General features: G+C 36.3%; 2 protein-coding genes across 2 annotated transcripts; both read right to left on the reverse strand.

Annotated features, from left to right (window-relative positions):
• Window positions 1-3,617: 3,617 nt before the first annotated feature.
• dhx38 (DEAH (Asp-Glu-Ala-His) box polypeptide 38) lies at window positions 3,618-37,977 on the reverse strand. The gene is made up of 27 exons (XM_073835647.1): window positions 37,834-37,977; window positions 36,193-36,562; window positions 34,129-34,340; window positions 33,892-34,053; window positions 30,435-30,594; window positions 30,194-30,312; window positions 29,787-29,866; window positions 28,148-28,303; window positions 27,906-28,067; window positions 27,715-27,822; window positions 27,499-27,620; window positions 25,425-25,562; window positions 25,105-25,291; window positions 22,861-23,046; window positions 22,517-22,657; window positions 22,326-22,436; window positions 20,514-20,630; window positions 20,311-20,418; window positions 20,103-20,215; window positions 17,009-17,217; window positions 13,680-13,834; window positions 13,372-13,527; window positions 11,356-11,490; window positions 11,130-11,255; window positions 8,409-8,504; window positions 8,195-8,316; window positions 3,618-4,875 (listed from the first exon to the last, which is right to left on the reverse strand). Exons 2-27 carry the CDS (start codon window positions 36,507-36,509, stop codon window positions 4,794-4,796), a joined length of 3,780 nt encoding a protein of 1,259 aa, XP_073691748.1. The 5' UTR covers window positions 36,510-36,562; window positions 37,834-37,977; the 3' UTR covers window positions 3,618-4,793.
• Window positions 37,978-39,460: 1,483 nt separating this feature from the next.
• Window positions 39,461-49,455, reverse strand: cyb5b (cytochrome b5 type B). Its single transcript, XM_073836828.1, has 5 exons — window positions 49,067-49,455; window positions 45,323-45,451; window positions 41,553-41,579; window positions 41,392-41,423; window positions 39,461-41,297 (listed from the first exon to the last, which is right to left on the reverse strand). The coding sequence occupies exons 1-5, from the start codon at window positions 49,253-49,255 to the stop codon at window positions 41,207-41,209; spliced, it is 468 nt and encodes a 155-aa protein (XP_073692929.1). The 5' UTR covers window positions 49,256-49,455; the 3' UTR covers window positions 39,461-41,206.
• Between the last annotated feature and the right edge of the window lie 22,634 nt (window positions 49,456-72,089).

Consider the following 72,089-nt stretch of genomic DNA (forward strand, 5'->3'; position numbering starts at 1 on the left):
AACACAAAACAAAAAGATGCCCGTCTACGCTAATTATTATGCTATCCACCTTATTTTTTTCGGTAAGAGTAGGCGAGGCCATTTGTAAATATTACCATCTTCCATCTCATTCTCATCTAGTTGTTTTCATCTGTGCAAAACCGCTCCTTTTGTTGCTTGATATTATAAATTAGTGTGTCCATATTATTTTAATGTATTATCTTTATTCTGAACACACTGGTTTGTAGTGCAAACAGTTTTACCGTTTTCTGCACATTGTTATTCTTCTGGTTATGAACCGGAAGTCTCGCCCATAGGGTTACTTCCATTGAAATGCTTACTTATGTGTTGAAGAATAAGAATTATCCAACCAAATGGATACAGCACATCAACTGTTGGATTGTTATCGTTGAAAAATGTAAACTCTATCGCCCAGCGATATATTAAAATTTGGATATAATGCATCCCACATAAAGCAATATATCACTTATGGAAATTATCCATGGTTTTATTATAGTACAAGTGTAGTAACCATATTTATTTATGTATTTGGTGGCGTTTTGATAATTATCATTTGTATGACCACATTTTTATTCCAAATACTATGGTTAAAGTATGGTGCCCAAGGCCAAGTTTCTCTGCAGACTGCCTGATGTTGTTGTTGAGAATTTTGATGTATTGCTCCTTTTTCATGGTGCCGTTTTGCATTCTGACCATAAAACAGAAGACCAGAAGTCTTCTTCTTTGTCCAGATGAGCATTTGCAAAGGCCAAGCAGGCTTTTGTGTGCCTTATCTGGAGAAGTGGTGTCCTCCTTGGTCTGCGTCCGTGAAACCCAGCAGTCTGCCTTGAGAAGTTGCCACCAGCAGAGCCCAGATTGATCAGGATGGCCTTGGTGGTGATCCTTGGGTTCTTTTTTTACCTCTCTCACTATCCTCCTGGCCAGCACAGGTGTCACTTTTGGCTTCCGACCATGTCCTTTGAGATTTTTCAGTGCAGGACCTCTTGTATTTTTTAATCATACTTTGAACTGTAGCCACTGGAACTTCAAAACATTTAGATATGGTCTTATAGCCGTTTCCTGACTTGTGAGCAGCCACAATGCGCAGCCGCAGGTCCTCATGAGCTCCTTTGTCTTAGCCATGACTGTCCACAAACCAACAGCAGAGAGCTTCTGTTTTTCACCTGTTGAGTTGATTAAAACAGCTGTTCCCAATGAATCAGGGTAATTAGGATGCTTTAGAACAGCTTGGACTATTTGGAATGGTACAGAACTTTGAATTTTCCCATAGACTGTGACAGTTTGCAAAGGGTATGAATAATTTTGGACATGCCACTTTTTGTTCAAATGTAAATAAAAGATGAGAAAAAAAATTTCCACAATGATGCCTCTTGTACATCGTCTTATTATCTTTTGGGAGAAGCCTGTGTCATTTCTGGTCAAAAAAACTTGCTGGTTGAATAAAAATAACTTTAATAAGTCAGAATTTGCCAGGGGTATGAATCATTTCAGGCTTGACGGTAAGTGTCAAGTTTTTTTGCTTTTTATCTGAAAGCTAAAGTAAATAGCTTTCAACTGATGTATGGTTTGTTAGGATTTAGCTAAGATACAACTATTTGAAAATATGGAATCTGAGGGTGCAAAAAAATCTAAATTCTGAGAAAATCACGTTTAGAGTTGTTCAAATCAAGTTCTTATTACTAATCAAAAATTAGATTGTGATATATTTACTGTAGGAAATTTTCAAAATATCTTCATGAAACATGATTTTTGGCATAAAAGAAAATCTATCATTTTGACCCATACAATGTATTTTTGGCAATTGCTACAAATATACCCGTGCTACTTAAGACTGGTTTTGTGGTCCATGGTCACATATTGTAAAGACCTATACAAATATTTTTGACTTGACATTGGTCAGTTAGTAAAGTTATTAGTGTAGTAATAACTCAGTAGTTCTGTCTTGGTCCTGAAGTTTTCCAACATTGCTCATTTTTGGATTATGTGACACCCGGTTAAGGCCCTTCAGCAGAAGTGTCAAATCCTGCTCCTGTAGGGCCACGTCTGTAGTTTAACTCCAACACTCCTGCCTCTAATTGAAGTAATCCTGGCGACCTTCAGCAGAAATCTCTTGTGTGTTTGATTAGGGTTGAAGCTCAAGTCTGCAGAAATGTGGCCCTCCAGCTGAAGGATTGACACCCCTGTCTTCGAGTTACTCTGAAGCTGATGATATGGATCATGTGTTTTAAATCAGGGAACCATCCAAAATGTTCCATTCTGGGTTGGGAGCCACCGCTTGTCATATTTTCATTGAGAATACTTTTTTTATTCCCTTTCCCATTTCTACCACTTAAATTAGTACCACCTAAATTTTTTATATCAAACGTGACTATTGTCGAATACAAGATTTTATTGTTCCATGACTGCCAGTTGTTTATGATGACTAGATAATTACTTTTATATGCATCATATAGAGACGATGGAAACACTAAAATAAGGTCCAATTAGTTAAAGGAATAGTTTACCCAAAATGAAAATGTACTCACCCTAAGGCCATGTAGATGGTTTTCTTTCCTAGTCGAAACAGACTGGGAGAATTACATGAAGCATTACATCACTTGCTCACCAATGGATCCTCTGCAGTGAATGGGTGCCGTCAGAATGAGAGTCCAAACAGCTGATAAAAACAACAATATTCCACACCACTCCAGTCCAGTCCATCAATTAACGTCTTGTGAAGTGAAATATTGGGTGTTTGTAACAAATCCATCAAGGCATTTTTAATTTGAAACGGTTGCTTTTGACTAAAATACAATACTATCGCTTTTTCCAGTGAAAAAGTGGTATTATCTGAATCAGGAGAGAAATATCAATAACTGTTTATGAGTGAAATATGTTGGTGGATTTTTCACTGCATGAAGTGTTATGAATTATGGACTTACATTTTGGTCAGAATTGATTGTTTAAAACACCTTAATGATGGATTAGTTTCTTACAAATGCACAGCTTCTTACTTCACAAGATGTTAATTGAAGTGGTGTGGATTGCTTGTGGATTATTGTGGTGTTTTCATCAACAGTTTGGACTCTCATTCTGACGGCACCCATTCAGTGCACAGGATCCATTGGTGAGAACCACACTGCAAAAAAAATGCTTTTCTTACCTAGATTTTTTCGTGCCGTTTCCAGCCAAAATATATAAAAATGTTTAAATCAAGAAGGATTTTCTAGACGATTAAAAATTATTTCTTGTTCTTAGAAAAAACAAGTCAAAATTAAGTGAGTTTTTGCGTAGAACAAGCAAAATAATCTGCCAATGGGGAAAGCAAAAACAATCTAATTTCAAACAGAAAACAATATTATTTTTCTTACCACATTGGCAGATTATTTAGCTTGTTACAAGCAAAAACAAACTTAATTCTGAAAACAAGAAAATAATTTTTACTCGTCTAGAAAATCCTTCTTGATTTAAGAATATTTAGATATTTTGGCTGGAAACAAGACAAAAAGTCTAGGTAAGAAAAGCATTTTTTGCCGTGCAATGGGCAATAAGTTTTTTGGGTTTAAATGACAGTGGAAACGCCTCGAATGCTTTTTGGAACAGGGTTTCAGATAAGACGCGGAAAAAGACTACAGATAAATGGTCAAAGATGTCAATTTACTACGTTTGCAAAAGAAAAACAGCACAACATATCCAATCACTACCTACAAATAAAGGCAACAAAGCACTGCTATATTCATCTCTTTAATATCTAATATAAAAACAGTAAAATTGAAATACAAAGGAAAGACAGAATGGACTTTTTACTCTTTCAAAAATATGGTTATTCCTATTTCCCAGCCTTTTACCAAACAATTTGTTCCATCTAAACATATTTTGACTTCTGCATATCTACATCATACAACAAAGGAGAGAAACACAATATGCAGACATACTGTACACATCAGTAATGAAGAATAATAAAGATCAACAGAACTCTTACTTCAAAGTTTCCAAAACACAAACAGAGCAACAGAGGGCCGAAAATCAGAAAGAAAGTGAAATGACCCTCGGTGGCAAGCGGTTGATCATGTTGTCATCTCATGGCCTGTCATCTCTGTCGGTACACAGCACATCTGTTCAATGACTTGCAGCCCAATTGCATCAAAGACGACGCAGGATTTGACCGCCGCCTGGTCAGTGTTGATTCCAGCAGAATGATGAAATATTCTAGCAATGTTTTTGTCAGGATAACAAAGACAAGCTTCATCCACAGGGGATTAACCTATCAAAGTACAGGAAGTTAATATTCATGGATGCTCTGTGTTCTCTGAAAGAATGATACAACAGCTACGCTTCACAAACCCAAATATGAGAGAACGGGAATTAGAATTCAATGATAAAGTGAATATTACAGCAGGACATGAATAAATTCTGCTGTTCTGGTTTACACAAACATTCAAGCATTATAAAAGCCTATCGTTGGGCTAAGTATATTTATAATGTCAAATAAAGCTGATTTTTATTATTTTTTTAGTTCAAGTGCGTTCAAATCTAAGAATGTCTTTATTTTTTGTATTTGGCTAAACACTGATTCAATGCAGTACTAGCATTCATTTTTATCTCAGTCCAGACAGTCCGAAAGAGTCACAAAGCACTTTGTCTGAGGGGAAGAGATGAAGACTAGAATTTTTATCCTTATACAATTGCTCCTACTGCTGGACAAAACTGGAAGCTGCATGTGACAAACACAATAAAACTGCACTGATTGAACTAACTGTGCCAAACAACATCATATTTGCAGTGCTATCAGGCTGAAATTGTAGACACAAGCACTATAAGCCAAATCGGGCCGGTGTTCGTTTTGGCGTCATGGGCGCTTCCTCTTTCCGTCCCGGGGTGCAGATCTTTATCGCCCTGTTTGGAAATGATAAAAAGACATGTTTATTTCCAGATGTTACTTTAAATAGAAAGTTCATGTGTGTGACTGTAATGTCCCATGCATCAGAAGTTGTGAGGTTTGCTCTAAGGTTAAATGAGAAGAATAGACAGAGCGGTGACAAGGAGCTTCGGGCAGAGAGAAAAGGACAGTTTGTCTCTGTGGGGACCTGCGGGACACGGGTCTGATGTAGCTGACAGGGCGATCTATCATCTTTAATTACAGCAGTGCACAGCGCTCCCCTCCTCACACCGCCAGCAATTACATCCATCAGGCCATGACCCTCCTGCTCTTCCACCACAGACTCAGCTCACACCTCCATCACTTCACTTTCTGCTGCCTGCCATCCTCCCATTGAACTTTTAGCTAGTTTAATACTTCTTTTTCTTAATGCACATTCCAATTAACTACATTTCTATGATTTATAAAGAAAATGTGAGTCTCTGGCATTGTGCTATAGTGTTTTGAGTCTTTGCAGAGGCTCACTTCTCCATTTTGACATTATTTTGAGCATTTTTCAGCATGTTGCTACGTATTAATTAAAGAATAATGCACTCATATTTAAATTTTTAAATAAAAAAATTGGGCATGAATTCAAATTTTATTCATGCGCAGGCCATTAACTGTAGATAAGTCTTTCTTTATCAGAACAGATTTGGATGAATGTAGCACTGCATCGCTTGCTCACCAATGGATCCTTTGAAGTGAATGGGTGCCATCAGAATGAGAGTCCAAACAGCTAATAAAAACATTAGTCCAACAATTAATGCCTTTTGAAGCAAAAAACTGCATGTTTGAAATAAACAAACCCATCAAGGCCAAAATATGAGTCCATGATCTATAATAATGCTTCCTCCAGTGGAAAAAAAGTCGATCCCCCTGCTGTTGTCTCATAACAAAATCCAGACATATGTGTCTCTTTTAGACTGTTTTCACTTGTAAACAGTGCATATTTCTCTCCTGATTCAGATGAGAGATACTTTTTCACTGGACAAAGCAATATTATGGACAGAGGACTCGCATTTTAGCTGGAAGCAATGGTTTGAAGTTAAAAACGTCTTGTTGGATTTATTACAAACACAGCACCCATTCACTTGTGAGCAAGTGATTTAATGATAAATTTCTCAGAATCTGTTGGGAAACAAACTCATCTACATCTTGGACGGCCTGAGGGTGAGTTTTCATGTTTAGGTTAATTATTTGTGGATATTTTATGTCTACATTTTTGGGTAAAAATGCCAAATGCACAGCAGTGGAATGCAAAAGCAAGTTCTGGAGACAATTTTTAAAAGCTGAACTTCTTTTGCTCAGCAGAATGATAAAAGTGTTGTGTGTGAATTAATTAGCTTACACTTTTGAAAAAAAATATGGTTATTCTTATTTTACAGCCATTACAAAAACATTTTTTCTAAAAAAAAAAAATTAAACAGGCATCTATGGAAGCCACTTTCCACCAATGAATAAAAAAGTGAAAAGTTATTGTGAAAGCTTATTTGTTCGGCTTTCATGTGATGTATAAATATTACAAAGCAACAGACTTTTGTCATAGAATTGCGTGATATAAACTCAATTGTAAGAAAAAAAGTCAGAATTGCAAGATAAAAACTCTCAAGTCTGACTTTTTTTCTTGCAAATGCGATTTTATATCTCACAATTCTGGCATTTTCCTCAGGATTGTGAGCATTTCTCATAATTGAGTTTTTTTTCCTCAGAAATGAATTGCAAATCTGAATTAATAACTCGTAGTTGTGAGAATATATCACTAACTTCATTTCTCATAATTGCGAGTTATGATATCAGAATTCTAAGATATAGACGTCAAATTCAGACTTTTTTCTCAGTATTGCGTGATGTAAACTGAACTGCAAGTAGTAAAGTAAGAATTCTCACAATTCTAAGAAAAAGTCAGAATTGCAAGATGTAAACTCACAATTGTGAGAAAAAAGTTAGAATTGAGAGATATAAACTTAAAAGTCAGACCTTTTTTTGTGACTATTCTCAATTTTTTGTGTATAATTCAAAATTTTGATATCACACAATTCTGCCTTTATTTCTTAGAATTGCGAGTTTATATTCTGAGAATAAAAGTCAATTCACAAGTCAGAATTGCAAGATAAAAACTCGCAATTTGCGACTTTCTCAGGATTGTGACCATTTCTGAATTGCGAGTTTATATTTCTGAGTTTACATTGCAATTTTGTTTTTTTAATTGCGAGTTTATATCTCACAATTCTGACTTTATAATTTGCAATTGTGAGTTCATACCCCACAATTCTGAGAAAAAAGTCCAAATTTGATGTAAAATTGTGAGATAAAAAGTCGCAAATACCTTTTTAGTTTTTTTTTATTCAGTGGTGCAAACAGGTTTCTATAGGTTTCATATCTAAATCAGGCAAAATGAAAATATTTGATAATGAAAGAGGTTCTTTTGTCTTGTCAGGAAGCATCGACCCAGATCACGAAACACCAGCAGAACACCATAGCAAATGCACATCAACCCCCTGACAATTAAGCACAACTTTCTAGCACTTTATGGCAGTGATTTTCAAAGAATTTTCTTCAGAAGAAAAGGTAAAATGTCCTCTAAGTGACCTGTGGGTCCTGCAGGATTCAGGTCAGGTGAGATGAGCTGTGATCTCATCTTAGATCAGTCGGCGTCTTTCTATCAGCTTATTTAAAACCCCATCAAGGCAGCAGAACCCAAGAGGGAGGCCGGCACCTTAATTATCCATCTCCCCATCATGCAAACCAAAAGTCTAATCTCCACTTTTAATGTGATTATTGTCAGGACGTCCATCACACGGACAGTCAGCCGAAGGCTTTGATACAGAGATAAAAGTCCTGATTAATTAATGAAGTGTTATTTTACAGGACACATTTCTCGCTTTTGTGGAGCTGACAGGTGTGTGTAAAATTAATTTCCCCGGATTAGTCCGAAAATTAGCGCCTGTCTCTCTCCTCCCCGTCCGTGGCGGCACAATTTAAATTGCTACAGTAATGGGGGTCACCCAGGAGTCAATATTATTTCTTTTTCTCTCCTGTGAAGACAGAAGGTGAGAAAAGCTCATCATGGGGAAGACAAGAAGACGTTAGGTGAGGAAAGAGATGAGGAAGATGGAGGCAGGGGAGGGTGCGAAGGGGATAATAGTCTTCCCCAAAATTGCGACATTAGTATTTCAGCACGGCAGCCATTTGATGGCTTCCTTCTAAATAGGATGATTCAGATTTTGTGAGAGTCGCTTTGAAAAGCAGAAAGTGACTCTAAAGCCTGAGTGACAGCAGTGATGGTTGAAGTACCTGACGCTGCCCACATTGTTCTTCCTGTCCTGCTCCTCTTTCCGTGCACGGATCTGTTCTTGTGCGAGAGACATCTCCTCCTCCATGTTGGTGATCTCCTCCTTGGCTCTTCTTCGGTTCTCCTGGAGGACGGACCGAAAGTGAGTGAGACCAAAACAGAGACAAATATGTACTGTAAGTGTTGGGTATGATATTAATGAAGGATGTCGCTCACCTGTCTGGTCTTTCCTGCCTGTTTGACACTGTAGAACATTGGTCCCAGCTCAGCCAGCCACTCGCCGTCCACCGCCGTCACACACTGCATGTACTCCTGAAACACAAACACACGTGTCAACAAATTACTGTTCACGAGCATTTGGGTATGGGATATTTACACTATATTGAATAACATGTTGTTGGTATAATATGTCAACATTACTAATAGATTTAATGTGCTTTTAGTCAGAAGCAATAAAAGATGATAAGTGTTGATTCAAAACTGATTTAATTCTTTAATTTAGGGATGCACCGAAATAAAAATTCTTGGCCGAAGCCGAACAAACATTTTTTTCATCATTGCATAAATTAAATAGCCCATATTTGCTTTTTATAGTTTTGTCTTGCTTTTCAAAGAAAAACTAAAATCAATTACAAAAAACATTTATTTAACACTAAACATTTTTAGCATTCTAGTAGACATTACAGCCTACCAACAAAGCACAATTTAACTTAAAACTAATAAGTTTGTCAAAAAAATATTCTTTGGCCATTTTTAAGACCCCCTTCTTGAGTCAGGCATGTGTTTGAAATGTACAGATAAATGCAGCTTTGCTGAGCAAAGGAAAATGTTATAATAAATGTATTAATAGAGCTGTTGTAATGATTGTTATCATTATCTTTGTGTTATTTTTTATTTAATAGAACAACAGTAAAATTACAATACTAACATTTATGAATGTTGACTTTTATTTTGGTGGAAACCTACAAGAAGACCTCAGTACTACTTTTTGCTGACAGCAGCAGATTTATGAATGATTCTCATTACGCCGTTTCAGTGCAGATTTTCCTCGCGCTTTGGACTTTGAACCCTGGCTAAGGAGCTCCTGCAGCGCTGTCAGAATAAATACAATTTGTGTGTGTGTATTAGACAACATAACGTTCTACAGTTTATTTACTAATGGTTTAAGGCCATTTTGTGATTTCAGTCACCACACAGTAATCACTGTTGGCCTTTTCGCTTATTCCGACAAACACTGAAAGAGCTTTTATTGTTATTTTTGGGCCGAATAATTTCGGTTGCCGATCATTCGGTGCATCCCTACTTTAATTCAATTTGTTTGTATCACTAGAAAAACTTTCAGCATGGATGTAATATGTTTATATTACCATGAATTAATGTATATAAATAAAAGAAAAATTACTTCCTTGTGTTTATTTTGTGAAAAGCACAGTGTAAAACATGCCTAGTTCATTTCAAACTTGGTTTTCACTGTATTTCAACCCATTTTAGAGCAAATTCATAAATATAGACATAATATGCCAACGATCTTATATGAATACATATACATCAACAGTAAAAAAACAGTTATTTTGTGAAATAATAATACAGCAAATATAAATACATTTAAAATATTTTTATATATCTTAAATTGTAATTTTTTCCTGTGATCAAAGCTGAATTACTCCAGTTTTCAGTGTCACATGATCCTTTAAAAATTCTAATATGATGATTTGCTGCTCAAGAAATATTTATTATTATTATCAATGTTGAAAAATGTTATTGCTGCTTAATATTCTTGTGGAAATCTTGATACATTTTATTTTTCAAGATTCTTTTTTTGAACGATGTTCAAAAAAAAAAAAAAAAGATGAATAGAAAGTTCAGAAAAACGGCATTTATTTGAAATAGACAATTCTGTAACTTTATAAATTTCTTAATGTATTTACTGTCAATTTATTATGTTCTTGCTAAATAAAAGTATTAATTTCTTTAAAAAAAAATCGTATTGACCCCAAACAATTTTATGGTAGTGTATCACGGCTTTCACAAAAATATTAAGTTTAATAAAAAAAAGTTTAAAGTTTGACAATCTAGTGATGATTTTAGTAATAATAATAATAATAATAATAATAATAATAATAATAATAATAATAATTTTTAAATATATTAAAATAGAACAGAGTATTTATGTTAAACAATCTAGTAATGATTTTAATAATAATAATAATAATAATAATAGTATTATTTTATTTTAAGTGTAACAAATTTTATGTACAACATAAAAGAACATAAATATTAAAACAACATAAAATCACTGGGGGAAAAAAATAGAAGAACTGGATAAAAAAAAAAGACTGCAAGCTGGGTTCAAATCTGCATCCCCTATATAAGCACCAGAGCTTACAACAATCTTAAGCAAACTTTGATTAACATTGATAATAATAATAATAATAATAAGAAGAAGAAGAAGAAGAAGAAGAAGAAGAAGAAGAAGAAGAAGAAGAAGAAGAAGAAGAAGAAGAAGAAGAAGAAGAAGAAGAAGAAGAAGAAATAAGCACAAAATCATGAGCAATGAGCAAAAAAAAAAAAAATTAAATAGAAAAGAGTATTTCTTTTAAATCGTTAAAATATATTAAAATAGAACTAAGTATTTACGTAGAACAATCTAGTAATGATTTTAATAATAATAATAATACTTTATTTTTATTTATTTTGTAATTTGTGTAATTTCCATAACTTTTATTAACACAACATTGGAGAAACAACATAAAATCACTGGGGGAAAAATAGAGGAACTGGATAAAAAAAGACAGCAAGCTGGGTTCAAATCTGCATCCCCTATATAAGCACCAGAGCTCAGTGTCAGAGCATGTGCACCAACTAACTATTACAGCAAATTACAATTAATACTAACTGACATCACATTACAGTCAAGAACTGAGGAGGAAGAAGTACCTTTGTGGTCATGACCAGCTCATGGTAGATGATGTAGTCAGGGGTGTAGCCCATGCCGAACAAAGCGCTGGTGGGGTGCAGATGGCAGGGCATCCCAGTTCTCACATTCACATACTCCCCTATTCCCTAAAGAAACAAATACAGGTTATGAAGATGCTTCACATGCTGCTTGATGACACTGAATCCACCATTACTTTGCTGAAAATGTACATGAGTAGTTGTGTACCTTTAATTTAGCAGCCTGGTGAAAGTATGCAGCACAGATGCACTTCCTGATCACATCCCAGTCTGAGCCGCAGGAGATCAAGTTCATTTTCTGCTGCACCATGATGTCTTTGAGCTGAGCTCGCACCTCACGCACCTGTGATGCACCACACAGAGTTATTTAGTTAACGGAAAAATGAAGTAAAATAAAATAAACAAGAAAGCACACTTATTTCTCCGCTAAAATTACACACCTCAGCTTTCAGAGAAAATGTATAGTTAAACTATATATACACATGTATTAGCATAACTTCAAATTTTAAAATACAACCTCAATTACTTTTTATACTTTTTTTAAGTTTATAAAAAAATAGCTTAAGGATTTCCTTTGCTCCCAACCACTAGAATATGGAAATAGCTTTTTTTTTTACCTTAATTTGTGGAAGGGTGGACAGAAATATTTAAAAAGCTAATTAACATCTATGTCTTGATATATTTCCAAAACAGTGATATTATTGTTAAACAAAACTAAAACTCAAAATATCTGTGTTAAATAAAGCTGTAATAAAATACAATATCTGACCCTAGACCACAAAACCAGTCTTAAGTAGCACTGGTATATTTGTAGCAACAGCCAAAAATACATTGTATGGGTCAACATTTTTCTTTTCTGCAAAAAAACATTAGGATATTAAGTAAAGATCATGTTCTATGAAAACATTTTGTAAATTTCCTACCATAAATATATCAAAAATTAATTTTTGATTAGTAATGTGCATTGCTAAGAACTTCCTTTGGACAACTTTAATGGGAATTTTCTAAGTATTTAGATTTTTTTTTTTTTTTGCACCCTTAGATTCCAGATTTTCAAATAGTTGTAGCTTGGCCAAATACGGTCCTATCCTAACAAACCATACATCAATGGAAAGCTTATTTATATAAATCTCAATTTAAAAAAATTGACCCTTATGACTGGTTTTGTGGTCCAGGGCCACATATAAATATTACATGAAAAAAGTAAAGTAAAATGAAAATTAGAAATGTTGCCTTGGCAAGTAACTGAAGTAAGAAAATAAAACTATAATAAATAAATAAAATAAAAAAATAAATCTAAAATTGAACTGAAATAGTAATATTATAAAAAGCTAATAAAAACGACAAACACATAAAATAAATGAAAATAATAAATATATATATATATATGTCATGTGTGTGTGTGTGTGTGTGTGTGTGTGTGTGTGTGTGAGAAAATAAAAGATAATTAAAAATATTCATAAAAACTTGAATACTATATAAATAATAATAAAATAACAGGTTTGAAGAATTCCAATATTAGAAAAGAGCAGGAGCAGCTGAATTACGAGTAAATCTACACTGGGAAGATGGGCTTTTAATAAAACTTGCCTGTATATGCAGGAGAAAGCCAAAAATACTTAAATCAATACTACATTACTACAATACTACTGGCAAGCTCATCCTTTAAGGGGAAAGTTCACCCAAAAATGAAAATTCTGTCATTAATTACTCACCCTTATGTTGTTCCAAACCTGTAAGACCTTCGTTCATCTTCGGAACACAAATTAAGATATTTCTGGATGGAATCCGACAGCTTTTTTACCAAGATCAAGGACCAGAAAGGTAGCAAGAACATCATTAAAATAGTCCATGTGACATCCAAAATATCTTAATTTGTGTTCCAAAGATGATCAAAAGTCTTTTGTGTTTGGAACAACATGAGGGTAAGTAATTAATGACAGAATCACCCATTTTTAGGTAAACTATCCCTTTAAGGTTTCTATTTTAGAATGGGATAGATGCAACTCATATTACTACTCACTTTCCCAAGTGAAGAGGATATTTACATAGAAGTCTTAAATGGCTGAACAGCAAAAAATGCACATTTAGCAGTAATGGTCAGAGATGTTGACAGTTTTTAATGTAAAACAATTCTGGTCACCATTGTATGTGGAGTTCAGAAAAAACAAAAAACAAAAAAAAAGAATGATATTGCTTCTAAAATAGCACCAAGTTAACATACCTTTCGCATGGCTTTGGTGTGGATGAAGTGATCGTTACACCAGATGCTGGAGTAATTGTTGTTCTTCCACTGTAGGTAAACATTGAGGTAGGTCAGGTGATCACTCTCAGGCACTGAGAACTTCTCTCTCACCTGGTCACTCTCCTCCTCTCGACCCTAGACAAGTAACAGCAGATATAAGCGTTTAGAAAACAGCAGCACCTGATGCACAGTACATTAACAGCTCAACATGTCCTTGTGAAGAGTCTGTTATTGCTTTCTGGTGTAAAGAACATGAGAAACATACTTCACCAATGCATACTTTGTACCTTTGGTCTGTAGAAAATGGACGGCACTGATAACATGGAGACGATAATGAGAATGTCGGAACTGCAGCCCATGTCACATGACACGATCAGCATTTTAGACAGAGCCGGATCTAGAGGAAACTCCACCATTAGCCGCCCGGTGGGTGTCAGAGCACCTGAAACAGAAACGAGAAAAAAAAAAAACATCCTCAAATACAGGCAAAAGTCAAAAGGGATTAGAAAGCTCCTCATTCGAAAGTGCTGATGGTGGGAAAATGATTCCACTTTGAGATTCTGATCAAACTTTTTCAGGAGCTCAGATTTCAAAGATTACATGACAGACTAAGAAGATTAGTGAGAGTGCGCTGTGAAAAGCAGAGCAGATATTTGGGCAGGTAAGCCTTAATCAGAAATAATCTGCTGTTAACACAAGACGAGAGCTAGAGGGAAAAGTGCTCCACATAGTCAAATCCCCACAAACCCCCGAGAGATACGCAGGAAATGAGATTGAGATCCCTCTCTGGTCACACAGACAGTTTTACTTCAGTTGCTACAGCTGAACTTTGAGTAAGACCTTAACACTTCACTGCAGCACTTCACAAGCTTCAAATCTACCCAACTAGAATGCAAGACACACTTAAGAACTCAAAGAGCTTTATTACCAAATAAATATACAATCACTACCATCAGTTATCTTTAAACACTGATATATCCAAACACTTTCTAGTGAATACAGGTGCATCTCAATAAATTAGAATTCAATGCACACAGACTGAAGTAGTTTAAGTCTTTGGTTCTTAATTGTGATGATTTGGGCTAACATTTAACAAAAACCCACAAATTCAACAAATTAGAATACTTCATAAGACCAATACAAAACATTTTTAGTGAATTGTTGGCCTTCTGGAAAGTATGTTAATTTACTGTATATGTACTTAATACTTGGTAGGGGCTCCTTTTGCTTTAATTACTGCCTCAATTCAGTGTGGCATGGAGGTGATCAGAATGTGGCGCTGGTGAGGTGGTATGGAAGCCCAGGTTTATTTGACAGTGGCATTCTGCTCTTCTGTATTTTTTGGTGTCTTCTTTCTTATTTTTCTCTTGACAACACCCCATAGATTCTCGATGGGGTTCAGGTCTGGTGAGTTTGCTGGCCAGTCAAGCACACCAACACCATGGTCATTTAACCAACTTTTGGTGCTTTTTGGCAGTGTGGGCGGGTGCCAAATCCTGCTGAAGTCAGCATCTTTAAAAAGCTGGTCAGCAGAAGGAAGTGCTCTAAAATTTCCTGGTAAATGGGTGTAGTGACTTTGGTTTTCAAAAAACACAGTGGACCGACCAACATCAGTAGATGACATTGCACCCCAAATCATCACAGACTGTGATGACGACGTAACACTGGACTTCAAGAAACTTGAGCTATGAGCTTCTCCACCCTTCCTTCAGACTCTGGTTTCCAAATGCTCTCGTCTGAAAAGAGGACTTTGGACCACTGGACAACAATGTATTTCTTCTTCTCCTTAGCCCAGGTAAGACGCCTCTGACGTTGCCTGTGGTTCAGGAGTGGCTTAACAAGAGGAATACGACAACTGTAGCCAAATTTCTTGACACGTCTGTGTGTGGTGGCTCTTCATGCCTTGATTCTTGAATCGATTTTGCTTGACAAGCCTCTCAAGGCTGCGGTTCTCTCGGTTGGTTATGCATCTTTTTCTTCCACACTTTTTCCTTCCACTCAACTTTCTGTTAACATGCTTGGATACAGCACTCTGTGAACAGCCAGCTTCTTTGGCAATGAATGTTTGTGGCTTACCCTCCTTGTGAAGGGTGTCAATGATTGTCTTCTGGACAACTGTCAGATCAGCAGTCTTGTCCATGATTGTGTAGCCTAGTGAACCAAACTGGGATGATTCTGAAGACTCAGGAAACCTTTGCAGGTGTTTTAAGTTGATTAGCTGATTGGCACGTCACCATTGGTGTTTTTTTGTTAAATGTGAGCCAATATCATCACAATTAAAAGAACCAAAGACTTAAACTACTTCAATCTGTGTGCACTGAATTTATTTAACACAAGTTTCACAATTTTAGCTGAATTACTGAAATAAATGAACTTTTCCATGACATTCTAATTTATTAAGATGCACCGGTAAATGCCACTTCAGATGCATTTTCTGTTTCCTCTGCATTGCAAAGGCGAATTTTGTTGATACTGATTTCATTTGGTTTGGTAACAGTTTCTAATTCACTGATTAAATGTAAGAATTTGACTCAAAAGATAATGCACACTTATACAAAAATGGCTTTTTAAAGGTTAAAATGCCAGTAAAAGATAAAAATCAATTTAAACTTTTTAGAAAAGATTAATTTATATCTGTGTGAACTGACCACAACACAGTATATGTAGAATATTAAAACTAGGGCCGGGACTCGATTAAAAAATTTAATCTAATTAATTAGAGGCTTTGTAATTAATTAATCGAAATTAATCGCATTTTAATCGCATATAAATATTTGACCTGAGAACAGTGAGAAGTAAGTTTTTTCATATGGATTTTTAGTATACCATTGAATAATGACTGAATACATAAATTTAAGCAACAAAATATTGTTTATTTTTGTTCAACAAAGTCCAACAGACCAGTGCAATATTGCCATTAAGTGTAGCAATAGGATATTTAGAAATATAGTAGCCTACATTTTGTAACGGTCTGGGTGTCTGTCCCTTTAAGGCTCGGGGTTCAGGAATTTCCCTTGCACGGCACTCAAATGTATATGCGGGAGGAATCAGCCTCTTCCTCGTTTTGTTGTTTCTTCCTTTTAAATAATAACCTCTTTTGTTAATGGTGGCCGGCTTCGTGTGGTTATTAACGCACAGTAGGTTACAATTTCAGAAATTCAGGTACCCTATAGGTAGGTAGACCTTCTGTAAAAGCATTGAGGTGATACTTGAGGCTCGATGAACGCTAGTTGGTGCTCCAGTATAATCGGTCCGCCGAAACTCATCCAGTGAGAAACGTTCCGCGGTGCAAAAAAAAGTGCGATTAAAATGCGTTAAAAAAATTTAACGCGTTATTTTTGTGTAATTAATTAATCTAAATTAACGCGTTAAAGTCCCGGCCCTAATTAAAACATTTAGGAGTCAACTGTCCACAGTAGTGTTTAAGATATCAGCACAATAACACACTCTGCAAAATAGCGTATAATTATTTATAAATTTAGATAGAAGATATAACATTTTGGTCAATATCGCACACTTCTAATGGCAATAAAATCAGAAATCAGAATCAAAGATTTATGCGGTATTATGATGATTTTATCTTTCTCAGGGCAATATCTGATTCTATTGGTCTAACCTGTGTTGTCAAGCGCTCCCAAGATCCACAGCTGGTACATTGAGTTCAGCATGTTGTCTTCAGGTGGTGGGTCCATGAAGTGGAAGAGCAGGAGATCTTGAACTCCCAGAGATTTGAGCAGCAGCACAACATTGGCCAGGTTAGTGCGCTGGATCTCTGGGATAGTAGTGGTAAGCATTTCATTCTTGAAGGCACTCTGAGTGTACAACCTGAAGTGAACCGACACAAAAGAAAGAAAAGTCAATTCATTTGAACATCCATGCCAGACACGACGTGATACACACCGTAGAGACTGACTGGCTGTTTAAAGTGTAAAATTGACAAATTAATCAAACACATGAATGTAGGACAGCACTAAAAAAAAAGTTTTCTACCTCCCACCTCCAGAAGATCTAGAGGGAAGCCTATAACAATGAGCCATTTACAATATACTTCTGAGCATCTTAAAATATCACAGCTCTCCTCACCCTCCACAGTGACAGATCTGAGAGAACAGCAGATTTCTGCAGTTATTCAACTAAATGGATAATCCCTCAGAAGATGCGTGAAGAAGGAACTCTGGCAAGCTCTGTAGTAGAACATATGCATTTATGCATATCAGTTCTACTGGCTCTTGTGAAGATGCGGCAATCACAGCCAGAGCTTTTGAGCTATGGATTCAACACGCATGTCACATGGCTCTGGCTGAAGAGAATTGATTCTTGATGCACAGATGTTTGGTAAAGGATACATGTGACTACTCCGGCACATGCCACACACTTTCACGAGCAGCCAGAGACACTCACAGGGAGGCAAAACAATCCCCTGCGTGAGTTTCCTTTGTGTGACCGCAAAACAGCAAGACAGCGTGTCGCCATATCTTCGGGACTGTGCAGATTTGAAAAAGGTCACAGTCAAAAAGCCCACAGGAGCCTTTGTCTCACATTCTCAGAGGTGTAAACAAAAATTAAACTGCGTGAAATCCTCTCAAGATTACCGTCCTGTCCCCCTCCTGCAGTCGCCCTGCCTCACTGATAGATGTTTCAGAAAAGAGGGACTGGTGATCTAACGAAAGCTCATGATCTGCCTGTATAAGCAAAGAGAGGCCAAAATCTGTATTTACACTACAGAGACACCTGAGAGATTTGCTGTCTTTGGATGATTTGTTACAAAGTACCGGTTATAAAAATATAACCATGCATGTGTTTTACTTTTTCTTTTTTTTCTTTTTTCCTCAATCGCCAAATGATGGATGGAACTAATTTCTCACTGACCCACTCTTCCTTTTCTATAATCTGTTATACTTAGATGTACACTGCCACTCAAGTTTGGATCAGTAAAATTTTTTAAAGTACAGAAAAAATGTAATATTGTGAAATATTATTACAGTTTAAAATAATGGTGTTATATATTAATATATTTTAAAATATAATTTATTCCTGTGATGCAAAGCTGATTTTTTATCATTCTTTCAAAATGCTTCTAATATACAGATTATCGATGTTGGAAACAGTTGGGCTGTTTTGTTTTTTTTTGGAACCTGTGATACTTTTTTCAGGATTCTTGATGAATTAAAGGTAAAAAGAACAGCATTCATTCAAAATATAAATCTTTTCTAACAATATATGTCTTTGCTATCACTTTTTATCAATTTAACACATCCTTGGTGAATGATTTAGATGGTAGTTTATGTTGTTACAAAAGAACACTGTTCTTTTCAACTTTTTATTTGTTAAAGAATCCTGGGGAAAAAATAATAAAAAAATCCAACAAAATATTAAGCAGCACAATCGTTCTCAACATTGATAATAAATCAGCGTATTGAAATAATTTCTGAAGGATCATGTGACACTGAAGACTGGAGTAATGATGCTGAAAATTAAGCTTTGTATCACAGGAATAAATTACATTTTAAAATATATTCACATAGACAACAGCGGAAATAAATAAAAATTGAGTTTCCTCAATTGCACTGCACAGCATTTTAGATTCCATTTTTGTAGCAATTTTTTTTTATATATAACAATATTACCATGTTCTTAATTAGGTTTATGAAGATCAGGGTTACTAAGGGTTATCGTTAATTAAAACCAAAACAAAAACCATTAAAAAAACATAACTTGAAATAATAGAAATGTTAATTAAACTAAAATATTTAAAAAATATATGGGATACATTGCATTTCAGCTAGCTGCCAAGAAAAAATATCGAATTTTAATTTAGTTAAACATGAACTACTGAAACAACAAAAACTAAAACTTTAAAATTATGGAAAACAGAAAATAATCAAATAAATAAATATATATTTAATTTAGTGAAATATATATTTAATTTATTTAATTAATATTTATTTAATTAATAAATATTAACAAAAATGATAAAACTTACAAATTACTATAATATATTTACTACTTCTTAAATAACACTGATGAAGATTTAATCAAGATTCAACATGTCAATCAATCACATGGCTTTACTTCCGATAAAATGTATCTGAAATTATTCACATGCTTTGTGTATCAACTTGACTATATCATTAAAAATACAATCACTTCAAAAGAATAAGTTAAAAACTTGAATCTTGTCATCCCCCAAAAATAGAACATATTGTGAAATATTATTGCAGTTTAAAATAATGGTGTTATATATTAATATATTTTAAAATATCATTTATTCCTGTGATGGAAAGCTGAATTTTTAACAGCCATTACTTCAGTTTTCAGGGTCACATGATTCTTCAAAAATCCTTCTAATATGCTGATTAGTTACTGTTATTATCAATGTTGGAAACAGTTGTGCTGCTTTTTCTTGGAAGCTGTGATTATTTTTTTCAGGATTCTTGATGAATAAAAGGTTAAAAAGATATACAATAACTAAAAAACAACGAAATAGTTGAAAGCAAGACGGTAAAGGTGACTAACTGGAGTTAAGAAAAATACAGGATTCAGAGATTCAAGGAATCACAATGCAATGAGTATCGATTCCCTGAAGCACAGCATCATTCCATGTACATTCATTTCTGACTTAGACCCACTATAAACTTTGTCATTGTTTTTAAAATTTGTTTTCCCCTTTGCTCAAGAATAATCAACAGTCTATTCTGATCTGTTCTTACCTGAAACACTGTCCTGGTCCTGTTCTTCCTGCTCTTCCAGCCCGCTGGTTTGCATTGGCTTGACTGATGGGGTACACCTGCAGTGCATCCATGCCAATGCGAGGGTTGAACACCTAAAAACACAAAGTAATACATCTGTAAGTATCAGATACACCATTAAGGCTCTTATTAAAGACTAGTGGCTGTTAGCAGTTTCATTTCGTTTTACCTTCAGTTTGCAGTAACCTGAATCCACCACAAACATGATGCCATCCACAGTCAGAGACGTCTCAGCGATGTTTGTAGCAACAATACACTTCCTCACTCCATCAGGAGCCTGTCAATAAACACACAGATTTAGTTCATAAACCATCTAAAACATTTTGTCTCATGATCAGGATTTTAAAGTGTCCAACAGAAACAGAGGTTTACCTTTTGGAAGATCTTGGCCTGCAGGTCCGAGGGCAGCTGGGAGTAAATGGGCAGCACTGCCAGGGCTGGAGCATTCTCTAGATCCTCCAGTCGCTCCACAATCTGATCTGACGTCACCTGCAGCAGCACAAACATCATTTAGTGTTATACATTGCCTCATTAGACAACACAAACTATAACAGCCTATATTTAACATATTTGTTACATTTCCATTTATGAAAACTGTGCAAAATATCACAGTACATATGAATATATCACACATAAATACTACTGGTCAAAAGTCTAATTATTATAAGGTTTTCTTTTTTAATGCTTTGAAAGAAATATCTTCCACTCACCAAGACTGCATTTATTTGCTCAAAAATACCATAAAAACAGACATATTGTAAAATATACTTAATTCAAATATTAGTTTTATAATACAGAATATTTTAAAATGTAATCTATTCCTTCGAAAAACCAAAGCAGAATTTTCAGCATCATTACATGATCCTTCAGAAATCATTTTAATATGCTGTTTTGGTGCTCAAGAAACATTTCTAATTATTATTATCATCAATGTCGCAAACACTTATGGTTGCATTCTTGTGGAAACCGTGATACACTACCATTCAGAAGTCTGGGGTAATAATTAAAAAAATAATTAAATTAATACCTTTATTTGACCAAGAAGGCATTAGACTGATCAAAAGTGACAGTAAAGGCATTTCTAAAATTAATTTCTATTTCAAATACATGCATTTAAACTTTTTTTCCATCAAGAATCTTGAAAAAATGCATCAGAATTTCAACAAAAATATCAAGCAGCAAAAACGGTTTTCATACAATACTAAATGATCCTAATAATAATAATAAATGCAGGAAATCAGTATATTAGAATGATTTCTAAAGATCACGTACCACTGAAGACAGGATTAATGGTGCCACATGAATAAATAACATTTTAAAATATTATTTTTTTTTTTAAGTATTAAACTTAACTAATATTTCACAATATTACTGTAATTTTTTTTTAAATACAGCCTTGTTTTTTAAAAACCTTTTTAGCATATTAAGAATGATTTCTGAAGAATCATGTGACATTGAAGACTGAAGTAATGAAGCTGAATGTTGAAATATGCTGAATGAATTACATTTTAAAATATATTCAAACAGAAAACAGTTCTTTTAAATTGTAATAATATTTCAGAATATTACTGTTTTACTGCATTTTTGATTAATAAAAACAGTCCTGTTGAGCACAGAAGACATAAAACATTAAAAACCATACCAATCTCAAATTTTTTGAAGGGTAGTGTACATATATGTGACCCTGGACCACAAAACCAGTCATAAGGTTAAATTTGACAAAACTGAGATATATACATCATATGAAAGCTCAATAGATAAGCTTTCTATTGATGTATGGTTTGTTAGGATAGGACAATATTTGGCCGAGATACATCTATTTGAAAATCTGGAATCTGAGGGTGCAAAAAAGTCAAAATACTGAGAAAATCACCTTTAAAGTTGTCCAAATTAGGTTCTTAACAATGCATATTACTAATCAAAAATTACATTTTGATATATTTATAGTAGGAATTTTACAAAAAATCTTCATGGAACATGATCTTTACTTAATTTCCTAATGATTTTTGGCATAAAAGAAAAATCCAAAATTTTGACCCATGCAATGTATTTTTGGCTATTGCTACAAATATACTCCAGCGACTTAAGACTGGTTTTGTGGTCCAGGGTCACATATTATTAATAGTGCAAATACATTGTAATTCCATTCATAACATCATTTGCATGACTCAAGAATCTCCTCACCTCAATGTCCTCCTGTCCAGGCATGAAGATGAGGATGTCACCATTCATCCCGCTGAGATGAATCTGTAAGGCCTGTTTCACAGCCGCCTCCACATAGTCCTCCTGAGGAACCTGAATCGCAGCAACACTCAGCGTCAGTCCAGCACACCAACCAGCTTCAACTTTAACTAAAGACACTATTAACACCCCACCTTGCTGAACAAGATATCCACTGGGAACGTCCTGCCGGGAATGTGGAAAATAGGAACATTGCCGAAGAATCCTGCAAATTTGTCCGAGTCCATGGTGGCAGATGTGACAATGAGCTTCAAGTCTGAGCGTCTAGACACCACCTAAGTAATCAAAAAGTCAGTTTGATAAAAGGGATAAAAGGGAGAGGATGACTCATCAGTATCACAATCTAAATTCAACAGTACTCTTTTACTATTTATATACGTGTACGAAAACCAATTAAACTGACTATGGTGAAAAGAGTATTCATATGGATGCATGTGAATGTGGCTGAGAAGGACAGACAGACGGAGGCATGGCTCACCTCTCGGAGCAGCCCGAAGAGCACGTCAGTGTTGAGGGAGCGCTCATGGGCCTCGTCCATGATTACCGCGCTGTAGTGGTCCAAATCTGACTCCCGCAGAGATTCCCTCAGAAGAATACCATCCGTCATGTATTTTATTACAGTCTTCTCTGATGTACAGTCTTCAAAACGGATGGCATAACCAACCTGGTGTGAGCATTAAAGAAATAAAACCATTTAGCCATGGAAAAATCATGATTAAAATGCTGTGATTACAATGATACAATTGTACAATAATATACACTACTGGTCAAAAGTTTGGAATCATTATATGTATGAATTTTCAACATCATTACGGCAACCTTCAGCAGTGTTGTGGAAAGTTACTTTTAAAAGTAATGCATTGCAATATTGAGTTACTCCCTAAAAAAGTAACTAATTACGTTAGTTACTTTTTATGGAAAGTAATGCAATATGTTACTTTTGCGTTACTTTTTAAATCTGGGTAGGGCTTGCTTGTTTGTTTTTACTATAAAAAGTTCTACTTTTGGCAAACGTTAAAGCCTTTTTACACCAAATGCCTCAGGCTTAGAGAAAAGTAAATTCACGTCTGTACAGTAGACCGCAGAAAAAAAAAAGTCAACTCTTCTGCAATAAAAAAGGGAAAACAAATGTTAGATTCTCTTAAGTAATTTTTGCTTATGAGTATGGATGAATTGGATCATCGAAGGTCGGCAGCAAAGATATCAGTTCATAAAATGGGATTAAATACATAAAGGATAATTGTATTTAACATTTAATTATTGCAGGTTTGCGTTTCATTTCACTGTTTTTATTCATTTTGAGTAATACTGTATCTGTTTTTTTTAAGTGAGTGCGATGAATTAATGCATGTTCACATTTATTCTAGAACTAAAGTAACATCTTACTCACAATTTCTCTCAACATGGGGACAGGAGAACTTTTAATCAATAAAAGGGGGGTATATTTGAAAAAGTAACTCAGATATTTTCTTGTCAATTAAAAAGTAATGCGTTACTTTACTAGTTACTTTGAAAAAGTAATATTATTACGTAACTTGCGTTACTTGTAATGTGCTACCACTGGTCTTCAGTGGCATATGATCAGAAATCATTCTAATATGCAGATTTGCTGATCAAGAAAGAAGGCTGTATTTATTTTAATAAAATTACTGCAAAAACAGCAATATTGCAAAATACTATCAGTTTAAAATATTTTTATTGTTATTTTTAAAACATAATTTTCACAATTTCAACGTATTATATTACACTTGTATTACAATAAATACTATATCAAATCTATATCAGTGTTATTATTTTAGTTTAATTATATATTATATAATATTTAGTATTTTAGTATTTGGTATTAGTAATTTTGCTATTTTTGTGATCTGTATTATTTTTTTTTATAATTTAAAAATTATTTTTATTATATGTCTATATAGTTTTGAGTAATTTCAGGTTAATTTGTAGTTATGTTAGCACTTAAACTAAATACAAATTAGAAATTTGCCTTGGCAACTAAATTAAATAAATACATAAATAAGTAAATATGTTTTTATTATTTCAATTAATTTACCAGTCAACAGACTTTTTATTTTATGGTTAAGTTTTAGTTCATGACAATAACTCTCGATTTACAGTATACCATGTTCTTTCTGGTTGCAGAAAAACACTGGTAATAAATGGAGGTAAACGGGTAAAATCCATGGAAATTTACATAACATTTATTTATTTTATCTCACAATTGACACTGTTTTCTTGCAAATGCAAGTTTATATCTTCTAATTTAGACTTTATAACTCAATTTAACTCAAAATTAGTGATTTTCTGCCTCCAGATAGGCTTCGCCCATAAAAAACATCATCCCTGTTTCCTATCTGTAAGACTATCCCACAGTCTAACGTCAATTTCGTCAAATACAGTGGTTATTGCTGAGTGACAAGCTTTTGTTATAAGCAGAAAATGACATCTAATCAATATAATCTATACTCTTTTTTTTAATCCATCTATTTTGTACCGTATCCGTGTAATTGTCTAGCTGTAGCTCTCCCGGGTTTTCGGCAACCATGATGTGCGCATATCCCGAATGTTTACCAACCTAATGGTCTATTGCCTTCTAGATAAACTAACCTGCAAGCCACTTTAAATCCAGCAGGTGGCAGTATTTATCCATAATATGAATATATGTGTCAATAAAATGTACAGAAAAATAGTCCAGGCACACAAGATGTTAGGCACCAACCTCTTCTCCCAGGTTACTGTTAATTTCTTCACTGACTCTTTTGGCCACGCTCATGGCTGCCACTCTGCGGGGCTGTGTGCAACCCACCATGCCATAGCCGGTGTATCCATCCTCATGAAGATACTGTGTTAGCTGAGTCGTCTTACCGCTGCCCGTTTCCCCCACCACAATCACAATATTGTTATCCCTGCCAGAGAAGATACAAAACACAAAGAAAACATCAGCATACCAGGTAAATGGAAATATGAGCTCACAATTTAGTGGCAGAGATTGTATTTAAGAAGCAGATGTAAGTGAACTGATTTGAGTGCCATCCGGACCTGATAATGTTGAGGAGCTGCTGGCGAACAGCAAAGATGGGCAAATACTGCCTCTGCTCTAATAGGGTCTTCTTCTTAGCGAACTCACTGCTTGCTTCATTCTTCTCCTTCATGTGGTCAGCAAACTTCTGCTCCGCTCTGAAAAGATTCAAGTTAAGAAAGAGGCCCATGAAGACAGATGTTTTTCAATTTATGTGTTGATTCTGGAATTCTGCAGCATTCTGTGGAATGGATTTAAACATGCTCAAATGTGCCAAGCACAGCTGGGAAAACTACATGCTTGATATCTAATATATAAAATATATCTACACTACTACCGTTTAAAAGATTATTCAAATGTTTTTTTTTTTTAAAAAGTCTAGTAAAATATTTGATCAACAGAAACTGTGATATTGTAAAACATTACAATTTAAAACAATATAAAGTTATATATTTTAAAAATGTAATTTATTCCTGTAATGCAAAGCCTATTTGCTGATCAGGAAACATTTATTATTATAAATATTAAAAAGAGTTGTGCTGCTTAATATTTTTGTGAAAATCGTGATGCATTTTACTATAAGGATTCTTTACTGAATAGAAAGTTCAAAGGAACAATATTTATTTGAAATAGCAATGTTTTGTAACAATATAAATGTCTTTACTGTATAATATAATATACAGTAAAATGTCCCTGATCAATTTAATGCATCCTTGCTATATAAAAGCAATCATTTCTTTCACAAAAATATCTTACTGACCTCAAACCTTTTAACAGTAGTGATGACACTTTTCCATGCATCATGGTATCACAACTAGATCATGACCAAGTGTGTCTACAAGAGGGATTGAATCTAAACATTTGATCCCTAAAATACAGTTGAAGTCAAAAGTTTATATACACCTCGCAGAATCTGCAAAATATTAATTACTTTACCAAATAAGAGGGATCATACAAAATGTATGTTATTTTTTATTTAGTACTGACCTGAATAAGATAATTTAAAAAAAATGAAAATTTTTTACAAATAGTCCACAAGAGAAAATAATAGTTGAATTAAAAAAATTACCCCAATCAAAAGTTTGCATACGCTTGATTCTTAATATTGTGTTGTTACCTGAATGATCCACAGCTGTTTTGTTTTTTTGTTTAGTTGTTCATGAGTTCCTTGTTTGTCATGAACAGTTAAAATGTCCACTGTTCTTCAAAAAAAAAATCTTTCAGGTACCACAAATTATGTTTTTTCAGCATTTTAGTGTATTCGAACAGTTTCCAACAACGACGGTATGATTTTGAGATCCATCTTTTCACACTGAGGACAACTGAGGGACTCATATGCAACTATTACACAAGGTTCAAACACTCACTGATGCTTCAGAAGGAAAAACAATTAATTTAAAGTTGGAGGAGGGTGAAAACTTTTTGAATTTGAAGATCATGGTAAATTTAACTTATTTTGTCTTCTGGGAAACAAGTAAGTATCTTCTGTATATTCTGAAAGGCAGTACTAAATGAAAAAAACATTATATTTAGGCAAAATGAGAAAAATGTACACATTTCATTCTGTTTAAAAGTTTACACCCCTGGCTCTTAATGCATTGTTTTTTCTCCTGGCACAGCAGTGAGCATTTGAACCTTCTGTAATAGTTGCATATGAGTCCCTCAGTTGTCCTCAGTGTGAAAAGATGGATCTCAAAATCATACAGTCATTGTTGGAAAGGGTTCAAATACACAAAAATGCTGAAAAATTAAAGAATTTGTGGGACCTAAAGGATTTTTCTCATGAACAACTATCATAAAAAAAAAAAAAAAAAACACACAGCTGTGGATCATTCAAGTAACAACACAGTATTAAGAATCGCATATGTAAACTTTTGAGCAGGGTTATTTTTATCTTATTTGTGTCAGTACTACATAAATAACATGCATTTTGTATGATCCCTCTCTAATTTTGGTAAAATAAGTAACATTTAGCAGATTCTGCAAGGTGTATGTTAACTTTTGACTTTAACTGTATATACTGTAAAATAATTTTATAATGTTTTCAAAAAGATGGAATCATAAAAAGATATTTATGAGTGACAAAATTTCTACCTGTAATCCACATTTCCATCTTCTCCAACAGCTTTCCCTTCTGATCCATCCTCCTCTGTTTTCTTGATTCCCATAATGTCACCCAGTTTGGTGCCAGCGAGCTCCCAGTGTTTGTGCTGTGCCTGTCAGGTGAAAGAGCCAAATATAACAATAGTTACATCTACACTACTGCCCTGGAGTGAGAGGAATGCAAATGAAAAGAAATGAGATGTGCACCTTCTTTCTTTCTTTCTGCTCTCTGTGTCGTCGGACCAGCTGACTGCCCTTGCGAGAAATGATGGCCATGTCTGAGGTCGCGTCTTTCACTGGAATGACCGGCTCAGGCTGGAATCGCAAAATAATCAATTAAAGACTCACAAGTTCGGTAACTCACAAATAAACACACTCATGCTTAGAGACTTCTGTACCTGCTTAGTGAAGACAATCCTCCCGTCCAGGAAGGGTGGCACAAGGTTATGGACAAGCAGATGGACTCTGGTTGCATTGTCTTCCTCAAAATCCTCATCCACCTCCAAACGCTGAACCACTCCACTGGTGAGCATGCGGTTGGTTTCCCAGCGTTCGTTATCCTGTAGAGAAACACATATGAGAGTAAGCAAGATGTGTTGAGGTTTTTAAGGCGCAGATGGGTGAGGATGTGCATCGGTACCTCATTGATTTGCCGTTTCTGTGCTGAGATGCGTTTCTGGGTCTGCTTCTGTAGTATCTGCTCCCTCTTCTTCACATATTCATCTGAGCTGGACGTCAAGGGGTTGTGGAACTCATCAAAACCTTCGTCCATCATGTACCAGTCTCGATCAGCTTGCTGTTTGGACATAACACACTTAGTACTCACCAAAATATCAACTTGAAATGTTTGCGGTGAAATAAACAAGCTGAGTTGTTTTTTTCTTTGAAATAATATGTGCTAACGTATTGAGCACACTGAAGGTACAGTTCACCCAAAAATGAAAATTCTATCATTAATTACTCACCCTCATGTCGTTCCAAACCTGTAAGACCTTCATTCATCTTCGGAACACAAATAAATAAAAAAAAACACTCCACTTTTTTGGAAATAGGCTCATTCTCCAACTCCCCCCCCCGAGTTAATAAGTTGAGTTTCACCATTTTGAAATCCATTCAGCCGTTCTCCTGTTCTGGCGATATCACTTTTAACATAAATCAGCATAGATCATTGAATTCTATTAGATCAATAGCAACGCGTTCAAAAATGACCAACGAGTTTCGATATTTGTCCTATTTAAAACTTGACTCTTCTGCAGTTATATCGTGTACTAAGACCAGCGGAAATGTAAAGATGTGATTTTCTAGGTCGATAAGATTAGGAACTACACTCCCATTCCAGTGTAATAGTCAAGGAAGTTTGCTGCTGTAATATGGACGCAGCAGGGGCAGTAATATCACGCAGCGCCTGAAATTAGTTCCCAACAAGGTAACTTCCAACGAGGAACGCTCCCTGTGCATGCAGTTGGTCACGTTGTGCTGCGTGATATTACTGTGCCTGCTTCAGCCATGTTAGGGCAGCAAATTTCCTTGACTATTACGCCGGAATGGGAGTGTAGTTCCTAATCTTATCGACCTAGAAAATCACATCTTTACATTTTCCGCCGGTCTTAGTACACGATATAACTACAGAAGAGTCAAGTGTTAAATAGGACAAATATCGAAACTCGTTGGTCATTTTTGAACGTGATGCTACTGGTCTAATAGGATTCAATGATCTATGCTGAGCTATTCTAAAAGTGATATCGCCAGAACAGGACAACGGCTGAATGGATTTCAAAACGGTAAAAATCAACTTATTAACTCGGGGGGGAGTTGGAGAATGAGCCTATTTCCAAAAAAAAGTTAAGTGTTCCTTTAAGATATTATCAATGAAATATGAGAGCTTTCTGATCCTGCATAGACATCAACGCAATTGACACGTTCAAGGCCCAGAAAGGCAATAAGAACATCGATAAAATAGTCCATGTGATAACAGTGGTTCAACAGTCATTTCATGAAGCTAAGAGAATACTTTTTGTGCTCAAAGAAAGCAAAAACAATGACTTTATTCAACAATTTCTTTTTTTCTGTGTCAGTCTTTAATGCACGTTCAGGAGAGTACCACGATGCATTTGTGTGCTTGAACATGGTAGTTGTGTGGCTTTCTATGCATTGTCAGAAACTTTCAGCTCTCATTTTTGGTTGCACTATTCCTTTTAAGACAGACCACAAATACATAGTAAGAATCATAAACAGAAGGTTTGAAGAGGAAAATGACTATTTGAAGTTTAGGCACTCACCTTCTGATCTTCCTCCCACTGTTCCTTCTCCTCTTCATTATTAAATAGGATGCCGTCCTCCCTATCCTCTCTCTTATCGCCTACAAAACAATAAGCAAACAAACAAAATAAAATCTATAAATCTAGAGGGAAGTACCTCAGTACCTTTGGGAAGTACCTCAGTTTTGAAAAAAAAAAAAAAATTCATATATATATATATATATATATATACATATATATATATACACACACACTGTATATACACACTATATATCCACACTGTATATATAAAATATACACAACTAAAAAAGTTTTAATGAACAAAGTTTTAAAATATATTAAAATGTAAAAGTCCATAAAGAAAATTATTCATACAAAAAAATAACATTTTATTCCCCCTCAAAAGAACTTGTAAGTGGTGTATTTACCTTTTCCTCGGGACAGGCGTGGGGTGGAGCCAAGATGCTTCCTGTCATTGGCCCACTCATTGTACTTGTATGATGGGGTTGGCAGAGGAGTATCTGCTGGATACTGAGGTTTACTTGACCTGAACAACAAAAGTGACAATGTTATTTCTATTAATACTCTTTCTGACAACACAAACCATGTCAGCACAAATAATCTTCAACCAAACATTATTCACTGAGGCTCTAATGAAGTGACTCATACCGGTCTCTCCTCTCACTGTCGCGGACTGAACGATGGCTGTGCTCGGAGCGGTCGTCCCGGTGTGAAGGGGCAGGAGACGGGCTCTCCCAGTGAGAGTGGCGTGAGCTGGAATATCCACTGTCATCTTCATCCCAGCTGGAGCGTGATGGAGTGGCCAAATCTGTGTGGACAAATGAAACACACTTGACCCATGATTTACCCAAATATGACAAGCTGCCTAACACACTTGTTGGTCTTGGAACACCACTACAGATTTTAGGTTTAGATGTATAGCTAGTGAAAAAAAAATTATTGTGATAATTTGATAAAATGAAAATCTGATAAAATGTGACAAAAAAATAAATAAATAATGAGAAAAACATTCCAGGTTTGCTGTGCCTCCTCGTAGGGTTGCACAATTTGATCAAAATGTGTGATTATATACCATTCATAATTACAACTAATACTCCTCTTCTTCTTCCTCCTCCTCCTCCTCCTCCTCCTCCACCTCCTACTACTACTACTTTATTATTATTAATATATAAAAATACTGGATAAAAATAAATATGATTATTACAATTACTATTAGCTGAAAATCCTCCTTATTATGACTGAAAATCACAGAAAGATTATCACTTAAAATCACAGTTAGGGTTGCACAATTTAGGGACAAAAAAATCTTTTTTTATGCCGTTTAAAAATCCAGCTTTGCTCTTTTGTTTGTAGGGTTGCACAATTCAGCAATTTGGGCTAAATAATAATACTAAATAATTATAATAATATATAATAATACAAAATATATAGAAATGATTAAATAAACAAACAAACATAGCCATAATATTAAAAATAATAATAATAAATTATTATAAAATATTATACAATACATTATACAAATAAATTACTAAATAAACATTATTACTATCATTATTACAAAATAAACATATTGAAAATTATATACATTTTATTAAATAACAACAAAATAAGAAATAATATCGGGATATTCCAGTGTAAAGTATGTAAAAATAAAAAAAATAAAAAAATTAAGAAAAATAATACAACAATAAGTAATTTTATTAAACATTACAACTGCAAAATAAAACGTTTTTGAACAGTAAGATTTTTTTCGTTTTTTAAAAGCTTGCATTTATTTGATATAAAGTACAGCTAAACGATACAATTTTGAAATATTGTTACTATTTAAAATAACTGTTTTCTATTTGAATATATTTTAAATTGTAATTTTTTCTTGTGATTTCACAACAGATTTTTTTAGCATCATTACTACAGTCACATGATCTATCAGAAATCAATCTAATATTCTGATTTGCTGATCAAAAACATGTAGTATTATTACTGTTGAACATTTTGTCAGGTGACTTTGATGAACAGAAAGCTCAGAAGAACAGCATTTATCTAAAATAAAAAATTAAGTAACATTATAAATAATCACTTTTTATCAATTTAAAGCATTCTTGCTAAATAAAAGTATTAATTTCTTTAATTTAAAAAATATACTGACTCCAAGCTTTTGAATGGTATAGTGTATAATGTTACAAAGATTTTTTATTTAAAATAAATGCTGATCTTTAGATCTTTCTCTTCATCAAAGAATCCTAAAAAAAATACTCAACTGTTTTAAATAATAATAATTAATAATAATAATAATAATAATAATAATAATAACAACAGTGACACTGAAGATTAGAGTAATGATGCTAAAAATGTAGCTTTGATCACTGGAATAAATTACATTTTAAAATATATTCCAATAATAAAACTGTTATTTTAAATAGTAAAAATATTTCAAAATGTTACTGTTTTTGCTGTACTTTGGATGAAATAAATATGTTTTTAAAACGTTAAAAATCAAGTCCTTAAAGTTTCTCTTTTGTTAATTAGCCCAAATTCAAACAGCGAAGTTTGAGTGGAGCTGCTCCTTAACACTAAAGATAATGAATCATAAATTGCTCACGTCTAAAGCAGTATTGCAGCCCATATATTTATTAAAGTAAAGCACATCCTTTTGATTTTATTGCACTAATCCATATATTCAGCCCTCTTACGAGTCTTACGAGTTTTAAATGATGTCATGTTGACTACGGATTCTGGCCAGTTTATGGCTTTGGTTTTGTTAGACCTCAGCTCTGCCTTTGATCTGGTCAACCATAACGTTCTAATTTCTCGTCTTGAAACGTGCGTTGGTTTACGGGGCACAATATTACAATGGTTTAGGTCATATCTTACTGATAGGAGGTTTGTGGTCAATATTGGGCACCATTCCTCTTCTGAGATACAGTTAAGATCTGGTGTACCTCAGGGATCGATTCTTGGTCCACTGTTGTTCTCTCTTTATCTGCTGCCATTAGGGTCTATCTTTAGTAAATATGGGGTCTCTTTCCATCTGTATGCAGATGACACTCAGATTTATATTCTTTTAAAGCGTGGAAATAAGAATGCCTTTAAGCCTATTCTGGATTGTTTGGAGGAGCTAAAACTTTGGCTGGCAACAAACTTTTTGAGCCTCAATGAGAGTAAAACTGAATTCATAGTGTTTGGTTCTACTGAACAATGTTTACACGATTTCGAAAGTACATCTCTATCACCGTACAGTACCTCATGTGTCAGAAATTTGGGTGTTTTGTTTGACAGTAACCTCAAATTTGATAAGCAGATAAGCACAGTGGTTAAGTCTTGTTTCTACCATATTCGTCTTCTTTCAAAAGTAAAGCCATTTCTATCTCTAAAGAAGCTTGAAATAGCTATGCACGCATTTGTAACATCTCGGCTTGACTACTGCAACTCTTTATATGTCGGTGTCTCTCAGTCTTGTGTTTCTCGTTTGCAGTTAGTCCAAAATGCAGCAGCCCGGCTTCTCACAGGAAAGCGCAAATACGAGAATATTACGCCGGTTTTTTAATTTCACTTCATTGGCTGCCAGTTAAGTATAGAATCGATTACAAAATCCTAATGTTTGTTTTTAAATCTTTACATAGTCTGGCCCCACAGTACTTAACTGATTTGTTACAGCCTTACATTCCATCAAGATCACTCAGATCTACTAATTTTAATTTGCTGCAAGTGCCTAGGACAAGACTAAAAACCAGAGGTGACCGTGCCTTTTCTGTTGTTGGTCCAAAGTTATGGAATGATCTCCCGTTTCACATCAGAATTGCCCCAACCTTGTCTGTTTTTAAGTCCACTCTTAAAACCTATCTATTTTCCTTGGCGTTTAACATCTCTTGAACTATTGCTCGGTGTTTATGGCCTTAGGAACCTCGCCTGTGTTTACAGCTTGTATGTTATTATGTTTTATAATTTGTGTCTTTCTTACTGTGTATTTATTTATAGTGTTGTAAAGCACTTTGGTCAACCACGGTTGTTTTTAAATTGTGCTCTATAAATAAAAATTGTATTGTATTGTATTGTATTCAAAGTATGGTAGTGTGGTGAGAGAGCACATCTAGGAGTTTTTACTGACCTTTGGGTCTGTTACGGGGTGATTCGGGCTCTCCACGCCGAGTACCGCGGCTCATGCGGTTGGACCAGCCGTCCCTCTGGGAGCGCTCACTCCTCGCACTACCATCACCGCGCTCAGAGCGACTGCTGCTGGATCCACGGCTGCGGCTGCTTTCTCGTTCATCTGCACAAAGCCCAACAAAGATCAGATTCTGAAATAGTGAGGTGGGATCTTACAGCCTGACAGCATCTGACTTACCTCGGTCTCTTTGTCTGTCTCTATCACGGTAGCGATCGTGGTCTCGGTCTCTGTCTCTGGATCGGTCTTTGTCTCTGTTCTTGTCTTCTTTGGAGGATGCATAAACCCCATGCTCCCGTCTGTCCTTCTCTCTCTGTTGATTTTTCTGTTTGAACTCCTCACTAACCCCTCCTGGGTTTGATGGCGTTTCTGAGCCAGTGACACGATATTTCCTGTAGAAGCATGTAACAAACTCATAACTGCGTTGTATTGTATTTTATATTTCAGATGGGAGGCATTAGGAAATATCAAATGCTCTTCTGAACTTTCTATTCATCAAAGAAACTTGAAAAAAATCTACTCAGCTGTTTTTAACATAATAATAATAATTAATTCAGGATATTAGAATGATTTCTGAAGGATCATGTGACTGGAGTAATGATGCCAAAAATTCAGCTTTAAAATCACAGGAATAAATTACATTTGAAAAATATATTCAAATAGAAAACACTTATTTAAAATAGTAAATATATTTCAAAATTGTACTGTTTTTGCTGTACTTTGGATCCAATAAATGCAGGCTTGGTGAGCAGAAAAGACTTCACTGATGCTGGCCTATAGGACAGCCACCGGCTCATCACCTGCCTACCTCCATTCATTACTTCGCATCTACACTCCCTCCAGAAGTCTGAGATCCTCTAGTGAAAGACGCCTCATTGAACCACCACAGAGAGGCATGAAATCACTTTCCAGAACATTCTCGTTCAACGTTCCTGTCTGGTGGAATGATCTTCCCACCCCTATCCGGAATGCAGACTCCTTAACAGCTTTCAAACGACTGCTGAAAACCCATCTTTTTCGACACTATTTGACTCAATAATATTATAAAATCTTGATCTTGATCTTCCCTTTCTAGCCTGTACTCATCTAACAACGCCTAATATATGGTATTTTGAGCACTTCCTATGTTGATCTGCCTCCTTAGGATGAATCACTTGTTGTATTCCCAATTTGTAAGTCGCTTTGGATAAAAGCGTCTGCTAAATGAATAAATGTAAATGTTCTTTAAAAAAATATGAAAGATTTTACTGTTCAAAACCTTTTTTTTATATATATAATTTTATATACTTAGAAGTCTCTTCTGCTCACCAAGCCTGCATTTATTTGATCCAAAGCACAGAAAAAAACAGTACAATTTTAAAATATTTTTACTATTTATATATTATAAAATGTAACTTATTTCTTTGATTTTAAAACTGAATTGTTGGCATCATTACTCCAGTCCTTCAGAAGAGCATTTATCTGAAATATAAATCTTTTGTAACATTATAATATTTATCGACACTTTCGATCAATTTAAAGAATCCTTGCTAAGTAAAAGTATTAATTTCTATAATTTCTTTCCCAAAAAATTACAAAAGAAAAACTATGCTGACTGTTTTTGAATGGTATAGTGTATATTGTTACAGAGGTCTTTTATTTCAGAGAAATGCTTTCTATTCATCAAAGAATCCTGGACAAAATGTGCTTAACAGTTTTAAATATTGCTAATAATAATAAATACTAAAGACTGGATTAATAATGTTAAACATTTAGCTTTGATCACAGGGGAATAAATTGCATTTTAAAATATATTCAAAGAGAAAGCAGTTATTTTAAATAGTAAAAATATTTCAAAGTTTTACTGTTTTTGCTGTACTTTGGGTCAAATAAATGCAGGCTTGGTGAGCAGAAGAGACTTCTTTAAAAAAAACATTACTGTTCAAAAACTTTTGACTGGTAGCTGTATATGTGTTTTCGTGTTGTTACACAGAGAAAACTCAAGGATGGAGGCATATAACACAGCTATTCTTTCACTGTATATGATAAAATATATTGCAGATTAAGGAGACCCAGGGTATTTTTGTGTATTTGTTGTTTCAGTTGTTCCTAAATGTTTCACAAATTTAGAATACATTTTAGCATGAAAGTCACTGATGAATCATAGCTTGTATGTGGATTTCACGGACAAAATAAGACTCACTGTTCTTGAAAAAAAAACTGATGTCTATGTAACGCAAATTATTTTCTTGAAGAACAACCCACCTTTCCTTTTTTCGATTCCTGTTATCGCCATCTTCTTGATTTTCATCATCAGACCCCGAATCACTTTTGCCCTCCTCCCAGTCCTTGAAGGACGTAACCTTGGATTTCTTGGGTTGATCATCCTGCCTTTCCTTCCCCTCACGCTCCTTGCGTTTCTGTGCGGCCAGCAGATCGAGGCCCAGGAGCGAGGTGCGTGGAGTGGGTGCTCTAAAGACGTGTTGTTCTGTTGCAGCGTTCTTCTTTTTCACTATCAGCCCCCCAACTTGTACGCTGGGGTCACTCCCTTCCAGTCGATGCAGGGAGGAATCATCTTCCATCTCTGTTCAGGTCTTGACCACAGCACTCAGCTGATGGATTTCTGGTGAAGTATCTAAAAGAGGCAGCCAAAAGGTACCAATTAGGGCAAAAATATGATCTAAGTAGATAAATGCTGATAAAACATGACATTAATATGATTAAATGTGATTTATGATAAGTAAAAACTAGAAAATGTACATTAAAGGAATAGTTCCCTTTCAAAACAAAAATTTACAGATAATGTACTCACCCCCTTGTCATCCAAGATGTTCATGTCTTTCTTTCTTCAGTCGTAAGGAAATTATGTTTTTTCAGGAAAACATTTAAGGGATTCTCTCCATATAGCGGACTTCTATGGTGCCCCCGAGTTTGAACTTTTAAAATGCAGCTTCAAAGGACTCTAAACGATCACAGCCGAGGAAAGAAGGGTCTTCTCTAGCAAAACGATCAGTTATTTTCTAAAAGAAATTACAATTTGTATACTTTTTAACCTCAAATGCTTGTCTTATCAAGCTCTGTGTGTACTCAGATTAAAAAGTATATAAATTGTAAATGTTTTTAGAAAATAACCAATCGTTTCGCTAGATAAGACCCTTCTTCCTCGGCTGGGATCATTTAGAGCCCTTTAAAGCTGCATTTAAACTGCATTTTGGAAGGTCAAACTCAGGGGCACCATAGTAGTCCATTATATGGAGAGAACTCCTGAAATGTTTTCCTCAAAAAACATCATCTCTTTACGACTGAAGAAAGAAAGACACGAACATCTTGGATAACAAGGGAGTGAGTACATTATCTATACATTTTTGTTCTAAAAGTGAACTACTCCTTTAAGTATTTAAAATGCCACTAAACAATTCAAGGGGCAAACTGATAGTTCCTGTCACCATATCAGTTAGTCAGCTAGTCTAGCATTAGTCATGGAGGTATAGGTATTAGCCACCAATGTCAAAAAATAATAATAAAATTGATTATAATTTTAGATTCTTCAACTCTAAAATATAATATAATGTTGAAAGAGATCCTATATTCGTATGTCACATTTGGTCTTAAAATATAAACAAAAACAGTTGTAACTGACTGTTGTATTTTGTTTGTCACAGTAACGTTACATTTCTTGATGTTAAAAAGCATTAATAACTGAACTGATTATATAGCAATCTTATCAGAAATCGACCGCAGCCGTTATATATATAAAAAACTTAGATATTTACGTTTATAAGACATAGACTGGAATGTAGCTGATTGATAAAACGCTCGATGATGTACATGATAAATCTGTTTATGTTTGTTAATGTAAAGCGATACTGTGGCACTACTCATTCATAAGAGAAAAAACGGGCTTACCTTTGACGATATCCTCAGAAGCTAGTCATATAAGTTTCTCAAACCTATTTTCCACACAGTGCTAATATATACTATAATAAAATTACTAAATGGAGTAGCATAGCGGTAAACATCAACAATGTGTACAGTAAGGCGCCATTACTATCCCAGCATTCACAGCCTAGTGATGTCGTCGGTGTCTCGGTGACGTCCCATCCGATTCCCGAATGAATCACTCGTGTGAACCGATTCTTGCAAACGATTCAGTCAATCTGAATCACACAGCATTAGAAAAACGTATAATACGTTTGTAAACTATGAAACTACAGTTTGGGAGTTGGTAAGGAGATGCTGGTTGTGATGAAGTATTTGGTTCATATCTGTGACTCGAATCTGTTGAATTTGTCAAAATGATATGTTTATTGGCAGAGTGGTGGGTAACGCATTACAAGTAACGCAAGTTACGTAATAATACGTAATATTATTTTTTCCACGTAACTAGTAAAGTAACGCATTACTTTTTGATTGACAATAACTATAACTAATAACTAAGTTCCTTTTTTCAAATAAGTAATGCCCGTTACTGCAATAATTAAATATGTTAAATACAAATAAACTTTATGTATTTAATCAATTTAACCGATGTCTTTGCTGCTGACCTTCGATGATCCAATTCATCCATACTAATAAGCAAAAATTGCTCAAGATAATCTAACATTTGTTTTCCTTTTTCCATGCACCTAACCAGCAAAATTTTGGATTTTTATGAAGTTTTAGATTTATGAAGCTTATTGAAAATGTAGTGATAACACCAAGCTAAGTGCTTGTTTATTCTTTTTTTTTCTTTTCTTAAAAAAAAGTTTGAAACCACAGAACCACACAAATTATTATTTTTCTATGCTGCAGAGGCTCTTACAGAAACAGTTGAATTCAAAAGTTTACATACACCTTGGAGAATCTGCAAAATGTTAATTATTTTACCAAAATAAGAGGGATCATACAAAATGCGTGTTTTTTTTTTAGTACTTAGTTTTTTAGTACTTAGTACTTTGTTAAGTTCACATATAGTCCACAAGAGAAAACAATAGTTGAATTTATAAAAATCCTTTGTCCTGAACAGTTAAACTGCCTGGTTTTCTTCAGTAAATAGCTTCAGGTCCCACAAAATGTCAGTTTTTTTAGCATTTCTGTGTACTTGAACCCTTTCCAACAACGACTTTTGTGATTTTGAGATCCATCTTTTGACACTGAGGACAACTGAGGGACTCACATGAAACTATTACAGAAGGTTTAAATGCTCACTGATGCTTCAGAAGGAAAAACTATGCATTAAGAACCAGGGGTGTAAACTTTTGAACCAAATGAAGATGTGTATTTTTTTCTTATTTTGCATAAATGTTATATTTATTTCATTTAGTACTGCCATTCAGAATCTACAGAAGATACTTGCATGTCTTACCCTGATGAATTTCATTCATTAGTATACAGAAAAAAACACCCAAGACATGCACTGTCAAACACGTCTGTACTTTGAACCATCCATAAACGCTTTAGCATTAATACATACCTGTTTTAAATTCAAATGCATCTCCCTAATTTTGTCTAAAATTTAAAATACAACATACAGAGAATGATTACAGCACAAATATTTTTGCATTTTGAATCATTTATTGAAACCTTTAACAAACACACACTGATTCAGTAAATCAGTCGTATTCACGATGACATACCACAGATAGTCCTAATCTGACAGATAAATTATTATTTTTAATTAAATACATGACATGTATCTTAGCAATAATAAAAGGGCTTGATCTTTTCTAGTTGTTGAACTAAATGAGCAGATAGGGCTTCAGATTCAGGACTACGTTTTTTCCCCACTACAATTAAATTATATGTAAACCAATGAAAACCTGACAATGTCATCAATATCTATACATAGAAAATGCACACAAACATGAACATCTGAACATCAATTGTTAGACAAAGCTAAACACGTTGAAAATAATTGATTTGCACAATTCTTGGGGCAGGAACGTCAAATGATTTTAAAAGGCAAATATGACTAACAAGACACATGGCAAGAAATCAAAACAAAAGATTATTTATATATGACTATATAAATGCATAATAATGACTCAGTGTGTTGCATTGAAAACTATTTAAATGCATTATTTTTTGGAAAAGAAATGCAAGATTTAATAACAGAAGTACAGAAAAGAAGCAAACAAAAGTAGACATTTTGGTTTACTTATTTTTGAACATTGAATGTTAAAGGCAACACTTGCATATAATGATTTTTTTATGACCTGTCCTTTTAGCTAAAGCCAGTAGAGCTAGAATATACATGCAAGTGCTTGAAATGCTAAGAACAATTCGTTAGAGAAGCATATGCATAATGAACATATGAACAGGTACTCTACAAGCTGTACAACAGTTCAAGTATCAAACACTTCCCAAAACTAATGTGTTCTCACCGAAAAAACATTTAAACATCCCTCAAATGCATCATTACAAAAAGGCTGAATAATGGAGTCAATTTCAAGTTTGCAGATACACGTACCAGACTATAGAAATCTTCATTGTAAGAAAAAAGCATACATATCTAACGTTAAAGCACTGTATGACTGTAACTCTATTCTACATTTCAGCAATTGCACGTTGTCTGATGTTGAATGACAACAGTCATGCAAAAGTGATATGACAACATTTAAAACTATGACAATATTTTCGAGTCTTCCTTAAAGGGATAGTTCACCCAATAAAGAAAATCCTTGTCTGTTTGACGGTTCATTTTTGGGAGAACTATCCCTTTAAATCATGTTGTATTTAAAACAGCAATTCCTTTTTAATAGCATGACTCCATGCTATTCTCTTGAAGATGTATCTTTCAACTCCACTTGAATCATTTGGTCAAAATCCTTAGGTAATAAACCCAAGGCAATTCACTGACAAACATCAACTAGCAGCTATGTGAAGGCTGTGGACATGTGATTCGTCAAAATGATCAGCAAATTAAAACCAGTAAACAAAATCTGGCCCAAAGGGCCCTGATCTTTCCAACTACACTCTAGATTAATTTAAAGGAGTTGAAGTCATTTCCACGTACATTTGTAAAAAAGCGTGACAATCCAATATCAGAATGTGTGACCAGGTAATGCTGCAGGTTAAGTCCTGCAGATTAAACAGAACTGTGAATTCTCGTAGAAAAAAAAAAAAAGGAAAAAGTGAGCCAATGGGCTTTGGACCTTTTCCAAATAGAAATTGAGTGGAAACTACAGAAAAAAAAAGGATGAGCAGAAGTTTAGAGAGTGATCTTGAAGACTCACTCAATCGAACAAGTCAAGGCCTCCAGACAAGAGAAATATATACCGGTGACAAAATTCACAAGAGTTCAGGAGGATCTGTGCTCCAACATGTAGTAACGGTACATGGCGCCCACAAGTACAGCAGCTATGGCTGGAATTAACCAGGTGGTCCATGACCTGAGTAAAACACAAACAGTCTTTTTAAAAAAAAAAAACAAGCAAACCAAACAGGAGTACTGTAGTTTACACAGAACATAGGCTGAATTCTTACCTGGAGTCTTTGGAAGTTGTGATGTAAACTTCCTAGAAGAGAAAAGTGATAAAGCGAGCAAACATTAACAAACCGTAACAACTTTTACATGACAGTCAAAATGTTAACGCATCAGTTACAAAGGTCAAGGTAGGTTTGTATTTATATTTATATACATTTACCTTTTTTGATTCTTTTTTTCGATCATCCTGAAACAGAAAAATAGGCATTAAAGTTTTTAATCCATAATACACTATATTGCCAAAAGTATTGGGGCACCCCATTCTAATGAACAGGTTTGACTATTGTAGTCATTTCCATGGGTACAAATCCTAATGTTTAAGCATATAATGATATTCTTGTTAATTGCGTGCTTCTAATTTTACAGCAACAGTTTGGACAGGAGCCTTTTCTATTCGATCATGATAATGCCTCTGTCTATTAGGCGAGGTTCAATGAGAAATGATTGAATCACTCAGTGTGAAAGAACTTGACTGGTCTGCAGAAAGCCAAGTCTTAAAGAGACAGTTCACCCAAAAATGAAAATGTGATGTTTATCTGCTTACCCCCAGGGCATCCAAGATGTAGGTGACTTTGTTTCTTCAGCAGAACACAAACAAAGATTTTTAACTCAAACCGTTGCAGTCTGTTAGGCATATAATGGCAGTGGATGGGCACCAAACCTTTCAAAGTAAAAAAAAAACATGCACAGACAAATCCAAATTACACCCTGCGGCTCGTGACGATACACTGATGTCCTAAGACACAAAACGATCGGTTTTTGAGAAACTGAACAGTATTTATATTATTATTTACCTTTGATGCGAGCTCAGCATCCGGCACATTACGTGTACGCGCTAGGGCTGTGCGATTAATTGAAATCGTATGGAAATCGCGATGTGAACATGCACGATTTCTAAATCGCCTTACAGCACGCACTCGACTGATACTTTTCCCGCAGCATGCTATTTGAACTGATCACAACACAGCGCTCCCAAACAGAGAGCAAGAACATGCCAACGTTCATGCTTGAAACCAGAAATGGTCACGCTGGTTTTCTTAGCAGAAAGCAGCTAGACTCTGTCAGTGTTCTAATTGTTTTTATGTGGGACACTGTGGTCTGGGTTGTTGTTTTTTCAAACACACGCACGCGCATACGCACACACATACTTACTTTTTGCCATAGGTCTGTTCTAAAGACATTCTGTTCTACCTTTACTAGGCAGGGCTCGAAACTGTGAACGTTTTGGTCGCATATGCTCCCAAAATTTAATCTGCGTGACCTGAAATTATATTTGGGACCATTCGTGCGAGTGCGAGAAACTGTTGTGGTCCGACTTGGTTTCATTTCTTTACAAAACTTTCGCTAGGCTAAATACTGCACAGACTGCTGTGAGCTGATACAGTGACAGGTTCGCCATTCTCTCTTTCGATTGTGAAAAATAAAAGGTCTCAACAAACCGCTTTTGAAGAACTATAATATATTTCGTGCTATAGCGTACATTCTGTCAGATACAATTCTGGCGCCTCCGTGTCCATATACGTTACTGTACAACGCGGCATTCATCCACATCAGATGATAACTCAGCGGCAGAGTTCCATTCACACAGGGGCGTAATTTTCACTGGGGACATGCTTTTCAAAATCCTGTTTGTGTCCTCTCATATTTCAAATGGTTTTGTTACAATAATCTCTTTTATTGTAGAATGCACGCTCAGCGCCTTTGAGAGTCTCGCGAGATCGTTAAAACGAAACCAAAAGTAAAACGCGGACGCGCATTCAAAAGCAATTTTAATATCCCGCGTTTAGAGAGCGACTCCTCAATGCGCGCAAATTAGGCTACATAAAATATCTAGGCAGTTATTAGTATGTGGACTATAAAAATATATTGTGCAGTTGTCTATAGTTCTGTATCATGCTTGAAAAATTCAAGTCTCATGCTTTGAATATTGAAAGAGTAGCCTACTTTGATCATGTGCTTGTAAAACATCTGCAGTCAGAATCAGCCATGAAGAATCAAGATCAGTGCATTACTAAAAAGAAATTGGGTGCGCCTACATTTTTTTTGGTGCTCCTAACTTTTTTTCACCTGCTAGGTGATTTTTTTTTCTGCCTTCTTTAGAGACATGTTACAGGTCTTTGATAAAGATCTAATTGTTTTCCTTTAAAAAAAATATTTTAGATTCACACTGTAAAACATGTCTGTGTCAAAATCGTGATTAAAATCGAAATCGCAATACTGTTCAAGAAAATCGTGACAGGTTTCTTTTGTCCATATCGCACAGCCCTAGTACGCGCTCTGGCGTAGTATAGGCAAACACCAGAAGCGATGTGTCGCGTGTATACGACACTCATTGTTTACACAGAGCACAGAGATTGTGGGTGTAGCGGTTATTCAAAATGGTAATTACTTGCGTTTATCCTGATTTTTCAAACAGATTTAAAGTGAAAAGATTATGTTTGCTTGCGCGAACTCATCCAGGACTGTTGACTGTTCACCGATTTCCCCTTCCGGCGTTTGCGTATACTACGCCAGAGCGCGTACACATGCAACGAGCCGGATGCTGAGCTCATGCTCAGGACAGATGAACATTGCTGTCTATCAAAGGTAAAAAATTATACAAATTCTGTTCAGTTTCTCTCAAAAACCAATTGTTTCGTGTCTTAGGACATCAATGTATTGTCACGAACCGCAGGGTGTAATTTGGATTTGTCTGTGAGTGTTTTTTTGTTTTTGTTTTTTACTTTCAACGGTTTGTTGCCCATTCACTGCCATTATATGCCTGCAACGGTTTGAGTTAAAAATCTTCGTTTGTATTCTACTGAAGAAACAAAGTCACCTTTTCAAAATAATTTTCATTTTTGGGTGAACTATCCCTTTAATCCTAACTAAACGCCTCTGGTGTTGACTTTAAATGCAGACTGTTACATGTCAAGGGTTTTGCTTCTGTTGTTCCCTCCCACTTCCTTTTGTTATTCGTTCTCTGCTTTCCCTCCAAATGTAGTCGTTGCAATTGGCTGGTTGAGTTGCTGCATTGGAACCAATCATGGACTGTGAGCTGTGACTTAAGCTGCTTCAGGGACAGGAAGAGGAGGGGCTTGGAGACTTTTGTGTTGGCGGGTTTTAATTTAACCCCCTTGTATGTGGCCCTAGTACTTTGTTGTGTGTAGTTTGCTAATTTGCCTTTGATTGTTATTGAGTTATATCCAAATTAAGCTACGCTTTAACAACCCAGAAGTATTCCATTCACAGATTCTGTACTGATAGACACCTTAGGTAAGAAGCGGGTGCTACTCAATGTATGTATGTTTGTTAGCAAGCATAGCATTAATTAGGGCGTGTGTTACGCTGAAGACTTTTATTTTATTTTTATTTTCAGTTAGTTTAGAGGCTTAGCATGTGTTTGATTTTGTTATTATCTTTGGTTTAGCACCGCTTGTGTTCCTTCCCTCCCGTGGTTTGTTTTTCTTTCTTTTATTTTTATATACATTGTATATAACTGTATATATCTCTGCTTTCTTTTGATGGTTGGTTGTTTTTATTTACTCACAACTGTAAATAAAGCAAACCATGTTTGCAACTTCAGTCGTTGTCCCTGTGTTGGAGTATGCCAAAAGTCCCTGGGTGGTCTACTATTTCAGGTCGATTTTTGAAGTGTGGATCCGAATATTTTGTGTTCATAATATATTTGCGTGTATTATGTATAATATGAATATAAATATACACATGTACATATTTTCAGTATATATATATTTTCCTGCACTAATAATAATAATAATAATAAGGCTTTTTTAATGAGATTAATCAAAGACATATCAATTATTAAATAATTTTTTGTTGCAGTCCTAGACTAGGTGATTATTTTCATTAAAATGTCATGCACAAGAAGCAAAATGCTTTCTTGGCTCAACTTTAAACTAATAAACCTATACAAAAAACAGCAAGCACTACCATATGCAGTTCCCCGATGTAATACTGCTGCAGCATCTCTCTGGCATCTGTGGAATGACCCACATCCTCAAAGCTTTCTGTTGCATCGGCACCTGCTTGCTCCAGCAAAACCTCTTCACCTCCTGGATGCTGTCGAAGAAAAGACGTCAAAGGTTTACATACTCTGGACACCAGCTGCACTCCTCCATATATCTGATGACATCTGTTGCACAACATTCAACCTCTAATCTCTTTTTACAGTTTCCAAGATTATGTTACACAATAGTGTGAAAGCATCTCACTCTGGCAACTAGCATCAAGAGTTTTGTGAAAGCCTTTTGTACAAAAATATTTTAATGCAAGGGTTAGGATCTAAGAACCGGTTCTTGTGGTGTATTAGTGCCCACGCAATTTCGGTTACTGGAGTGTGATATGATTTTTTTTTCATAAGGGTTTAACCATCATTAAAAACTTATAAACCATGAACTAGCAAGCAGGTAAATCAGAACATATGCACACACACTACCAGTCAAGTTTTTAAACAGTAAGGTGTGTAGAGTTTTTTAAAGAAATCTCTTCTGCTCACCAAGCCTGCATTTATTCGATCCAAAGTACAGCAAAAACAGTACAATTTTGAAATATTTTTACCATTTAAAATAACTGTATTCTATTTAAATATATTTTAAAATGTCATTTATTCCTGTGATTTCAAATCTGATTTTTTTAGCATCATCACTCCAGTCACATGATCCTTTAGAACTCATTCTAATATTCTAATTTGCTGCTCAAAAAATTTTTTTATTATTATGTTGAAAACAGCTAAGCAGAATTCTTTCTGGGTTTCTTTGATGAATAGAAAGTTCAGAAGAACAGCATTTTTCTGAAATAGAAATCTTTTGTTTATCATCACTTTTGATCAATTTAAAGCATCCTTGTTAAATAAAAGTATTAATTTCTATTAATAGTCCCCCTCACCCTTTCAATTCACCAAACAATCCTAAGTAAAAGAACTATTGTTTTAATTATTGATAATAATAATAACAAAATGTTACAAATTTAGCTTTGATCACAGGAATAAATTACATTCTAAAATATACTTAAATAGAATACAGTTATTTTAAATAGTAAAAATATTTCTAAATATAACAACTTTTGCTGTACTTTGAATCAAATAAATGCAGGTTTGGTGAGCAGAGGAGACTTATTAAAAAAAAAAAAAATTAAAAAAATCTTACTGTTCAAAAACTTTTGACTGGCAGTGTACTTGGAAATAGCGTCCTTAACAGCTTTAATGGGGACAGAACTACAATCCCATGAAGTATTGCGAATGAAATTTAAAGTGGTGCAGATATATATAGAGATTTAAAGATGTTGATTATACAGAAAAATTATATTTCACGTTTACTGCAAAATACACATAGCCTATATTTACAAGTATTTAAATAGTTTGAGAGTATGGAAAAACTGATTCTCTTGTGTCATTCGCAGTGCTTCATAAAAGCCTGCTGTTCTTCAGGTGCAATTAGCTTATCATGATTCTTTGATTGGTGGAGATTTGTTTGCAGAATTATGGGTAATGTAGTTTTTCAACTAAGGCCTATACTGGAAAAACCGGTTTTCTGGCTAGCCAGGTAAGTTTCAGGTTAGTTTGCACCAACACTGGGTTTTAGGCACCATGAAAAAGTGGTTCTGGTTTTAGTGGTGTTCATCATAGTGGCTTACGTTCAATGGCTAACCTGCTCTGAAGTAGGTTATGTTCTGTTTTAGAGATCTCAAACTGAAAATCAGCTTTGAGCAAAGTAACACATCTCTGAGACAATAAAGTTTGCTCCAAATTAAAGTGCACTACATAAAACACTTTTAAATATAACAGTCTGGGTTTTAGTGCTGATTGTTCATTATAATTATTTTTTTATGATTATTATTCCTTTAATTCATTACACTAGCCATTTTAGTTTACTAGCTATTGTTAAGCTTTTAGTTTAATTAATAAATATATACACAGGTAAAATGCTAAATAAATACGCTTTAGAGTCATACACTTAAAAAATAGATTTTTAAGTTGTCCCCTTTCATGGAGAACTCTTTTCATCTTGCAGTGTAAATGTGTTTTACTTAGGGCTGCAAAACTTTAATTACTTAAAAAAAACGTAACAAAAAAAAAAAGATTAAAAGATTGAAAAATCTAAAGTATTAAAAGAAATAATCACGATGAATCATATTCACAAAAAAATGTTTATGTTTACGTACTACATGCTATATAAACATATATAACTAAAATATTATATACAAGTATAAATACACATACATTTTTAATACATATTTGTGTGCATTTATATATATATATATATATACAAACAATAAATATACACAGACAGTACACAAACATATAGTATGTAAACATAAACTTTCAATTTGAATGCGATTAATCGTTTTGCAGTCCTAGTTTTAATTCTTCTTTTTTTTTTCAATCTTTGAATCTTTGGCAGTGAATCTCTTCTGTGGGAACTATTTTGCAAGAACTAAATCACAGTTTCAAGGCATTTGATTGGCTGTTCAATACTGATATCACACTTTCATGTGCATGTGGTCAATAAAGAGAAAGTTAATGATTGGATTGGTTTAGTTTTTGTCAGTAGATCCGTCTAAAAAAGGGTTTCTTCTATGAAGACTTTTTACTTTGGGAAGCCGACTATTGCATTCTATTTAATTCAGATTCTGATTCTCTTTTGATGAACCAAAATAAAGTCCAAGCAGACGATTCTCAAGCAAGTGACTCCTTTTCATTAAATTAAACATTTCTTAATTGCAGCCATTATTGAAAAATCTGACTCTTCTACTGATTCACAAACGATCACCTAGTCCTAGTCTAACTCGAAAGACCTGTTACTGTTATGTTGTACTTAAAGCTAGTAGTAACTAGTTGTTTATATGACAACATTATACAGTTTAATTGTAATATGTATACGTATTTTATAAATAAGGCATTATTTAACAAACAAGTTAAGCATGTTTTTGTACATTTTGTATTTTTTAATAAAGGGTGCAGTTGTCTTAACTGCATATATACCGCATCTAAACGTTTTTTTTTTTTTGGACTAAAAATATTAATTCCCCAAAATTACTCAAATATTGTTAATTATAGAATCGGAATCGAGTGATTCTTGATTCTCAAAAAAGATTCAGTTCCCGACTTGCTGGGTTTCACAGAACACCGTAACGTTAGTTACGTCAGACATACAGAAATGAAAACAAAGAAATGTAGGTTGTATATTTCTTCTAAACGTAATAACAAGAGACAGGATTTGAAGGGAAATACAACTTTGATCACGTGTCGGAGATGAAACTCAGCGGGAATCGTTCATTTCAACATGACAGCTCAGCATGGTCAGGCTAGCCGAGCAGCTAACGTTACGTGGCTAATATCTAACCATGCAGAGCCTTCCTACGTTACATGTTTGGATAATAAATATTTCCGTAGAGAGTTAACGTTAGCTCGTTTAGCCCTTCAGAGTGTTTTTTACTGCACTGAATCTAGTAACTGTTATGCTAACTCACTAATTGGGCCACCGAAACTATTATGATCTTGTCAGCAGCTTGTTTTTCGAGTCTAAAGACACACCAACTAAAAACGCATAAGCCTAGACCGTACTTAAGATATATAAACAACAGAAAAAGTAGAATCCTGCAGGATTTAGTGTTGTATGGTTAAGCAGTTGTATCAGGTGTGATGTGGAGGACATGATGTAACTCCAACCCCCTTACCTCCTCCATGAAATCTGTGATATCGTAAACTTTATCGTGAATGATGAGCCATGCTTCTTTGCTCACGTTGTGAGCTTGAACCTCCGCGCGTCTGTAATATTTCACACCGCTATCATCCGGTGTGCGAGTATTTTCATCCTTCATGTCCTGATTGTCTCTTTTCACTGAGCTCTCAGTTCCTTCGCCCATATTCACGCGGTTTCAGTCGCTTCTCCGCTGGAGTTAAGTGGAAACCAGTGCGCAGGTTTTACCTGTAACCTTTTTGCTTCAAGCTGTGTTTAAGACACCTAACCTAGCCAGTTCAGTTCTTGTCCAGCCGGCACACCATTTCACCACCAGTCACGAAAAATGACCCAATCCATTCAGTCGAACCGAACCAGCCAATCGGGGCACAGTTCACTCGGCACACGGCCAGTGACGGATCCAGTAGCAGCCAATCAGAATCAAGAGCAGATCATCACGAGACTGTCTAACGTCACACGCATGTTTCACGCACATTAGTCTCACGTTACACAACCCCAAAAGTCCTTAATACTGAAAAGTCCTTAATACGTCTTTGTTTGTGTGTGTATGTGTATGTGTATGTGTGTGTGTGTGTGTGTGTGTGTGTGTGTGTGTGTGTGTGTGTGTGTGTGTGTGTGTGTGTGTGTGTGTGTGTGAGTGTGCGTGTGTGTGTGTGAGTGTGTGTGTGTGTGTGTGTGTGTGTGTGTGTGTGTGTGTGTGTGTGTGTGTGTGTGTATATTATTTTGTGAGTGGATTGCTCGCTGTATTTAATTAGAGGCATGAAAACAAAGAAATTCTCTACTATGTGAGGAACAATCTATTATAAACATAAAAGTTAAGCAAACTTTTATTAAGTAGCTTTTGAAAAAATGAGTGCAAATGTTTTAAAGTTTTTGATAGATCATTATGATTTCACCCTGGACCACAAGACCAGTCTTAAGTAGCACAGGTTTTGTTGCAATGTCCAAAAAAAAAAAAAAACATTGTATGGGTCAAAATGATCAAATTATGTTTCATGAAGATATTTTGTAATATTTCCAACCATAAATATATCAAAACTTAATTTTTGACTAGTAATATGCAATGCGAAGAACTTAATTTGCACAACTTTAAAGGCGATTTTCTCAATATTAACTTCAAAAATCCAAGATTTTCATGTCTTTCTTTCTTCAGTCATAAAGAAATTATGTTTTTCGAGGAAAACATTTCAGGATTTCTCTCCATATAATGGACTACTATGGTGTCCCCGAGTTTGAACTTCCAAAATGCAGTTTAAATGCAGCTTCAAAGGCCTCTAAATGATCCCAGCTGAGGAAGAAGGGTCTTATTTGGTGAAACGATTGGTTATTTTCTAAAAACATTTACAATTTATATACTTTTACTTATATACTTTTTTTTTTTTTTTAGAAAATAACCGCTGCCACATTGAAGCCACATTTAAACTGCATTTTGGAAGTTCAATCTCGAGGGCACCATAGAAGTCCATTATATGGAGAGAAATCCTGAAATGTTTTCCTCAAAAAACAATTTCCTTACGACTGAAGAAAGAAAGACATGAACATCTTGGATTACAAGGGGTGAGTACATTATCTGTAAATTTCTGTGAAAGTGAACTTTTTCTTTAAAGGTGAAATTGAGTAAAATGTTAAAATAAAATAATTGAGATTAAATATTCAAGTCTCATTAATAGGCATATTCAAGCTTTAATACCTCCAAATAATGCTAAAATTAAGTTAAAAGATTCTGTTAGCTATACACCCCTGTCTATTAAAAAAAAAAAAAAATCAAGGTTTCAGGTTGCCATCAAAATTTGTATTTATTTTGCTATTACATTTTGCTCTGAATTTAGTTTTTAAAAGCAAGCAAGTATTGGGTTGAAACTACCATTATGATGAGAGGAGGAAGTATTCATTTGCTCTGTTTATTCTCATTTGTCTTTTCCCTGAAACCAAAACTAGCAAATGACTTTTGCTAATGACTTTTGCAGAGTTTTCATTTCGTGCTAGGTAAAGAGCAGATCTCCTTCATTTGCAAATCTAATCAGGTAGCGATGAGTGCCATGTGCTCTACTGATATCTGTTTAAGGAAAACAGAGAACTCAAAATTGGTCTTATCTGTGAAATGGCTCGTAGTTTGCGCATTTCCTGTTATTACAAAGTGGGATTGGAAGAATTTAATGTTTCATTAGTAACAGGTGAGAAAACTCAGCAAATGGTGTTTTTAATATGCAAAAAGTAGCACAGACATAAGTAACTTAAGAGAGTGTCTTTTATTTGCCTGTTTCCAATCCAAGGAGAGTACCAAATAATATCAGTCTTTTGAAAAGATTTCCATCTTTCTTTCATTTTTCTTTGTTTTTGTTTTTGTAAAAACGTTATGCAGGCCCAATAGTGACCGTTTGCAGAGCCCTCTATTTTTCTTTTTTTAATTGCAATTTTTAGAACAAAGAACATACAACATACATCAAATACAATAATAAACAAAAAACAATAAAAAGAAAAAGCAATTGTCACACCCCTGGACTTTCATGTTGGTTTCTCCCATTTTCCCCCGCAGTTCTGAGTGTTTTGGTTTCTCCCTCATTGTTGTCACCTGGATGTTTGTAATCAGTCTGTCTATTTAAGGTGTGTGTTTTCCCCTGCATTCTGTCGGTCTTTGATGTTACCTCCTTGTGTTCCTGTGTCTGCCTGCATTCCATTGGATTTATTAAATACGTTTAATTTTATTACGTCGTTGTTCGTGTGTTCCTGCCTGCTCCGTGACAGCAATAAGAAAATTACATGTCTGTAAACAACTATAAATAATTACAAATTATTCAAAGAATAGATTTAATGCTTTAAAGTAATTTACATTTTTTTTTCGCTTTGTTATTTCTTGTTTCAGTAACATATACAGGTAGTGACGTATTTCTATTTTAACATGATTAAAATTATGTTTTTTCACTTCCCATTTACATTGGTCAATAAAGAATTTTCCATATGAGTAAATTCACAATATACCAAATTCTAAGCCCAACAATATATTCATAAAAAATAAAATCTCCTATTTGAGTTGCGATTCAATTAGTACTTTAACAAAAAAGAAAATCACACCAAATTAATTTTGTATGAATGCAATCATAAAATAAATGGACAATACTCTAATTTTCCTCTTTACAGGAGGAACACGATGAGCAATCTTGAATGATACCTCTCTAATTTTTGTGATACAAAAACATCTGGAGACCTTAAAGTTCTCTTTCCAGTTGACATCTTGAAATTGTCATCTCCAAAAACCAATGGCTAAAGGAACACTGGAAAGATTTTTTTTCTTTTAAATGTATACCTTCCAGTTTAAAGGGATAGTTCACCCAATGTTTATCTGCTTTCCCCCAGGGCATTCAAGATGTAGGTGACTTTGTTTCTTCAGTAGAACACAAACTAAGATTTTTAACTCAAACCGTAGCAGTCTGTTAGTCATATAAGTCAATGGGCACCAAACCTTTGAAAGTAAGAAAACATGCACAGACAAATCCAAATTAAACCTTGCGGCTCGTTTTTTGCGAGAAACTGAACAGTATTTATATATTTTTTTTTACCTTTGATACACAGCAATGTCCAGCTGTCCTGAGGGCAAGCTCAGCATCCGGCACGTTACATGTGTACGCACTCTGGCGTAGTATACACAAACACCGGAAGTGATCATTTGCGTGTATACGACACTCATTGTTTACACAGTGCACAGAGATTGTGGGTATAGCGGCTATTCAAAATGATAACGTAATTACTTGCACTTATCCTGATTGTTCTAACCGACTTAAAGCTAAAAGATTAAGTTTGCTAAGCGAACTCATCCGGGACTGTTGATTTTTCACAGATTTCCCCTTCCGGCGTTTGCGTATACTACGCCAGAGCGTGTACACAGGTAACTTATCGGCAGTTGGACATTGCTGTGTATCAAAGGTAAAAAATTATATAAATACTGTTCAGTTTCTCGCAAAAAAACGATCGTTTCGTGTCTTAGGACATCAATGTATCGTCATAAGCCGCAAGGTTTAATTTGAATTTGTCTGTGCATGTTTTTTTTTTACTTTCAAAGGTTTGGTTCCCATTGACCACCATTATATGACTGACAGACTGCAACAGTTTGAGTTAAAAGTCTGTGTTTGTGTTCTACTGAAGAAACAAAGTCACCTACATCTTGGATGCCCTGGGGTAAGCAGATAAACATCAAATTTTCATTTTTGGGTGAACTATCCCTTTAAAACTGAAATCTAAATTTGTTTTTTCATCAATATCATTTCCTAATAATTTCCTAATGAGGGAATGGCAATAAATACCATCATTCAAACCATCAACGCACATTCAAAATTTGTGAAACCAACAGGTGCAACCACTCTATATTGTCACACCCCCGGACTATTTAGCTTGGTTTCTCCCATCATCTCCCCCCACTGCTCTGTGTATTTTGGTTCATCCCTCATTGTCTGCACCTGTGTTTGTATCAGTCTGTGTAATTAAGGTGTGTGTTTCTCCTCAATCTCTGTCAGTCTTTAATGTTACCACTCCGTGTTCCTGTGTCTGCCTGTTTCCCGTTGGATTTATTAAATACTTTTCATTTTACTAAGTCGTTGTTCGTCTGTTCCTGCCTGAAACCTGACAGAAAGACCGAAGTTCCCAGGAGAACCTTGTCAGTGTCACTCCAGACCCAGAGTCCAGCCAGCCACCCCGACCAACGGATTTCGAGCCTGAGCCCATCGTAGACGGGAAGCCCGAGCCCGGCGCGACAGCAGTATGGAGCGCCAACGGGTTCATAACTTCCGACCAGGTGCGAGAGCCGGCCACTACATCTGCGACGGTGGAGTGCTTCGTGGAGCAAGAGAGGGCGGTAGAGAGCCCTGTCCACTGAACCACCACTGGGGGTGAGCATGAGCACAACTCTGGGGACTTAATAGACTTTGTCACGGAAATATCTGTCTGCCTGGATTTCCCACCCACCCTCCCTCTTCTGTCTATGCCTGAATCTCCGCTGGTTCCGTCCAGCCGTCCTGAATCTCTGCTGGTTCCGCCCAGCCTTCCAGAATCCCCGCTGTCTTCTGTCTGTCCCCTTGCTCACCGTCAGCCCACCATCTGTGCGGTGGGTTCGCCGCGGGTCTGCCAGTCTCCATCGCCTCCAGCCTCAGAGTCCTGGACTCCGCCTCGGCCCTCCGACCCTGCGGCTCCACCCCGGCTCTCTGCTCCCTCGTTTCCGCCGTCGGCCGTCGGTCCACCAGCTCCACCGCCTCTGGACTCTATTCCTCCGGCTGTGCCTCGTCGCTCCGTCCCACCGGCTCTGTGGACCTCCTCCCTCCCGCGGGCACAGCCTCGGTCCTCTGTCGCTCCGGCTCTGCCGCGGACCTCCGGACCTCCATCTCCGCCTTGGTCGCCAGAGCCTTGGGTTCCGCCTTGGCCCTCCGGATCCTCGGTGTCGCCCATGACCATCGGCTTTCCGTCTCCGCCTCGGGCGCTACCACCACCTGCTCCGCCTCCATCGGTCGGCCCCATGGAGTCGTCAGCCTTCCCTCCACCATGGCTCCTCCCTCCATCGGCTCCACCATGACATTCCATCATGGCTGCGTTCTGGGTCACACCTGACTCCTCCTGCTCCAGCCCCCTCCTGTCACCTCCTTGGCTCCTCCTTCTGTCATCACCTACATGGACTACTCTGTCACCACCCTGGACTCCATCTTTTGCCCTCCTCCCAGGAGTCCGTCCTCCACCTATGCCCCCTCCTAAAACTTTGTACAGTTTGTTTTTCCCTGTTTGTCGGCGTGAGGACACGCCTTCCAGGAGGGGGAGGTAATGTCACACCCCCGGACTATTTAGCTTGGTTTCTCCCATCATCTCTCCCCACTGCTCTGTGTATTTTGGTTCATCCCTCATTGTCTGCACCTGTGTTTGTATCAGTCTGTGTAATTAAGCTGTGTGTTTCTCCCATAGACTGTAAAAAATATGGACGTAGTATCCGTGACGTCACCCGTAGGAGTCTGAAGCGCTATTTTGAAGACTAAAGTGGGCGGGAGTCGGCCGTCGCCATCTTGGAATCGCGTCACTCCCGGATAATCAAAAATGGGCAAAAAGGCGGGAAGTGGGTAGAGCTTGTTGCTGAAACCACGCCCGCCTAGCGCGACAGTGGTGACAGCAGCGGCAATCCCCCTGTCACTCAAGTGACCACGCCCTTAATTATACAGAACTTTAAGGCTTAATATAACTTAAACGGATGAGTTATAAAAAAATTCACCCCCCTCACAGTTGACATGAAGGACAAAACTAGCTATATAGACCAAAACCATTTTTTGAACCAGGCTGTAAACATACTTTTTTCTGCTGTGAAGTTGGGCATTTTAACATGGGGAGTCAATGGGACTGACTCCCTTCTGCAGCCAGTCTCTAGCGGCCAGTCGATGAATTGCAGTTTAAGTCACTTCCGTGTTGGTTTCAATAGAGAGAGCGGGAGGTTGCCCCTTGGTTTCTCCTCAATCTCTGTCGGTCTTTAATGTTACCACTCCGTTTTCCTGTGTCTGCCTGTTTCCCGTTGGATTTATTAAATACTTTTCATTTTACTACGTCATTGTTCGTCTGTTCCTGCCTTTGTTTTGTGTATGACTAAAGATAGCTAAAGATTGTGTGAAATGTGAGATATGGCGTATTAACTTGTTCACTTAATTGTTATTATAATTGTCCTAAAGGTGACCTGAGCAACAGTCGTGTGATGAGGTACATCTGAAGTTCACTCTGAAACCATGCAAAATGTTGACTCTGCAGATCCAGAAGTGAGTGGTCAAATATTAATCAAGTGAAAAAATGCATTGTCCTATTTTTGTGTGTCACTATACATTGAGAAACTTATTTATTTTTAACTTTGTTTATACTTCGTTAATGGAGACTTGTTTGTCAAGGGAGGATTCGATTCCTTGCAACACTTGAGAAAAAACCTCCAGGCCCTTTGAAACCCGAAGCAGAGTGAAACTGGACTGGACCAACCTGAAATAGTTATATGGGTTACCAGTCATCACAGCCAGGACCCATTGCCTTCTGTTATCACAGGTTTGATGTGGACACCATTTTGCTATGTGTTTTCACTGCTGCGGGTTTGTTTTATTGGATCAAATTTCACACTATTCGCATGAACTAAAACTGTGTAGGTTTGTTTTGGTAACCATCACATGCAACACAAGTACCTCATTAAGTTACTTTTCCTTCATCCCAACTGTCATTCTTTTGGAGTGCCCTTATGAAAAAGAAGTTTATTCAAGTGTGCTATTAGTATACTTCTTCTAGGAGAGTATACTTTCAATCTACGTTGTAGAAATATACTTAAATAAAAGAAATATACTTAAAATGACATTTAAGTATACTTGACTTAAACTTAGAAAAAGTCTAAATGTATTTGAGCTATACTTGTGCTCTGAGAATCGGTGTTTTCATTGTTATACACTAGGGGCGCTATTACACATCTTCTGTACAGAATTTACAAAACACAAGTGAAGAAGAATCCGAAACAACAGGTGCTTCCACGTGTAATCTAACACAATCACCAGACATAAAACAGCATCAAAACCATAGATATGTAAAACTGTAAAACGTTATGGAATAAAATGTTGACCCATGAAGAGGTAATAATGACTGTCAAGCTTTGAGGTGTTGACTCCATCTATGTTTTAATTATCGTTAATCCAATTCATAGTCTTTTTTTTTTTTTTTAGCTTTTTGTTCAAAATGTTGTTTATTTATTTATGAAACTTACCCACATTCAATTGTTTATAAAAAAGAATGCATGAAGCTAGAATAAAATGTTTTTGTTTACAAGCAGATACCCTGCTATCTTAAATATATACAAATTAATACCTAAATAGGGACAAAGTAGTATACTTAAAAGTATGATATAAAGTTCACTTAAAGAAAACTTGCGAGTACTTGCAGTATAAAACTACTAAGCTAGTAGTTTACTGAGACTATACTTCAAAGTGTACTAAAAATGCATAAAAAGGATTTAATTACTAAACTATCAGTATACCTTACTTTTAGTATACTTGCATTACAAACTAAAAACATAGATGTAAACTAGTTGTGTACTCAAAGTTTACTACTGTTATACTTAAAGTATACTTTTATATACTAGAAAGTGGGCCAATTTAGTCCCAAGGAGTATTGAAATAGTACACTTAAAAGTATACTACTAGTGCACTGATATTTATGTACTTACTGCATAAAGTATACTTTAAAAGATACTTGAAGTTTACTTAAGTATACTTAATAAAATAAGCTTGTAGTATACTTATTTTTGTTATTTAAATGTATACTTTAGCATTTTACGCATTTGACTTCTTGGTTGGTTTGTTTTTGAACAGGGCAGTGGAATGTTTTTTCTCTAGTGTGCATTCTTTTGTGTTTTGTTTCCTTCTCCCTCTCAGAGATATAAGGGAGCAATGACTCTTTTCACAGTGGGAAATTAAATCAATATTTGGTGTGACCATCCTTTGCATTTAAAGCAGCTTTTGCCCTATACTTGCGCATATATTTTCAGGTAGCTTTGCTGGTACGTTTCTCAATGCATCTTGGAGTTTTTGTTTTTTAAATTACTCTAAAGTGTCTTTATAGAACAACCTTTATAGAATATGATTGTATAGTTCATATTTATTCTAAAATATACAGTACATCTCTAAAGGTTTTACCAGATTCAACTTAAAAACCTAAGTTCAGCAGCTGCCTTAAAATTTTAAGTTAAATCAGCTTAAAACTACAAGTCATTTGAACTTACTACAATAAAAATTAGTTGTTTTAACTTGTGAGTTGCAATGACTTAAAGGAGTAGTTCACTTTCAGAACAAAAATTTACAGATAATGTACTCACACCCTTGTCATCAAAGATGTTATGTCTTTCTTTCTTCAGTCGTAAGTTGATTTAACTTAAAATTTTAAGGCAGCTGCTAAACTTAAAGGGGCTATATGTAACTTTTTCCCCAAAATAAACGTAACAATAGCCTTTTTATTTGACCATTTATGACTCAAACATCTCCTGATGAGCATACTGACACCTTGTCAGCTCACAGTGGGTGCACCTATAAGCCTGTATCCTATTTTTCCTATTTTCTGTCGGGTCGGATTTTTCGCGCGCTGTCTGCGGATGTGACGTCAAGCGCGTTCATGTTAAACGTTTCAGATCGCTCTTGCCATCACCGCTAGTCCGCAATTAGCCTACAATACATGTATTTGACTGTTCTTACCTCTGTCAACATAATGTTGACTTCTTAGCAACGGAGCGTGCGCTGCAAGAGCGAGCAGAAAGGAAGAGCAGTTCCGTTTTTTGGCCATAGGTGCCAGTCGCGAGTTTAAATTTCAGAAAGTTGCATATAGCCCCTTTAAGTTTTTTAGTTGAAACTGGTGAAAACTCTTTACAGTGAGATGAATAATAACAGTTCTGTACATGGACATGACATACCATGAGTATCAAACACCATCGTTTCCTCCTTCTTATATAAATCTGGTGTTTGCAAAAGACCACTGAAAAAGAGGCCAATTCCAACATAACACAGTCACAGACTATAATCTTATAGTCTCGGGATCATTAATAGTCACGCCCCGAACATTTGCATAGCTTAATCATCAAAAGTTATTGTGCATTCAAAATGGCAGTTTCAATGCCCCGCATATTATTAATGGCTCGAGCTCCGTAATTAAATATTTTCTCCATGTGTTTCCTTCCTGCTGTGTAAAAGCTAAATGAGCCGCTCTGTGAAACAGCCAATCGGAGCAGAGCTCATCATTATTATTCATGAACCTTCCAAATAAGGTAATAACAGACCATTTCTTTCTAGGGACAAATCCTAGGGTTGTAAATGGACTTGTAAAACCGTTTCTGGAGAATTTTTCATATACCTTCTATGTATATCAGAGAACAATTTAAAATATTGTATCAATGCATTCTATGGCACTTTTAATGTTTTCTAAATAGCCTATTATGAATGTTTTAATTAAAAAAACGTTTTGCCATCCAAAAGAATGTTTAGTGAAATGGAAAGTTTTCGTTGATGTTAAAAAAATCAAATGTTCAAAACTGACATGTTTCCAATAAACTAAAAAACTTTGCATTCAGCTATACTGGTCTTGCCAAACAACCATCGCTCACCTTACACAATATTTGAACAATAGTTCATTGTGTGCATGTTTACAACAAATTATATGCTTGAGACCTTGAACAAAGATGTAAAACCTTATCAAAGAGAATTACATCATGTCCTAATCAAGCACAACGTAATAAAATGACAAGCTCTTTCAGGATGGCACATTTTATTGGTTGCTTTGTATTGCAGATGGATTTGAATTCACACTGGCTTTGAATTCAATTCCTGTTCACTATAGATTCATATTAAACATCAAATATATTCTGATTTGCAGTGCTTGGGATGTGTCATGCAGCATTTTTTGCTGGTGGCATGAGCAGACTTGTCATTGCACCTTCTTAAGCTCAGTTGTACAGTGGGAGTAATGAAATAAATTGAGAACAGATACAATAGGGTTCGTAAAATAGGAAGCCTTTTCGTGGAGTGCCATTTGGTTTAACATATAGTTTTTAAAATTCTAAAACTGGCCGCAAGGTGGCAGTAAATGCATTTGGATGAGACTGTGTGTAGCACTAGGAACTGATCCACATCATTATGCATTTTTACATTATGCATTGTTCATTTGGCATGGGGCCAAACATGCACACCCCCAACCTACTCAGATAAGCGTGGTTAAGGCATAAAAGATAAGGCCTAATCAGATCTGAAATATTCATAGAATATTATATACATTTTTTTTTCATTACAAATGATCAGAATAACAATTTAAAAACTTGAACTGAAAAACATGAAGGTTTAAGTATTTGGTTTGTCCCTGTTTTGCTTAATGACAGCAGCACTCAAGCTGCATGAACTGCACAAGTTTGTGCCAGACCTGATGCTCATGTTCTCCAGCATGATTTGAGCATCATCAAAAAAGCATCTTGAGCTTCAGTGGAAGCAAGAATGTCAATCAGTGATGAATTTCACACATTTACTTCTGTGTTGCAGTGGTTCTTATCCTTTTTGATTCCAAGGCCAACAATTTATGGGAGTGGCAAATTTTCAAATTGTAAACTGTAATTGTAACCAAAATAATTATATAATTCCAATAACTAAACCAGCTTCTGAATTTACAAGACTTTTTTGTTTATTTATTTACTTACTCAAAAACCATTTCTATAAATAATATATTTGGTATAGGTAAAGAATGACATATACAAGTTTTTTAATTGGTATATTATGTTCATCAAGGCTGCATTTATTTGATTAAAAATACAGAGGGAAAACAGTAATATTGTGAAATGTTATTATAAGTTAAAACAATATTTTTCTGTTTTAATATACTTGAAAATATCATTTATTTCTGTGATGCAAAGCAAAATTTTCATCAGTCATTAATTCAGTCTTAAGTGTCACATTATCCTTCAGAAATCATTTTAATATGATGATTTATTATCAATAATGAAAATTTTGCTGCTTAATATTTTTTGGTACCTGAGATACTTTTTTCAGGATTATTTGATGAACAAAAAGTTAAAAAGAACAGCATTTATTTAAAATAGAACTCTTTAGCAACACCTTTTTAAAATCATTCTAACACATCCTGCTGAATAAGAGTAATAATTTCTTTCCATATTTCTATAAATGCAATTTGTTTTTACGTTTTATTCATCAAAGAAACCTGAAACAGGTATCACAGACTCCAAATAATATTAAGCAGCACAACTGCTTTCAGCGTTGATTATAAATCAGCATATCAGAATGATTTCTGAAGTAATGATGCTGAAAATTCAGCTTTGCATCACAGAAATAAATTGAAAACTCTTCAGTAAATTAAAACAATAGTTCATCAAATAAATGTACCCTTGTTGAGCATAGAAGACTTATTTAAAAAATGCCAAAAAATCGTACTGATTCAAACTTTTGACCAGCAGTATGCATTAATTTCCATGACAGAACACGAATTAAAATATAATTTACATTCTTGATTTTTGCCATTTTAACTTATTTTAAAGGTGCCCTAGAATGGAAAACTTTATTTACCTTGGCATAGCTGAATAATAACAATTGTGTACATGGACATGACAAACCGTGAGTCTCAAACATCATTGTTTCCTCCTTTTTATATAAATCTGGTGTTCGCAAAAGACCGCTGAAAAATAGACTAATCCTAACATAACACCAACTATTACGTTATAGTCTCGGGATCATTAATAGTCACTCCCCCAACATTTGCATAGAATCGTCAGAAGTTCTGCAGGTAGGCTATTGTGAGAAAAAAAAAAAAAAAAAAAAACAGGACAATAGCAAAAATGGCAGATCACAGGAATAAATATTATGTTCCAGGTTGTGCGGGAGATGTTAAGTGCAGGGATGGATGGTTGGTGTCTGTAACTTACTCAGAAAGGCAAGGAAAACAAATAAGGCAATCTAATAAAATAAGGCGAGTCACTAAAGGGACATGGTTAGCTTCTTGTTAGCGGTGACCTGTTACATTGCATTACATAAGATTTCACTTACCACATAAACAGAGTAAGGAGTGATGACTGGATGATGGCGAATGATTTACAGATCCTGAGCATTACTAACAAGCATTTAAACTTGTAAAATATGTGGTAAGTACTGCCACTGTGGTATAAAGTTACACAGAGCACGTGCAATTGCAAATCTCAAAAGTGAAAGTAAAATGATCGTGCATTCAAAATGGCAGTTTTAATGTCTCTCATATTAATAGCGGCCAATCAGAGCAGAGCTCATCATTATTATTCATGAACCTTCCAAATAAGGTAATAACAGGCCATTTCATTCTAGGGACAAATACTAGGGTTGTAAATGGACCTGTAAAAGCATTTCTGGAGAATTCTTGCCCTTTCCTATGCCATATACCTTCTATATTCAGTAGTCAACATTTGAAGTGGATCAAAACCTTTTATTACAGTTGTCCAAAAACCAAAACACCAGGACAACTTTGATTCACTTTTTTGATCTACTTCAAATGTTGACTACTGTAGATATCATTAGTGACCACTTTGTTATAACTTCTATTTATAAGTTTCTGTTTATTTTCAATGTGGTTTCAGACCCCACTGTTCTCTTCTAAGTTTGATTATGCTATCTGAACTTTATTGTTTTTATGAGTCTAAACACACATTGTAAATACAAATGCATCTGCCTCTGTGTGCTTTATGTCACTGCATAATTTCCCACAACAGATTTCCCTTCAATCCAGTAAATATTTGCATGCCTTTCCCTGGCAGAAGGACGGAGGGCTGTGTAACGGCTGTCCTCTCAAGCGCTAGTTGACAGTGAAACCTAATGGTACGTGCATAACTTGCATAATGTCACATACAGACAAAAACAGCTATAATAGAGACAAAGCCGGGCAAGAGAGCAGCGGCACAGATGAAAGGTGGACCTGGTCGTCAATGACTCTGTTTATTTCCGTCCAGGCAAGGAAATGAGCGATTGGGATCTCAGATTAGCTGTGCTAAACAGCTGGGAATGTTTACAAAGGAAATTAGATGGTGATTTTCACTTTCTGTCCCCTCTGTGCCATATGGAGTGATGCATTATTATAATTCTGAGGATGAATCACAATTCAATGCCTTTGTGAATTTTATCAAGACGCTCATGCATAAAAATCCATTCTGTTGCAGATGCAGTTTAATGTTTATTAGTGCGCTATCTCATATTAAAAACCCATGTTTCTTTATCCGAATTAGACAATAATCATTGTACACACTACGTCATGTCCATCCGATGTGGTTTTTCCTCCTTTATCCTCTCTTTTCTTACCGCCATCTGTACCTTGAAGTCAATGGCAGCAGAGTGTGCAAAGATAAGATGTGAGAGGTTTACAGGTTTTATTGAGCGCTGTACAAACTGGGAAATCTCATCCAGAAATGTGGCATGACACTTCAGGAGACTCGATATGTCACCACAGCAACGGATCATCATCTACACAGCCTGACGGGTCAGAGAACATCATATGAACACAGGCCTGACAAAAACACCCAAGGTCAAAGCTCACTGCAGAGGCGTGACAGCATAGATAATTAAATCCACCCACGGTCTTTAATATACCAGAGCTTAAAACATCTTTTGTAGCAGCGGGCTGCGTGTGGTTAGGCACATCTAGGTTTTCTAGACTATCAAGGTTTTGTTAGTTCTGCTGTGATGGAATAGTGCTATTGAATCTGACAGACTTGAATAGCTGAATGACGGAGATAAAAGAAAGAAAAAAACCTTGTGAAATTCTCAGCGAATTATAGGTGACCCAAAAGTTAAAACAGCACTAAATGTTGTTGCTAAGAGCTTAAAATCTTTTCAGTCTTTAAAGGAATAGTTGACGCAAAAATGAAAATTCTGTCATCATTTATTTACTTTCAAGTTGTTCCAAACCAGTATGAGTTTCTATCTTCCGTTGAACGTAAAAGATATTTTGAAGAATGTGGGTAAATAAACAGTTGCTGGACTTCCACAGCATGGAAAAGGACTATGAAAGTTTGGTTACCAAAATCTTTTGTGTTTGGGAGAAGAAAGATATTCTGATTGGTTTGGAACCACTTGAGGGTGTATGGAAGCTTGTTTCTGCCACTAAATAAAAAAACAAAACAACAACAACAACAAAAAATTCATTGCACAATTTTGACTTTTTTCTCGCAATTGTTTTCGCAATTGTCGCAAGTTTTTTTCTTATAATTGTGAGATATAAACTTGCAACTGTGAATTAAAAAAGTCAGAATTATGAGTATTGTCACAAATCCGGTCCGTGGCTTTCTGTCCACTCGCCACCAGATGTCGCATCTGTCATTATATTGACTTTCACACTACACAGACTGTTGCATGTCACCCTGGACATGATTTCCCATCATCCATTGCACTGATTACACACACACAGCTGCAACCAATTAAACACACTATAATAGCCTTGGACTTCCTCCTTTAGATCAGAGTGTTGCATTGCGTTTAGCATTCTCCTAGTGCTAGCAACTGAACAGAGCCATTTTATAGTTTCCTTAGTCATAGTTAAGTCTTGTATCTTGTCTGTTATTCGTGTCTTGAATCCCCACCTGGTTTATCTCATCCTGTCTGTTTCTCTGCCTGCCCTGGATCTCTCGCCTGTTTTGGATTACCCTTTGTCTTGCCGTTTCGGACTCTGTTAGCCCCTTGTAGGATCTACTGACTGTCTGTCTGGATTACCCGTTTGCCTCGCCCTCTGAGTACCTGTTTGCCGGTGTTTGACCCCGTCTGTATTTTGTCCATGTTTAATAATAAAAGCTTGCGTTTGGATCTGCCCACTTCACGTCTCTGTCGCTCCGTTACAGAATAAGGCCAAACAAGCAGCTTTTTTGGGGAACATTGGACAGGGATGGACATTGCAAGACTGTTATTAGCCCTCAGGCAGGGCACGCGATCGCTCGAGGACTATATTCAAGAGTATTTGGACATTGCTAATAACACTGATATACCGGACTGCTTGTTGATAGAGCTTTTCTGTGACGCCATTAATCAACCTCTAAAGTCTAAGCTTAGACATAAGGGTCCGCATTCGTCACTCGCTCAATTTATGGAGGCCGTCTATGAACCTTCTGTCCGTCTGTGTTTCAGATCCGCCTGTCCCACCTGCTCCACCTGCACCACCCTGGTGGGCTTCTGGTGGGCTGCTGCTCCGCCTGCACCGCCCTGGTAGGCTCCTGCTCCATCTGCAAAGCCCTGGTGAGCGCCCGCTCCATCTGCTCCACCCTGTTGGACTCCTGCTCCGTCTGCACTGCCCTGGTAGGCTCCCGCTCCATCTGCTCCGCCCTGTTGGACTCCTGCTCCGTCTGCACTGCCCTGGTAGGCTCCTGCTCCATCTGCAATGCCCTGGTGGGCTCCTGCTCCACTTGCACTGCTCTGGTGGACTCCTCCTCAATCTGCAATGCCCTGGTGAGCTCCTGCTCCACTTGCACTGCTCTGGTGGACTCCTCCTCAATCTGCAATGCCCTGGTGAGCTCCTGCTCCATCAGCTCCGCCCTGTTGGGCTCCTGCTCTGTCTGCACTGCCCTGGTGGGCTCCTGCACCGTGTGCACCACCGTGGTGGTCTTCTGCTCCACTGTGGAGGTCTTCTGTCCTGCTCTGGTGGTCTTCTGCTTGGCCATGGGGATCTTTGGTCCTGTCTGCCCTGCTGTGGTGGTCCTCAGCTCCCCCTGTCCTGCCGGCTCTGCCCTGACTCCCTGCTCTGCCGGTCCTGCCTGAGTCCCCAGGTCCTGCACCTCCACATGGATCTGGCCCTCCATCCCTTGCCCTGCACCGCTCCAACACTCACTTGGATTGTTTAGTGTTTGGAGCGTCTGGAAGCCGCTCCTCGGTCTGTGGCTTTCTGTCCGCTCGCCACCAGATGTCGTACTGTCATTATATTGACTTTCACACTACACAGACTGTTGCATGTCACCCTGGACTACATTTCCCATCATCCATTGCACTGATTACACACACACAGCTGCAACCAATCAAACACATTATAATAGCCTTGGTCTTCCTCTTTCAGATCGCCGAGTATTGCACTGCATTTAGCATTCTTCTAGTGCTAGCAACTGTATGGCGCCGATTCCTAGTTTCCTAAATCATAGAAAAGTCTTGTATCTTGTCTGTTATTCGTGTCTTGAATCCCCACCTGGTTTATCTCATCCTGTCTGTTTCTCTGCCTGCCCTGGATCTCTCGCCTGTTTTGGATTACCCTTTGTCTTGCCGTTTCGGACTCTGTTAGCCCCTTGTAGGATCTACTGACTGTCTGTCTGGATTACCCGTTTGCCTCGCCCTCTGAGTACCTGTTTGCCGGTGTTTGACCCCGTCTGTATTTTGTCCATGTTTAATAATAAAAGCTTGCGTTTGGATCTGCCCACTTCACGTCTCTGTCGCTCCGTTACAGAATAAGGCCAAACAAGCAGCTTTTTTGGGGAACATTGGACAGGGATGGACATTGCAAGACTGTTATTAGCCCTCAGGCAGGGCACGCGATCGCTTGAGGACTATATTCAAGAGTATTTGGACATTGCTAATAACACTGATATACCGGACTGCTTGTTGATAGAGCTTTTCTGTGACGCCATTAATCAACCTCTAAAGTCTAAGCTTAGACATAAGGGTCCGCATTCGTCACTCGCTCAATTTATGGAGGCCGTCTATGAACCTTCTGTCCGTCTGTGTTTCAGATCCGCCTGTCCCACCTGCTCCACCTGCTCCACCCTGTTGGACTCCTGCTCCGTCTGCACTGCCCTGGTAGGCTCCCGCTCCATCTGCTCCACCCTGTTGGACTCCTGCTCCGTCTGCACTGCCCTGGTAGGCTCCTGCTCCATCTGCAATGCCCTGGTGGGCTCCTGCTCCACTTGCACTGCTCTGGTGGACTCCTCCTCAATCTGCAATGCCCTGGTGAGCTCCTGCTCCACTTGCACTGCTCTGGTGGACTCCTCCTCAATCTGCAATGCCCTGGTGAGCTCCTGCTCCATCAGCTCCGCCCTGTTGGGCTCCTGCTCTGTCTGCACTGCCCTGGTGGGCTCCTGCACCGTGTGCACCACCGTGGTGGTCTTCTGCTCCACTGTGGAGGTCTTCTGTCCTGCTCTGGTGGTCTTCTGCTTGGCCATGGGGATCTTTGGTCCTGTCTGCCCTGCTGTGGTGGTCCTCAGCTCCCCCTGTCCTGCCGGCTCTGCCCTGACTCCCTGCTCTGCCGGTCCTGCCTGAGTCCCCAGGTCCTGCACCTCCACATGGATCTGGCCCTCCATCCCTTGCCCTGCACCGCTCCAACACTCACTTGGATTGTTTAGTGTTTGGAGCGTCTGGAAGCCGCTCCTCGGTCTGTGGCTTTCTGTCCGCTCGCCACCAGATGTTCTTCTAGTGCTAGCAACTGTATGGCGCCGATTCCTAGTTTCCTAAATCATAGAAAAGTCTTGTATCTTGTCTAAGATATTTATGTCTTGAATCCCCGCCTGGTTTATCTCATCCTGCATGTTTCTCTGCCTGCCCTGGATCTCTCGCCCGTTTTGGATTACCCTTCGTCTTGCTGTTTCACACTCTGTTCGCCCCTTGTAGGATCTACTGACTGTCTGTCTGGATTACCCGTTTGCCTCGCCCCTTTGGATTACGTTCGCCGTTGATCAACCCTTGCCTGTCCCTGGTTTACTCTTGTGTCTTGCCTTCTGTGTACCTGTTTGCTGTTGTTCAACCCCTCCTGTATTTTGACCACGTTTAATAATAAAAGCTTGCGTTTGGATCTGCCCGCTTCACGTCTGTGTCACTCCGTTACAGTTATAAAGTCATAATTGTGAGATATAAACTTGCAAATCTGACTTTTTTTCTCAGATTTGCATGATGAAGTCTAGAAACTGTTTGGTTACCAAAATTCTACAAAATATCTTCTTTTTTGTTCAGAAGACTTGGTTTGGAACAAGGAGGGCTTATGAAAGCTCATTTCCACCCCTGAATAAAAAATTAAAAAATCTAATTGCGACTTTTATCTTACAATTTTAACTTTTTTTTTTCCTTGCAACTACAAGTTTATTTTTCTTAGAATTATGAGAAATAAACTCGCAATTGCGATTTATAAAGTCAAAATAGTGAGATATAAACTTGCAAATCTGACTTTTTTTCTCAGAATTGTGTGATATAAACTCACAATTCTGACTTAACTCGCAATTGTGACAATTTTCACAGAATTGCAAGTTTATATCTCGCAATTATGACTTTTTAACACACGATTGCGAGTTATTAAGTGAGATATACACTCAGAATTCTGAAAACATATCAGTCGTTTTTTCCCCCTCAAAAATAGACTTTATTGGAGTTTATATCTCACAATTCTGAGAAAAAAGTCAGAATTGTGAGATATAAACTCGCAATTGTAAGAAAAAAGTCAGAATTGCAAGATAAAAAAGTCAAATTTATAAAGACTTTATAAACTCGCCAATTGTGAGTCCTCCAATTGTCCATTGTGAGTGGCAGAAATGGGCTTCCATAAAGGGTGAGAAAATGACGACAATTTTTTTCCATTCATTCCATAAGAAGTGAATGGCCCCTTTAAAAAATATGTTTAAAATGATGTGCAGTCATGAAATGAAGACATTTATATCAGTAGCATAATAAAAGCTGATTTATTCTACACTGAGCAGATCCCCTTATGGGGGAGGCCATGCTGAGATCACATGACCATTTGAATTTTCTCACTTTAGATCAATAACATTGATTATACATGTGTGCTTATGAAATAAACCATAATAATGAATTAATCAGTCAACAACACAATGGTACAATGGCATCAATAACTGAAAACTTTTGTGTGATATTACAGTACATTTACACCACCAGGTGTCAGTATGACTGCTGTATCAGCTAATAATAAACATAAATAGATATTTGATTTAATTATAATTTAAAATGAATGCAGCTTTAAATGTTGGTTGTTTGGTACAGTTTGTTTAGGGGTGATTCTAATATTTAGTGCAATATATTTCTCTCTATGTATTTGGTTGGCATTTGGAACAGAGAACAGAAATAAAGCAGACAAACCACTACTCTAGGCAAATATTTTGCTTCTGCCATCAAAAAGAGAGAAAAATAACAAACATTTTTAAAGCTAATCAGTGGCTGGAAAGGGGAGTATTTATTATGAATTACCCTAAAAGCATGGTTGCAACCACTGCGTTCGGTAATAAGAACTAATATTCATGGAATCACAGATTTTTAGCAGAGCTAAGATAAAAGACCATGGACATATGAAGCCCCCCCCTAAATATGGTCTAGCAATGGCCATGTTTGAAAGAGATGTGTAATGATGAGAATGTAAAAAGAGGCTCTGAATTGCTATCATTACAATCAGCATTATTAGAATCCTGCTTCGGCAGGTCCAGCTGGCACAGATGAAGCTATCAGATGTCACTACACATGGCTAAATCTCAAATAATCCTGAATTTTGATGAGCCTTAATGCCCATTATGTTATGAAGTGTTATTTGACTATTCAGTAACTCTACCTACATTTTTGTAAAACTCCAAAAACATACTTATATTTAGGCCTTTATTTTACTGCAGTATCCAGCTGAAATGAACATTGGTGGCAATAAAACACCAAGAACTTTATTCTCTTTCATAAAAATTATAAATACACTGGCAGATTATTAATTAATAAAGACTTCTTTCACACAATTTCGTGCACAATACTATATTATGACCTCAAAAACACTTTACCATTACACCATTACACATGATTAGTGAACTAATAAATTCATCACAATCAGCTGCATATGCATGACCTTTCTGACATAGTAAACTTGCTTGGTAGCCCACATGATACAGCACTCAAGCTTACTTTTGTTCATATTATTGATTATTTTTAGGGTCTGGTTTAGTATAGGCGGTATGTTGTTTTCAAACACAATACATCATTAACCATTCGGCAACCCTCAGCGTTGCACATACACACAACCAGTGTAATAAAACATTGCCAGATTTATGTTCATGTGTTTCGGATAAAAATAAACATGCTTTTAGCATCAATTCCTGGACATTTCACTTTGAAAGTGAAGCAAAATGTGCAAGCAACAATCCGTTTTCAGAAATATTTCCAATGAGCCTAGGTTAAATAACAGCAAAAAAATGAAAATGTTTTTCCATCCTTTGTGTTCAGTACAAGAAAGCAAGTCATACACGTTTGTAACAGCATAAAGGGTGAGTAAATGAAGAGAGAATTTACATTTCTGGGTAAACTTTTTAAAGTGATCTTTTTGAAGTTCACCCAAAAATGATAATTACTCAAGCCATTCTAGGTGTACATCACTTTTTCTTCTTTCTGACGAATACAATCGAAGTGATATTAAAAAAATGTCCTTGCTCTTCCAAGCTTTATAGTGGTAGTGAATGAGTGTTATTTTTAAACAGTCCAACAGAAGTCCAATAAACTGCATCCATCTATCACAAAGAGTCCCCCACATGGCTGCGGGGGGTTAATAAAGGCCTTCAGAGGTGAATCAATGCATTTTGGTAAGAAAAAATTTCCATGTCCACATGCAACAAAACACTGGTCACAAATTAGAAGTACAAAATGAAGATTTGTAAAGAAAAATGTTGGGGAATTTTAATATAAGACAAGAGAAAACTTTGCTTCCTTTGCTCCTGTAAACAAAACTTGGTTTTCTAGCATATTCTCACCAGAGCTTAAGCTGTGTCTGCGTCTTTCTTCATCCACTAAAACGCCATTCTCCCGTGAACGCGAGTACGACAGTTAGTGGAACCTAGAGATTACTGTTTATAAAGTTTTAAATATGGATATTTTTCTTACATTGATTCACCTCAGAAGGCCTTTATTAATCCCCTGGAGCCATGCGGGGCACTTTTTATGATGGATGGATTCAGTTTATTGGACTTCTATTGGACTTTTGAAAAATAACACCCATTTACTGCCATTATAAATCTTGAAAGACCCAGGACATTTTTAATATAACTTCGATTGTATTTGTCTAAAAGAAGAAAGTCATACACCTAGGATGAGGGATGAGGGAGAGAGAGTAAATTATGGGGTAATTTTCATTTTTGGATGAACTATCCAATTAAGTTCTTGACCCTTTAGAACAATTTGGTAGTTTATTATACATATATATATATATATATATATACAGTCAAGCCCAAAATTATTCATACCCCTGGCAAATTCTGACTTAAAATTACTTTTATTCAACCAGCAAGTTTTTTTTTTTTTTTGATTAGAAATGACACAGACGTCTCCCAGAAGATAATAAGACGATGTACAAGAGGCATCATTGTGGAAAAAAATATTACTAATCTTTTATTTACATTTGAACAAAAAGTGGTATGTCCAAAATTATTCATACCTTTCTCAATAATCAATAGAAAAGCCTTTATTGGCTATTACAGCAATCAAACACTTCCTATAATTGCTGACCAGCTTTTTGCATGTCTCCACTGGTATTTTTGCCCATTCATCTTTAGTGATGAGCTCCAACTCTTTCAGGTTGGAGGGTCTCCTTGCCATCACCCTAATCTTTAGCTCCCTCCACAGATTCTCAATTGGATTTATGTCAGGACTCTGGCTGGGCCACTACAAAACGTTAATGTTTTTGTCTGCTAACCATTTCTTCACCACTTTTGCTGTCTGTTTTGGGTCATTGTCTTGCTGAAATGTCCACTGGTGCCCAAGGCCATGTTTCTCTGCAGACTGCCTGATGTTGTTGTTGAGAATTTTGAGGTATTTCTCCTTTTTCATGGTGTTCTTAGGATTGAAGGCTTTTCCTTTTTTACGCCAAATGAAGGCTACATCATTGTGGCCAAACAATTAAATGTTTGTTTCATCTGATGATGAGCATTTGCAAAGGCCAAGCGGGCTTTTGTGTGCCTTGTAGTAGTGGTGGTGGTGGAGAAGTGGTGTCCTCCTTGGTCTGCGTCAGTGGAACCCAGTGGTGTGCAGTGTCCGTTGGACTGTCTGCCATGAGATGTTGCCACCAGCAGAGCCCAGATTCATCAGGATGGCCTTGGTGGTGGTCCTCTCTCACTATCCTTCTGGTCAGCACAGGTGTCACTTTTGGCTTCCGACCACATCCTCTGAGATTTTTCACAGTGCGGAACGTCTTGTATTTTTTAATAATACTTTCCACTGTAGCCACTGGAACTTCAAAACGGTTAGAAATGGTCTTATAGCCCTTTCCTGACTTGCAGCCACAGGTCCTCAGTGAGCTCCTTTGTCTTAGCCTTGACTGTCCACAAACCAAGAGCAGAGAGCTTCTGTTTTTCACCTGTTGAGTTGATTAAAACAGCTGTTCCCAATGAATCAGGGTAATTAGGATGCTTTAGAACAGCTTGGACTATTTGGAATGGTATAGAACAGTGGTTTTCAATCCTGGTCCTGGGGACCCACTGCTCTGCACATTTTGTGTGTCTTTCTTATTTAACACACCTGATACAGATCATCAGCTCA

Source organism: Garra rufa, chromosome 3 (assembly GCF_049309525.1).
Source record: "Garra rufa chromosome 3, GarRuf1.0, whole genome shotgun sequence".
NCBI classification, from domain to species: domain Eukaryota; kingdom Metazoa; phylum Chordata; class Actinopteri; order Cypriniformes; family Cyprinidae; genus Garra; species Garra rufa.

What these genes read in the sequence shown, in the direction of transcription:
- dhx38 (XM_073835647.1), bottom strand. Translation starts at nt 36,509, where the DNA reads ATGGAAGATGATTCCTCCCTGCATCGACTGGAAGGGAGTGACCCCAGC. An exon ending in ACCAGGCTGCTAAATTAAAG is followed by an intron (nt 11,256 to 11,355) that starts GTACACAACTAC and finishes TTGTTTCTTTAG; the next exon opens with GGAATAGGGGAGTATGTGAA. An exon ending in AACAATGTGGGCAGCGTCAG is followed by an intron (nt 4,876 to 8,194) that starts GTACTTCAACCA and finishes ATTTCCAAACAG; the next exon opens with GGCGATAAAGATCTGCACCC.
- cyb5b (XM_073836828.1), bottom strand. Translation starts at nt 49,255, where the DNA reads ATGGGCGAAGGAACTGAGAGCTCAGTGAAAAGAGACAATCAGGACATG. An exon ending in TCACAGATTTCATGGAGGAG is followed by an intron (nt 45,452 to 49,066) that starts GTAAGGGGGTTG and finishes TTTCTTCGACAG; the next exon opens with CATCCAGGAGGTGAAGAGGT. An exon ending in GAAAAAAAGAATCAAAAAAG is followed by an intron (nt 41,424 to 41,552) that starts GTAAATGTATAT and finishes TTTCTCTTCTAG; the next exon opens with GAAGTTTACATCACAACTTC.